The 58,020-nt window shown below is 50.5% G+C and overlaps 3 protein-coding genes across 7 annotated transcripts in view; 1 reads left to right on the forward strand and 2 right to left on the reverse strand.

Moving 5' to 3' along the window:
- Nucleotides 1-6,855: 6,855 nt before the first annotated feature.
- Nucleotides 6,856-14,226, reverse strand: UBXN10 (UBX domain protein 10). Of its 2 annotated transcripts, none has more exons than XM_015128870.3 (2): nucleotides 13,816-14,226; nucleotides 6,856-9,823 (listed from the first exon to the last, which is right to left on the reverse strand). In XM_015128870.3, the coding sequence occupies exon 2, from the start codon at nucleotides 9,806-9,808 to the stop codon at nucleotides 8,966-8,968; it is 843 nt and encodes a 280-aa protein (XP_014984356.1). In that variant the 5' UTR covers nucleotides 9,809-9,823; nucleotides 13,816-14,226; the 3' UTR covers nucleotides 6,856-8,965.
- Nucleotides 13,819-38,063, forward strand: PLA2G2C (phospholipase A2 group IIC). 2 transcript variants are annotated; one of them, XR_001442808.3, is made up of 6 exons: nucleotides 13,820-13,976; nucleotides 23,448-23,562; nucleotides 26,168-26,312; nucleotides 28,400-28,503; nucleotides 36,968-37,406; nucleotides 37,822-38,063. XR_001442808.3 is itself a non-coding variant. In XM_015129836.3 (5 exons), exons 2-5 carry the CDS (start codon nucleotides 23,523-23,525, stop codon nucleotides 37,132-37,134), a joined length of 456 nt encoding a protein of 151 aa, XP_014985322.1. In that variant the 5' UTR covers nucleotides 13,819-13,976; nucleotides 23,448-23,522; the 3' UTR covers nucleotides 37,135-38,063. The 2 variants fall into 2 exon arrangements, 1 of the variants encoding a protein (XP_014985322.1); XM_015129836.3 differs by having other exon boundaries at nucleotides 13,819-13,976; nucleotides 36,968-38,063.
- Nucleotides 38,064-50,901: 12,838 nt separating this feature from the next.
- Nucleotides 50,902-58,020, reverse strand: part of PLA2G2F (phospholipase A2 group IIF) — a 26,509-nt gene continuing 19,390 nt past the window's right edge. For all 3 annotated transcript variants that reach the window (XM_015129834.3, XM_028838580.2, XM_077971812.1), the window contains exons 6-8: nucleotides 57,562-57,706; nucleotides 56,483-56,592; nucleotides 50,902-52,969 (exon numbers count right to left, since the gene is read on the reverse strand). In XM_015129834.3, the coding sequence (XP_014985320.2) occupies nucleotides 52,794-52,969; nucleotides 56,483-56,592; nucleotides 57,562-57,706 (431 nt within the window). In that variant the 3' untranslated portion in view covers nucleotides 50,902-52,793. The remainder of the gene's footprint in view (nucleotides 52,970-56,482; nucleotides 56,593-57,561; nucleotides 57,707-58,020) is intronic.

Raw genomic sequence — 58,020 nt, forward strand, 5'->3', positions numbered from 1 at the left:
CTTCCGATTCTTCACAACCACCCCTCTCAGAACACTTGTTTCCGTTTGTGGGTGGGAAGATGGAGGCTGGGAGAAGCCATGACCCACCCAGACGAAGAGCATGGAACACTTGAATCCGAATCCCCTGTTCTCTCTACGCCACATCGGAGTGTTTTATAAAAAGACTTGAGGGAGATAATGAGCTGGAAAAACTCAAGGGAGGCAGAGGTCTCTTCTGGCCAAGGCTTCAGGGAAATCAGGGCTGAAGCTGACACGGAAAGGTGGCCTCCTGACAAGTGGTGCTGGGGTCAGGGGAGAGGAAGCCTGAGCAAAGATAGGAGAACGAGACAGCCCTGGAGAGTCACAGACCATAGGTGTTGGAAGGGACCTCATCCAGTCCAGAAGTTCTTAGCCCAGCTGAGCCTTAGTATTCCCTGGGGAGTTTCTAAAAGAGTGGTTCCCAGAATCCAGCTCCAGAGACAGTAATTCAGTCGATCTGGGGCAGATCTTTTTGAAAAGTTCCAGAGGCTTTGGGATGTGGAGGCCCCCTTGTAAAAATCTATTATTCTATTTTTGCCTATTGGACAATCTTAGAATTCAAAAGCCATCTGCGAGGCGTTTCTGGCTACACTGAGTGGGGGTTGCCCATCCCAATCTGTAGAAAGAGTGCTGTCTGGGATTTGCTGGTGACTTTCTGCATTTCCCCTAATGCTTGCCTCCTGGCCTTTGTCTGCCAGCCACGCCCCCGTTTACGGTCTTCCATCTCCTTTGCCTGAATGTAAAGGGACAACATTTTCGGTGGACTGTGAATGTACACGTCAATTTCTCTCTTGAGCGGGTGTCTGTGACTCACACCTTGGACCTCCTGGAGGATGGGACTGAGGACTCTAGACAGGTTGATGCCAGATGCCTTGGCTAGCAGGCCTGGTGGGGAATGATCTGAGCAGGGTAGTGTAGCCTGAACAGACAAGACCAAGTGCAAGGGTGTTTTCAGTAAGACCCAGGAATGTCTCCTCAATGGCAATGGGGACAAACACTCTCTGCAGAGTGAACTGATTTCCCATGCTCCCAGACTGGCCTTTGCCTCAACCTGCCTCTCACACCTCCTCCACACTCTTTTTTTTTTTTTTTTTTTAAGTCCAAATTAAAAGGCATTAGAAACCCATGGCTTGGTAGCACTGGTCCTCAGACTGAATGCTAAAGGCTCTGACCAGGCTGCTGTGAAGTTGAGCAATCAGACATCCTTCCAGAGACCGTTTGCTATAGATGAAGAGGACTATTTCCTGCCACTGTTGTGCTAGTCAATATCTCACTTGACTATGGACAAGTGAGATAAAAGGCTAGTATCAGTCTTACCATATATGCCCATTCTAAATTCACATGGCTCTTCCCACTAGATTGGAAGTTCCTTGAGAGCAGAGACCAGTCTGGTTCATGGTCATGGTCATGTCCCACGTCTGTTGCATGTACATGTTCCGTTTGTTGACTCAGTGAAAAGATATGTATTTAAATAAGATTTGATTCATTAAAATCTTGCATGCGTTTTCAAGATCATGTTCAAGACCGTACATATTTTGAGAGGTGTAATGCTTCATGTAAATATGAAGAGTAAGAACAAAGACATTTCTCTTTCAGCCCCCAGCAGTCCTACTTTCCTTGGCATTAATTGGACTAGAGTGTCTGGATTATGACAACAAAGTAACTGTGCCTTTGTGTTTTCATTTTACTATTAAAAGTGTGTTGAGAGGCTTGGGAAATATTAATACTTAATAGTAATCAGCAGCATGGAAAGTTTTCGAAGTTTAGTTTCCATTTTCAATCAACAAACTTAGGGAAAATTTTAAAAAGCAGTAACCACAAAACTGAAGATGCTACAATGAAGTTGTTACGTGATTTGCTATATAATGCGCTGAAAAGCAAAGCAAAATCCATAAAAATTTTTCATATAATTTGACCTGCCAATCCTATTCCTGGACATCTGTCCTAAAGAAATAATTCAAAAGATGCAAAAGCTACCTAAATGAAGATTTCAGCACAGAAAAAATTGGAACTATATAGATGTTCCTTCCATAAAGGGAAAATAGTTTAATAAATTATGGTACATCAACATGTTGAAGTATTGCTCAGTCTTAAAATAATTATGAAGGCTGTAGATATTTGGAGAAAGAATATTTAACTGTGTTTGCTAAGATTACAAATGTTAAAAATATGCATGTGTGCCTACTGGCAAGAAAGTAATGTGCAACATAAATTTAGTCGTTAAGAATGAAAAAATATATGCAAAATATTAACAACAGTTATCTCTGACCAAAAGGATTATGGATGATTTTTATTTTCCTCTTTAATCTTCTCTGTATCTCCCAAGCTTTCCATCCTTCAAAAAAAGCGTGTGTTTTTATTTTTGGGGAAGAATATAATGGCTTCTGTAAGAATGAGCCTTTTGTGTCTGGAAAAATAATGTATAATGATGATGTATATTATGAGTTAGCATTTACTTCAATGTTACTTTTACAATAAAATTATTACTTTTTAAAAAATAAATAGATTCTATACCCAGAAGATGACCACTTCTCATGACACCTGGAGGGACCACTCTGGTCATCATCTGTCACTTAGATTATGCTAATAGCTTCTACTTGGTCTTCTGTCTTCTGCTTTTGCCTAATCTCAACTCGGCAGCCAAGAGCGGATTTGAAGACATCCATTGGGCACCACTCCTCTGCTCAGCTGCCTGCGGTGGCTCTGCATCTGACCCAGAGTGACACTGTGTGTCTCCTGCCCCCACCTCTGACTGCTCTACCCACCTGGCTCCAGCCACACCCACTGCTGGTCCTTCCTCTAACAGGCTAGACATGCTCTCTCCTGAAGACCTTTGTGCCCCCTGTTCCAGGAGCTCTCTTCTCCCACCTATCTACAGGCCAACAACCTTGTTTCCTTCTGATTCTTCACCTGGGTATTCCTTGACCATCTGTGTCAGATTTCATCCTGTGCCAATCCCCTGCCCTGCCCATGCCCTCCAGATCCCCACAGCCTGCTCTACTTTCTTTTTTTTTTCTTTGAGACAGAGTATTGCTTTGTCACCAAGGCTGGAGTGCAGTGGTATGATCTCGGCTCACTGCAACCTCCACCTCCCGGATTCAAGCGATTCTCCTGCCTCAGCCACCTAAGTAGTTGGGATTACAAGTGCCCCCCACCACGCCCGGCTAATTTTTGTATGTTTAGTAGAGACGGGGTTTCACCATGTTGGTCAGGCTGGTCTTGAACTCCTGACCTCGTGATCTGACTGCTTTGGCCTCCCAAAGTGCTGGGATTACAGGCGTGAGCCACCGCGCCTTACTTTCTCTTTTCCGTGGCATGTATCCTCTTCTTCCATTCTATATGAATTATGTATATTCACTTTCTGTCTCCTCCCATTAGTATATGGGAGGAGGGAGTTTTGGCCTGTTCTGTTCACTGATGAGCCTGATATGTGCTATCTAGGTGCTTAATGTATATTTGTTGAATAAATTTGTTACAGATGATTTGAATCAGATGATGGCCTGCTGGGAATGCCATTAAAAAGGAAAAGAGCGCTGGGCACAGTGGCTCAAGCCTGTATTCCTAGCACTTTGGGAGGCTGAGGTGGGCCGACTGCCTGAGCTCAGGAGTTTGAGACCACCCTGAACAATATGGTGAGACCCCATCTGTACTAAAATACAAAAAAATTAGCTGGGCATGGTGGTGCGCAGATGTAGCCCCAGCTACTCAGGAGGCTGAGGTGGGAGAATCGCTTGAACCCAAGAGGCCGAGGTTGCAGTGAGCCGAGATCCCGCCACTGCACTCCAGCCTGGATGACAGAGCGAGACTCAGTCTCAAAAAAAAAAAAAAAAGAAAAGAAAAGAAAAAAGGAAGGAAAACTGCGAACTGAGGTCCAGGCCTGGGCTGGGGAATCCTCTACGGAGTGGCCAAGAGTCCAGATCCAGAGTCTTCAGGACCTGGAATGCTTATGTCTGGTCTAGGCTGGTATCGTCAGGATCCCAGGATTGTATGCAGGTGGTGGGGTGGGGGCAGCAGTTTCCAGACAATACGTCCCAGCTGGCAGGGTGGGAGCCCCCGCCATTCTCCCAGGGTTCATCTGCAGGTGGCTGGCGATTCTTGTTAATAGTGGCTAGAGCTAGAGCAGACCCAGGCTGTCTGCTGGAGGTGCTCACCAGCCAGAGTAGACCCAGGACACTTACATCTCCCATCAAAGAGAACAAATGTCAGAGAGACGCAGCTCTTAGCCAGTCACAAAAGGGACCAAGGACCAAGGCCCCACTGCACAGGTCCTCTCATATAAACACGAGGTGGGCATGAAAACTATGAAACTAGGAGCTTTATTATTTAAGCCCCGGAATTATGGCTTTGTTTGCCCTCCCAGGAAGAAATGCATCGCCAGTCAGCTGCTGGATTGGAATAAACGGAGGGAAGGGTGGCAAGAAAGGGAGGGATGAAGGACGGGAGACAGAGATAAACAATGTATTTAACTAGAACAAGGGATTTCTTATTAAGTAACCTTGGTCAGCAATCATATCCTACCCCAGAGTTAGATGATACTTTTAACTTATATCTAAACATTAAGTGAAACAGTGATCTTAGTTTTATCTCTTAATTAAAACAATGAATAGCTTTGATTTTCTCTGTACACTTTGTCCAAAAACACTCATGCATTTCCTTGATGTGGATGTTCCTGCTGGTCAGTGTCTTTCCCCTGCCTGCCATGTGCTTTGCTGCTGTGGTGTTTCTTTGCTTGTTTGTTTTTGCAGAAACAATCCACGTTGGCGATATTGATCAAGCTAAGTCCACTTGGGTAAATTCCAACTTGTCAAATTATTCTCTTTTTTTTTTTTTCCTTAAGAAAATGGATTACATGTCCAGAATCTGGCCACCTCTCATGACATCTCTGGCTACCACCCTGGCCCGAGCCACCATCACCTCTCGCTGAGTCACCTTCACATCTCCAGCGCTTAGTCTTCCATCTTCCACCCCAGACCCTCAACACGGCAGCCAGAGGGCATCTCTGAGCAGGACAGTCTGAATGAGGCTTGCTCAGTTTTACCCGTGGGCATTTGTCACCACAGTCGTTCAGCCTCTTGGGATAGGATTTAAGTGTGTCCAAAAATACCTCCAGAGATGTGTGCTTCCGCGTCGAGTGTTAGGAGGGCTGCTGCTTCCTAAACTGTTTGAATGTAAAGACACACAGATGAACGTCAGAAAGGGCTGGGAGAAGCTTCCCTAATAGGAAAGGAAAGTGGCACGCCACCCGTGTAGACAAAAAATAAAACACCCAATTTTAGTTTTATGAGTTGCTGTCTTGTGTGTTGGTAACTGAGTCACCAAAAGTCTGTTCTCCTTTGATTGCTAACTCCTCCGAAGTGACCCTGGGTCTTCCCTGTTACATGGTGGGGTTTGGTTGGTTGTGGTTTCTGGATGAGAGTCAATAGGCTCGTGAACTTTCAACTTCATTGTGGGGTGTTGCCTTAATGGACTAAGAAAACAGATATTCCTGCTTAATTCTCAGAATGACTTCTAAACTAATGCTAAAGCAAAATAATATAGCGTTCTTCATTATTCCATTTAAAAGGCAGAAAAGTAGATCCTCTTACCATGTAAAAGGCTCTTTTATCTGAACTTATGAGGACTTTATTTTAAAAACTATGTGAAGATAAACATCTTTGTCCCAAGAGGCAGAGTGGCTTTATTTGACATTAGAAACCCATTTAAAATGGCAGATAAGAGCATGAACAAAAGCATAGTCCCTCGAATGCCTGCTTTTGTGACACGGGTGGATCTGGCTGTAGTCTTTAAGGTTATTAATTGGCATGAATGCCCCAAGGCTGCTCTCAGTTTCTCTGTCTGTGAAGCATTTTATGTGGGAGCTCTGGGGTGACTCTGGGTCCACAGTCATGTTCACAAGCCATCTCTTCCGCAGGACTGCCCTGGCTTGACGGCTGTTGGCTGGGTCCCCAGATACTCTCAGGGCAAGAACTGTTGTGTTATAACCACCTGCCATCTGTTGGTGCAAATTTTTTGGATTCTAGATGATGAATCACTTACTTCTCCTGCTGTTCCTTCTGCTGCCAAAACTAATTTACCTATTGGACTTTATCGGGAATATACTGGAGTAACCTATCGTGAAGGTTTGTCCTATGCAAAGTTCCTACTCCATCACTAGAAAAGGTGGGGAAGGGTTTTCTTAGCATCTCCAGAGGTGGGGAGAAGACCCAGTAGTAACAATGTGGGATCCTCACTCTGGGGTCCTTTGCACATAAAGCTATAGCCACTGACTTCAGTAAGGTTTGAGTTGAGAGTTCAATGGTGGGTTCATATTTTCTTGCCAACACTTTCTTGCCAGGACACCCATGCTTGTCTTGAAGTGTGGCACCGGGTAAGCCCTCAATGACCATTGGTTAAATGAACAACTGAGGTCTGTGACCCCAAATGGGGCAAGGCTGACCCACCCAAAGCCACCAAGGGGAGTGTGCTAGGCCAGTTGAGCCCATTTAGGACAGGGGGCCTCAGCTGCAATGCCACATGAGGAGCTATCAGGAACTCTGAATCCTGATTTAGTTTGTTCTTGCCAACCCTCAAAATCAGAGTACTTGGAATGATGTTTAGGAAAAATTCAGGTGACTCTTATCCAGACAAGCTAAGTGCTGTGACAGAAGCTGAGAACAGGAGCCCCGGAGGTTCTGCAGTGGGCATCGGAAGTGTCCAGGGAGGAGGACATGGTTCTAACAGTGGAACAAGTGCTTTCCCAGTGAGAAAACTGAAGATCAGGCTAACACACCCCTCTGTCCAGTTGTGTGTGGGAGGTGAAGTCTTAGGTTAAAATACGAGATGCACTTCTCCACTGACTCAGTTTCACACAAGTTGGTTTTTATTGTTAGTAACATCATCTTTTGTCCAAAAAAAAAAAGTTTATTATGATGGTTTGAGTCTAGCTTTATTCATATATCCTAAAATATTTCTATGCTTATGCCTTCCACTTTTTCCCAACCCCAAAATTCTAAGCTCACCAGCAGCAGCAAATCCTAAGCGTAGAAGATTCTAACTCCTTCAAGCTTGCTCCATTTCACTCAAGTTTTCTAAAGCTTTCCTGTCTGGAGAAATTACCAAGTCGCAGGTGGGTGGCATTTTATTCTTACCACGGAGTAGGTGTGATTTTATGGGAGGCTCTTCCCCCAGCCTCCTAGATCAGACGTAGAGTTACATGCCCGAGTCCTGGTGGGAAGTGAAATTCCTGTACTTTTAGGTTCTGGGCTCAAGTTCCCTCTGCTGTGGTCATTAACGGGAAGAGGTGGCCAGTTGTGTGGGCCTGCCCGAGGCACCACTGGCCCCAGCTGACCTTTCCAATCAAAGGAATGGCTGACCAAACCAGGATGGTATTAAGAAATTCTGTAAAATGTTCAGAAATAACCTATTCTAGAGTGATCTGGGTGGTGTGGGATACAGTTAGGACAAGGCCAGCCGCTTTCTTCTGAGCAAATGGCAGTGGTGCCCATCTCCACGGCTAAGCCTCAGTATGCAACAAAAACACTCCCAACCATGCACCTTATCTGAGCACAGGATGCGCTTGTTGCTGGGGTAGCCACATTTATATGCTTCTGGAACTCCTGATTCCTGCCTTCTCTCTGTATACCCAGGAGGCGGGGGTACACACCAGAACTCAGGGCTTCGTGATGACCAAGCTCTGGGGGAACAACATGCCCAGAACGTCTGAGTGTTCCCTACTCTGAAGGATGATTTGGCCATAAAAGGGATCAGATGAGTCATGGAGTCTGGCTGAACTTGCAATAGAAGAGAACATTGGCAAATCGTCCATATCATCACTTCAAAGTTGGAAACACAAGACTCCATGGTCTTCAAAGCAGCTCAGGCTAAGACAGGCTGATGTACTTCATGACGGCCAACCAGATGCTTGGGGCACATGGTCTTTCAGTACAGGCACAGCAGAGTAACACCAGACCAAGGCACCTCCCTCCTCCTCCAGAGGTTCTAAGTCAGAACAGGCACCTCTGTCACAGCTCCAAAGGACACTCCATGTTTGAAGTGGGCAACACACAAACTGGGGAATAAAACAACTGCTCCAACCCCAGATAAGCCAAGGAAGTTGTCAGTACAAACCCGTTTAGACTTAGAGGTTTGTACATTTTAAAAACAAAAGATTCCATTACTGACAAAAGCAAAAGAAATCAGATTGCACTGGCTTTTTCTGTTTTGGAAGATTTCAGCCCACAAAGTAGCTACCAGAAGTTGTAAACCTAGTCAGTCTCTATTTAAAAGTAGCTACTGGGTAATCCATGCTCACGGAAGCAACTTACTTTCAAGCTCTAGAACTATTTTAGAAAAGCTGATGTTTTGGGGGAAGAAAACCCATTCTTCCCTTCGATGCCACCTCATACAAATAATAAATCCCTAAGAAACTAACCATGCATGGCCAAGGGCTACTTCCAAAGACGGGGTCAACAAGTATTTCTTTAAAATACTTGCAAGAAACACAAATGCCAGTTAGATAGTTCCTACACCCTGGTTATTTACCAGACTAGAATCCACTCTGGGAAGTGTTTAATCCTGCATCAAATACAGAAAGGAAAGCATTGGCTTCAAGAGAATCAGAGTTCACTGTAAAGGCAAGCTGGTGTTCCAAAAGGACCATTAGTTTAGAAGGACCCCAAACTCTGGAAAGGAGAAGTCGTGATCACCACTGTTTCAGGAACAGCCTTGGTAACTTGCCAGTTATGCTGGTGGCGGAGAGAATGGAACAGCTGGAAGGGAGCCTTCTCAGCGCACTTGGCGCAGGCACAGATTTCACTGCTTCAGAGGACACGCAGTGGAAACGAGAGTCCCACGCTTCCCAGTTGCACCAGGTCCACATGGCACTTGAAACAGGCTGTCTGGGAGGCCACGACGCCCAAGCATGCTCCTTTGCTCAGAGACCCAGGACCTCAGCTGGGTGGCTGTAGACTCAGGGCCACCCTTCCCCATCTTCCAGTGAGATGCCCAGCACAGACTTGTGGGGGATTCGGCACTCTTGTAGAGATTTGGTGAGGTCAGAAAATCGCCTCCTGGGCACCTCCATTGTTTCAATGCTGCAGTGTCGGTAGGAGGTTTTGTTTTTCTGTTCCGCCACAGCAACAATGGTTTGCAAATCATCAGTTGGCCGGAAATGGCGTACAAACCTTTGGCCTGTTGGTGATCTGACAGCAAGCAGCAACCTTGGTTCTTGGTCCGATGGTTCCTCCAGGTTTCCAGCCCTGGAAGAGCCCTGTTTCTTGGTTCGGATGATGAATTTCCTCTCCATGGCAAAAGCTTGAGCTCTGGAATCTTGTTCACTTGTCTTCATGCTGCAGGTCTCCTCTTGGTAAAGAGCCTGGATACTGCTCAGTTGCAGTGAGCTGGCCTTTTTGGCGACGCTTTCCACAGCCTCCTCCTCCGGGTTCTTTCTGTTGATAGAAGGAAGGACTGGATACTTATTGAGAGAAGAGGAAGCTCCAATGGGAACTTGCTGCAGCAGCTCAGGGATCTCATCAGAAGCTCCCTGGTTTGGAGATTTGGGTGCACAGGCTCCTGGTTTTTGGCTGCTTGGCGACTCATAGGGAATGGCTGGAGGCGGAGATGGTATATGATGAGCGCACACCTCTGCGCCCTGGGATTTTTGCAGACTTGGTCTTGTCCGTCCCTTGGCGGACTTGGGCCTTATCATGTGCATATTTAGTGAGTTTGGCTGCCAAATGAGGTTGTCAACTGCTGTGCTGACAACAGTGCTACACTCAGGTGGTGCTATATTCACAGGGGCTTCTGTGGCCATTGCTTCTCAAGACCCCTAAGGAAGCAGGAAAAAAACAGGAGACCGTGGGTTAAACTTCCTGGGACTCCTAGATCCAAGCCATTCCCTCCCTGAGTGCCCAGAATAAGCACAAATTTCTGGCATCTAGAAAGGGGCACCAGCTGCAATTTATTCATTCAGGCATGCATTCATTTATTTTAGGCACTTGGGAGGCATCAGCGAAACGAAGTCCTTGCAATGTAAATCATTATAGTGAGGAAAGACGGGGGTTAAACGCCACAAGTAAATAGACATTTTCAAAGAGTAACAACTGCTATCAAGAAAATAAAAAGTATTGCACCTAAGCGTGATTAAGGTGGGGGACTAATTCTTACTCTTTTAGGAGGGGGGAAGTTTCTGGTAAAAACCAGAAAACCTGCTGTGTTTCAAGAAAACTTCATTTTTGGACTCTGAAATTTGAATTTCAGATAATTTTCATGTGTCACAAAATACGCTCTTTTGATTCTTCTTCAATGATTTTAAAATGTGAAAGCTATTCTAAGTTCATGAGCCACACAAAATAGGTGACAGGCCGGATTTGGGCTGTGGGCCATCATTTGTTGGTCGCTGTCCTATAGCAACTCTGGGCATATGCTAATTCTACAGATGTGTGAGCCAGAAAGGTAGAGTGATTTCCTGATGGTCACACAGCCAGCTGGTGGCAGAGCAAGAGATAGGACCCAGGTCTTGTGACACCCGGTCCTGTGTCCTCTGTACCCATACAAGCTGCTTCCTGAGCCCAGCACATCACATTCTGTATGTCTACTAGCTGCTCACATTTCCTTCTTTCTTTCTTTCTTTTTTTTTTTTTTTTTTTGAGACAGAGTCTCACTCCATCACTCAGGCTGCAATGCAGTGACACGATCTCAGCTCATTGCAATCTCCGCCTCCCAGGTTCAAGCAATTCTTGTGCCTCAGCCTCCCGAGCTGTTCAGACTTCTGTCTTCCCAGCTACCTGATAGGCACCCTGGGGCCTCTGTATCTGATCTCCCACCAAGAGTCTATGTGAGTCCTGGTTAAATCCGCCAGAAGCAATGAACTGAAGCATGGTGGGAGGCGTGAACATTTCTCTGTGCAGACCCGGAATTGCTAAACCATGACACCTCCTCTTTCATTGCCATCTTGGTGGCTACTTCACTAACACTACTACCAGCACCTCCTCCTCCCAATCTCCAGTTGCATCTTTCCCTAAACATTGCAGACATCTTGTTGGGCTCCCTGCCTCCCTCTGAGTCCTGACCACCACTGTGACTCCTGACTTTTCTGCTCACAAGTGAACCTGGCCTCTCCTAGCCTTCTAAAGACCTTCTGGTGACTTTCCAGTGATTCATGATCCCCAAGAAACAGCATATTTGGGAGCAAAGGACAGAGGACTGGGTGTCACAAGGTGTGGGTTCAATTTCAGCTTCTCTGCCACTGGCTAGCTACCTGATCAAGGGGCAATCACTAGACCTTTCTGGCACAAAACTTTCCTCATCTATCAAATTAGCTAAATGATCTTAGAGGTATTACTTAAATACCTCAGAACATCAGTCTTTTTTTCTGTAACATGAGGATAATAACATGAAATAATGTAGGTAAGGCGGGAAGCACCAGGCTTAGTGCATGGTAGAAACTTAATTAAACGTTAAGGGATTTTGTTGTTGTTGTTGTTTGCTTTGGGTTGTCTGTTTAGTGCTTTCTGTCTGCTAAATTCAAAAGCCTTCCTTGTTTTGCTCTAGAACTTTTCCCCTGTGTCCTTGGTGATTCTACTCCTAGTCAACCAGCTGGGTGAGTCCTGAAACTCATGCCTGCCCTGTCCACTGCACAGAAACACAGGGAGGTGGATTGCAATGAGCTACCACCTATTCAGTTGCCTCAAAAACATGTGAAAAAAAAATCCTGAGTTGATCACTTCTCTTCTAATTCTACATTTTACTTACCTCAAATTCACTTCCCGTAGAATGATTACTTCCTGCAAATTCATTCCTTTCATCACAAAATCTTCAATGTAATCTGAGCCTCTCAGGGTATGTATTCTAACCTTACCATTCCGTGCATGTAACCACTGCTGCCTAATTTTAGGGAGTATCTGCTTCCTCTCCACTCAAACCAGGACCAAACAAAACACAGCATCCCTGTATCTTCCTGATGTCCTGCTCAATTCAAAATCTGGGACAAAGCTACCCTCTTTTAAAGGCCTCTATGTCGGCTGCATTCTACTCACAGCCTGAGTCTCTCTCCACTCCCCATTTTCCACTTCTCCCTCGTCTTTCACACCCAGTCTGGCTGCTAGTAGCTCAGGAGCCTTCTCCTTAGCAAAGTTTTGGCATCAAAAAAGACTGCCCATCTCCTTGTTAATTTCATCTATTTTCTGATCAACTGTGAAGAATGTGTTTTTCCCCCTTTAGTCTCATTCTCAAGTCTTTCTCTGGCAATTAGCAGCTCTGCACTTTCACTCAGGATGGCAGGAGAAGGTCATAACTGTCCAACTGTTCTGCCAAAGATAAGCTCCACAGGCAAACCCACGCCCCTCTCGGCCCACCCTCCCCACTTGTGGAATGGCTATTAATTTGCCACAGCTTCTACAGAATTATCACAGGCTTGGCTTCCAACACCCACACATGCCTCAGGAAGGTTTAGCTGTCAGTGAGTTTGGTAACTTAGAAACCTCTTCCTTAACAACTTTGATGAGGAGAGTCATGTGTTCTCACAGGCTCTCTGAGGGATTATTTTTAACAGTAAAACTTGAGTATGTGCATGCACTTTCTATACCTTTTGGTTCTATATAATTATCCATGTTCAGGGGGTGTCATATTCAAGACACCCTGGTCATAAGATAACATGACTGTGAGCTATCTCAGAGAAAAACCTCAATTATGACTAATTCCTAGGAGCCCACTCATGGTTATTTAGAGACTAACACCTCCTTCAGGTAAAACCATTATATCCAACCTGCTTTCATAACCCACTGCCTCCTCCCGAGCACAGGGACCATCTGTTACACGGAGGGAACACCAGCTCTCCCCAGCAGCCATCACATAGGGATGGGGCGGTTGGGGAAACAGGTGTCTGGGGATCTGGGCCAACTGTGCCTTTATATTCACACGTCGGGTCCTGAACTCTGCCCGCCGCCCTCAGTCCAGGAAGGCTCCTAGCAGCAGCCATCATTATCCCTGCTCAGTTCATTTCACCACCTCTAGGCCTGGCAGCCGCTCAACCACAAACTGATTTGACAAGATCTAGGCGTAGGCATCTACCAAGCTGCCAAGCTGAATAGGCGAGTGGCCTGTTTACTTAAACACAATAGCTGCGCCCCAGAGGCCTGCTAGGAGTCAGGAAGCAAACACTGCCAACTGTTTCCAAGAAGTTGCCAGAAGGGCAGGTGCCCATTCCTTAAGATTCATCAGCAAATCAACTGGAAAGAAGGAAATGTGGATGGGGGAAGCTAAAGCAGGGCTCCTGCTTTCTAAGGGTGCCCACCACCCACCACAGGGTCAGACCACCCTATTTCACTCACAACCCAAATCTAAGCCTACAGTATATGCAGTAAAATATAACCACCTACATACCATCTGCTGGTATATACCAAGATACATACATTTGAATTGGTCTTTTAAAACTGTATCAGTTAATCCTATCCGTTGCCACTCCCCACCCCCAACCCACACCCCCACCAGGCTTTCAGGATAAAAATGCTCTGAAGAACCAACAGGAGATGGTGGTTGGCCTGAGAATGAAAAAACTCTGGTACCATTCCCAGTTCTACCCCAAACTAGTGATTAGAATACACTGTCCTATGCAGAGTGCCACACTGAACCACAAGCCACCAAGTGATCAAATGTTTGGAAAGAGAATTAGGGATGATTCCAGAGACAGAAGGGCAAGGAAGTGGTGGGGATAACTCAATTATGTCCAAGTTCCAGCGCCCTAGAAGGCAACAGGCTTAAGGGGTGGAGGAGGGATCTGGGGGAGGGGCGAGAAAGAGCGTTTAGAAAGTGAGAACTGACTTCAGTGAAAGAGCACAGGACTGGGGGAGGGTCCATCTGGTTCCGGTCTCTGCCCTGCCGGAGACTGGGACGTCCTTTTCTCTCCCTGGGTCTGTGTCCCCATCGCTACATCCCAGCCTGGAGGGCATGGCCCAGCGGTTGCATAGGTCCCTTTGGTAAAGGTGAGCTCTGGCCAGGCTTGCTTTGCCTCGGGAGCAGACTTTTCTCCAGGTTCCTCGCCTGTCTCCCGGGGTTCGCGTCCCTGGGGCTGGGGCTGGGGAGGCCCTCAAGGGTGACGTGCTGGGGGCTCGGGGACTGGCTTCTCCCGGCCCCTTCCAGGCCCGGCGGAGGCCAAGGGCAGGCCGCCGGGTCTGGCAGCCGCGCTCACCTAGCCGTTCCGCTCCATCCGCCGCCTGCGCCCAGCTCTGTCCCGCTGGTAAACAGCCCTGGTCTCCCGGGCAACGCCGCGGGGTGGGGGGCCACGTGCTTCCGCCGTGACCGGAACCGGCCTGGGTCGGGTGGGGTCCAGTTGGGTCTGGTCGGGTCGGGTCAGGTGGGGTCGGTGGGGGCCGCTGGGCCAGGAGGGCGGAGGCCATGAGCTCCAGGTCGGTGGATTGCCAGCCGTATTGCCTGGCCTGGAGGCGACAGGGACCTGCGGCCTCCTTCTCTCCTCCTCTTCCTAGCGTCACCTGCCTCTGTTTCTCGCTGGGGAGAGTGTCTGGGAGAAGGAGAGCCCTAGCCGGGGCGTGGAGGCGCGGGGAGCAGCACCACTAGTCTCAAACCCCGTTTCTCACTTTGGGTCAGGTCCTGAGCCTCTCAGTGTCCCTGGTTTTAAAATGAGGCTGTGGGACTGATGGATTCTCGGAACCCTAGACTCTGAGTGGATGCTTCTAGGGTATCTGAGTTGCGGGGAGCAGGGTCCCCATCCTCAGTACAGCCCTTTCAGTGCCAGATCCCTGACCTCCTCATTTTCACATCAGCCTCCCACCCCGGGCCACACTGGGAACCTTATCAACAGCATCTGCACCTCCTTTGATGTCCCCAGCCACAATCTCTTCCACTTCCAGCCGCTTGAGTCACTTCTGCTGTATCTGTTTTTCACCATCTTTGGGCTACCTGTCCATTGCTGTCTCTGCTTTCCCCCTTGCTATCAACCTGCTTCTTCCCTATCCTGGCCCATCCCTCAGCCTTCTCAAAAGGATCCTCCCTCCCCGAGTCCTGCTCTCCTTCCATCTGATGAAACCCCAAGCCAAATCAGTCCGCCTACACATGGGTACTGAAGAAGTCTTGGCCAGCCACACACCTTGGTGTAACAAACACGAGGTCTCTAACCTCAATTAGACCATCAGCCCTGCACTTCCATCCCCGACCAACCATTGGGTTCTCTCTCCCTCCTTTCTTCTTTCTTCCATTTTTTTTTTTTTTTTTGAAGGGGAGACAGGGTCTTGCCCCTTCACCCAGGCTGGAGTGCGGTGGTGCAATCACAGCTCACTGCAGCCTGGACCTCCCCAGCTCAGCCTGCCTTGTAGCTGGGACTACAGGCGTGCATCACCATGCCTGGCTAATTTTTATTATATTTTGTAGAATAGGGTTCTGCCATGCTGCTGAGGTTGGTCTCGAAGTCTTGGGCTCAAGTGATCCTCCCGCCTCAGCCTCTCAAAGTGCTGGGATTACAGACATGAGCCACCTCACCCAGCCTCTGCTTTCTTCTCAATAGCTATTTCAAAACGTCGTTTTGCTCCCGAAACCTCCCACCTTTCCCTCTCCCACCTCCCTCCCTCCCTCCTCCCTCTTAAAAGACACCTTTACTGCCCTCTTCAGAGAAAAAATAGAAGCCATCAGATGGAAACTTCCTCAGCCTTCTGCCATCAGGCCTGCAAACTTGCCTGCCTACGCTTCCTTGTTTTTCTCCCTCCCTCCAGTTCTAATGTCTTCTGATTCTCTCCAAGGTGAATTGCTCCTCCGTGGGTGCTTGGAAGCCCATTTCTGACCACACATATACACACCCTCACACTCCCTCTGACCCTAGAAGATTCCTCCCGACCCTCCCTCATCTGCCTAATTCCCGTCGTTCACCCTTCAGGTCCCAACCTCATGGATGAAGTCTTTCTTCCAAGGTGGAATTAAGATTTCTTCGAAAGAAGCCTTAACTGGACTATTGTCTGCCAAGCTCTGTTCTAGACTCATGGGATACGCAGATGAATAATTTACTGACAGTATCATTAGAAGATAATGTTAGTAGACGTGCACGAACCATAAATTCAGGCCAAGCATGGTGGCTCATGGCTGTAATCCCAGCACTTTGACAGACCGAGGTGGGAGGATCACTTGAAGCCAGGAGTTTGAGACCAGCCATGGGCAACATGGTGAGGCCCTATCTCTCCAAAAACAAAGAAAAAAAGAACGATAGATTCATTATCTAGCATGTGGCAAAATACTTGCTATCTGGTCTGTCCTGGACATGTGGACACAGGATTGCGACAGGAGCGCAATTCTAACCGTCTTTCAAGACGTTCACAATCTGGTTGAGAGAATGCTTTTCACGCTGATAAACAGTTACAAATCAGATTATTTTCAATACAATTTGAGCCCAGGGTAGAATAGCAGGCACAGGCTGGACACGATTAGGTGCCGAGTGATTAGCACAGACAAGGCAGTTCTTTGGGGGCCGTGAAAGAAGATCATTTCAGTGGTGGTGTTTCTGCTCATCTCAGAAGGGAAGGCCGTGACCCGTGGGAGTTGCTGGGGAGGGCCTGGGCTGGGCCCAGCCTCTCGTTTGAGTTGCCCCCTCACACACTCTGGTCATCCAGGAAGCTTCTGTGGCCCTCAGAATGTGTAAAAGATGGTGGTTTTAGGAGCTGCTGGTTTTGCACCTGAGTGCTGGCGGCTTATTTCTTGTTAATGATTCTGTCAAAAGTGTCTTAGCGTTGCTCTTCAGCCCTTCAGCGCCCACCCAAAAAAGATTAAAGTGGATTCTTCATCAGCTATTTTAAAATCACCTAAGAATTATGCAATCCTTTGGAGAATCAAATTGGCTTCTCACCTCGTGTGTGTGTGCGTGTGTGCGCACGCGTGCCTTTGCCAGTGCACAGTGAAATGGCGGTCTGTTTAATGTCAGCAGTACGTGCAGTTAATGTCAGCAGTACGTGCAGTTAATGTCAGCAGTACATGCCTTTCGCTCTGCAGTGTTGTGTAATGCACAGCCCCAGGGGGGGCAGGAGAGGAGGAAAGGAAGGCGCCAGTCCATTGCTGTGCCTCTGCTGCCTTTGTCCCCGACCTTCTATAAAGAGGATATCTTCAAAGGATGGACCCCATAATGCCTGGTGTCTGGCACATACCCAGAGTGGATCTCAGTAAACATGGGCAGAGGTCATTGCCCTGCCAGCTGAAATGTAGACTCACCTTCCTTTCCAACCATGTCCCGATCTACTCTCTAGCTCTCTCCCTGGGCTGCAGCCAGCTTGCTCCCCAGATGGGCCCCAGCTTTTTCATCTCCAGTGTCTTTGCTCATGTCTACCCCACCCTGCTCCCTTCCTTGAAGTTAAGCCAAACTGACTGATCCTCCAAGGCCCATCTTAAAAGCCATCTTTTCTGTGAAGCCCTTTCCTGACCACAGCCTCCCCACAAAAGCTCATGTGCTCTCTCTGGTCCCCTTCGGTCCAGTGGAACATGCCCAAGATGGCGCTGTGCACCCTCTCTGAGTCAGCTCCTTTCATCTTCACAGTGCTCCTTCATGGAGGCATCATAGCCCTTTAGAAAACAATGGAGCCTCAGGGTTCCCCCTGGTGAATGAGCAGCAGAGCAATTTTATAACCACATCCAGCTGTTTCCAAAGCCTACCCTGGACCCCAGAGTCCCACCCTCAAGCTCCTCACCTGCATGTTCCCCCATGGCCCTTATCTGTACTGTCCATTGCACTGGTCGTAGGGACCACAGGCATGGCCTCTGATGCCAAAGCTTGAGTCTGAATCCTGGCTCCACCACTTGCCAGCTGAAGACGTTAGGTAAATGATTTACCTTCGCTGGAATCCAGTTTCCACATCTCCAGAATGGAGATGATAAGCACAGTTGTGCAGCTAAAATGAGAAAACACATGTTCCAAGGGCTTAGTGAGGGCTAACTCTCATCACATCATCTTCACTTACAGTGTATATCTCCTTCAATAGGTTCTGAGTTCCTTGAAGGCAGGAACTTGCCTGTCTCAGAATCCCGTGCTTTGCCCACACAGTGCTTACTTTGTGATAGGTACTCAGCCATGATGATGGTGGTGCTGATTCCAAGGCTAGCGTTTCCACTGAGTGATCCAGCAAGCTGCTTATTGGTATCCTCCCCAGCCATATTTGGCTTGGAGTTCAAATGACCTCCCCAGGGGCTGGCTGAAGGTGGGAGCCCCAGTTTCTTAGCAGCTTGTCCTCACAGAGTGGTTGGCCCCATTTAGAATTAGTGACTTCTAGATTTCAGAGTCGATAGCCAGTGTCCTGCTCTGCCTGTCCTTGGTCTCATTAGACATGTGGATTGAGATCATGGGTAACCTTTAAGCAGAAGGTGAACCAGGTGGATATTCTAGTAGCAAGGCCAAGAGGCTGGCAGTTAGTCATGGCTCCTGTGATCAGCTTCCCGAGGGGATCTGCAAGAAGGAAGTTTCTGGATGATGAAACTTAACCCTTGAAGTACAGTCATGGGTCACTTAACAATGGGGATACATGCTGAGAACTTCATTGCTAGGCAATTTTGTCATTGTGCAAACATCTTGGAATGTGCTTACCCAAACCTAGATGGTCTAGCCACTACACAGCTAGGTTATATGGTATAGCCTGTTGCTTCTAGGCCACAAACCTGTACAGCATGTTACTGTTCTAAATACTGTAACACAATGGCAGTTATAACACAATAGTACGTATTTGTGTATCCAAACAGATCTAAACATAGAAAAGGTACAATTTAAAATATGGCATAAAATATAAAAAAGTGTATGCCCATATAGGGCAGCTACCTTATAATCTTACGGGACCACCGTCGTATGTGTGGCCTGTCATTGGACCAAAACGTCATTATATGGTGCATGACTGTACCGCAGTTTTTTATTATTTTCCCCGTTTTGTTGGAAAATATCCAAAAATGTATAGCCTACTTTCCAGTCTTGTTAAGCAGAACGCATCAAACACTGTAACTCACCTTGGCTACTGTTGGCCAAGTGTTTTCACCTTCAAGAGCCTGTGGAATCTTGCCGGCATTCTGTGGGGGGCCAGAATCATTGTCTGCACCTCTCCGGTGGCGGAAGCTGAGGCTCAGGTAGTTTAAATCTGTCAGGAAGTGGCGGAACCCCTCCAACCCCTTTCTTTGACATAGGCTCCTGAGTTCGTTGCTCTCCGCCCTTGCAGTCTCTTGCACAATGCTACCTTTCCTTGGCAACTTGCAGTCAATAATTGTGCTCCAGGTGCACTAGTTTGATGTGGATGGAGTCAGCTGCCCCAACACACAGTGGCCCAGGCTCTTAGGCTTCATTGATTATCGCTTTAATCACCCCTCTCTTACCTTCCTATTAAGAGAAGCTGCTCTAACTCCATTCCTGTCCGGCTGCTGGGCCTGATAAATGAAGCTGAGCAGCCTGTTGGAATTGCATCTAAAATGAGAGTCTAAGAGTGTTGTGATACTTGCTTCACTGCTTGGGTTGTTTTGGGTTTTGTCTTCTCGGTGGTGTTTTGGATAGACATGGAAGCAGGAGAGCTTTCAAGGATTAGGAGTGCCAGCTTTGGAGTCAGACACACCTGGGGTTAAGTCCGCGACCCGTCAGTTTGCAGGGCAAATGACCTGACCTGTGCCAGCTTCAGTTACCCTTATTGGTAAACTGGAATTAATTGTATATGTCTCATCGGGAGGATTCAAAAGGATTCAAGGAGAATCCTGATTCACATCCTGTGCTTAGCCTCCTGTTGGTACTCGAGGGCTTGCAGTTATTGTTTTTATTTCTGTAACTTGAAGTATGATAAGACTCCTATCACTCATTCTCTCATTCATTCATGCCTCAAATATTTATTTACTGCCCGTCTCTCCATGCCTAGTTTCCTTATCTGCAAAACGAGGGTAATAATGGCACTTATCTAGCCGGGAGATGTGAAGATTTGGTGAGTAAATATATGCAAAGTGCTCAGAACCCCTGCAAGGCATAACATAAGTGTGATATATACGTTAGCCATCATCGTCAGTAGTATTAGTTCGTGCCAGGCACTGTGCTAAGAAGGCACTAGGGATAAAGAGGTGAACAAAACAGACATGACCTCTGTCCTTAATGAGCTTGCAGGCTCCATCCACCTTGTTTTCTCTATGGGGAGGAAAGCCAACCAGTGTTTTATCACTGTTGATAAAAGCTGAATTGATGGGTCCAGCAAATGACCCAGATGGTGGCTCCTAAGGACCCTGCAACTTACTGGCTGCTGCCCTAGGGGCTGGCGTGGGAGGCAATGCCATGCTTTCTACATTCTTGCCTCTCATCAAACCTCTGGCCCTCTGGTCCTGTGCTCTTACTTTAGCTTCAGCACAGTTCTAGGCAGCCCCAAATGACTCATCAAATGGAGAGAACCATGCCTGAGTCATAGCTGTGAAGGTCAGTGCATGAAAATGCCCTCAAACCTTCAAAATGCCACACGAACGAGAGGTCTAGGCAGAGAGACTGGCAAGGAGGAAGAGCACTGGATTTGGAGAAAGGGACCAGAGTTTAAGTCCTAGCCCACCTCATAGCTGTGTAGATTTGTTCAGGTTACTTCGCTCTCTGAGAATTGGTCTCCTCCTCTGTCAAATGTGAATGTGATAGAACCCGCCTGGTAGGGTTGTAGTGAGGAGTAAACAGGAGCAGAGCATAAACTTAAGGAGAATTTAGGCCTTCTCAAATACCACGTCTCCTGGGAAGATTTCTGTGACCTTCTCAAGAGAGTTCACTGCTCCTTCCTCTGAGCTCAGAGGCATTTATTTATACAACCACTGGAGCAGTGCTCCTCACTCCACATGGATGCAGACTGAGGTCCCTAGAAACAGACTGACACAAAAAAGTATGTTGCTGGGAGGTTGCAGGAGATACAGCTGTCGGGAAGTGAGCAAGGGAAGAATGGGGGGAGGGAGAAGCTGACATGCAAGGGATAAGCTGACACAGAGGGAGAAGCTAACACAAAAGGGAGAAGCTGGAACAGAGGGAGAAGCTGACACACAATAGAGAAGCTGGCACAGAGGGAGAAGCCTACGCACAAGGGAGAAGCTGACAAGAGGGAGAAGCTGAACACACAGAGAGAAGCTGACACACAAGGGAGAAGCTGACACAGAGGGAGAAGGTGACATACAAGGAAGGGAGAAGCTGACACACAGAGAGAAGCTGACATAGAGGGAGAAGCTGACACACAAGGGAAAAGTTGACACAGAGGGATAAGCTAACACACACACACAGAAAACCAACATAGAGCGACAAGCTGACACAGAGGGAGAAGCTAACACACACACACACACAAACTGACATAGAGGGAGAAGCTGACACAGAGAAGCCAACACAGAGGAGAAGCTGACACAGAGGGACAAACTAACACACACACATATAGAGAAACTGACATAGAGGGAGAAGCTAACACACACAGAGAAGCCAACATAGAGGGAGAAGCTGACACAGAGGGACAAGCTAACACACACACAGAGAAACTGACATAGAGGGAGAAGCTGACACACAAAAGGGAGAAGCTGACACAGAGGGAGAAGCTGACATAGAGGGAGAAGCTGACATACAAAAGGGAGAAGTTGACACAGAGGGAGAAGCTGACACACGCCCACAGAGGCCAACATAAAGGGAGAAGCTGACTCAGAGGGACAAGCTAGCACACACACACACAGAAACTGACATAAAGGGAGAAGCTGACACAGAGGGACAAGCTAACACACACACACAGAAACTGACATAGAGGGAGAAGTTGATACACACAGGCAGTTGCTGAGGCCACAGGGAGCTCTGGGGCTGGGACTGCCTTTCAGAGCTATCCTGAAAAAGGCAAGGGATGGCCCTTTAAACTATCACCCCAACCAGGGATTGGCTAGAGACTCCTACTTCTGTCTTCCCTGGGAGGGGCCGTAACCGTGGGCCACGCGGTACCTGCAGCAAAGGGTGGTTCCCAGTGAGGGAGAGCGTCAGCAGCTGCTGGTACCCTAGCCCTGAAGAGGGGGCCTGCCAGGACTGTGTGAAGATTCGGGAACTAATGGAGAACCAAGCAGAATTGCTGCCCACATGGGGCTTTGGGGCTATATTTGGTCTCTGTTTACCTATTTGGTCTCTCCAGCCAGCTTGGCAGCCTTCCTTGGGTCAGAATGTTCTCATTAGAAGAGCTCATAGTTGGTGCTTAATAAGAGTCTATTGGATTTCATGACCAGTAATGCACCCAGGTCCCTTTCTGTGTCTCTCTAAAGTGTCATCACCTGCTCATTCAAAAGAACGAGCCCGTTTTTCGTGGGCTAAACCTGCACATGATTATTTTTTTAGACTCAAAAGAGAAAAAGGAAGCAAGCCTGTAGAGACAGAACCTAATTAAAAAACATCCCGCACAGCAGTTGAAGTGAAGGTTGGCTGGGACTAGGCCTGGTCAGGGCCGGGCCTCGCAGCATCCACCAGAACGTTGCCAAAGGGGGAAGATAGCAAAGACACCCTGGTTAACTCTCCCAGGGATCTGCAGCAGGATGGTCATTTTGAAGTTTTCCTGGGAAGCTTTGCCACCAGGTGTAAATCTAGCCCAAGCTCTGCACCTGCCAAATTCTCTATTGTTTCACACTCCAAGTCCTGACATTACCAGATGTAGCCTGATTTATGATGGGGCTATAAAGACTGATCCCTGGCAGTTCCATGGCAGGGCTGCAACCCACATTCTCCTCCACTGTCCTCATATGGGTATCATTACCCATACTAATCGGAATATGAATTCTGTGTCTACCTGTGACTGCATTTTATAGTACAAAACGGTTTTACTTTCATTATTCCAGCAGGTCCCACAACGGGTCTGTGAAGGAGACGGCTATGTGATCGTGAGGAATTTGTTCAACCTCTCTGGGTCTCAGTTTACCCATCTTCAAAACGATAATAGAACCTCAGAAGGAGTTGTAAGGGTTAAACCGTATAATACCTGTGAAGCCCTTAAAATAAAGGCTTGAAATTATTGACAGGAATTTCTAGTCTCACTCTACAGGAGAAGAAACCAAGATGCAGAGAGGTAAAGTTGATGAATAAGATGCCCGGGTATCAAGGAAGGAAGGCACTGTGGGACTAGATGCAAACCGAGCTAGGCATTCCTGTGTGGGATTTCTATTACGAACAACATAGATGCCTTTCCAGCTTGGGGAGCAGAGGAAATACGGACTCCTCAAAAGAAAAAAAGAAGAGATGAAGGGATGATGTTGCCAAAGAAAGAAATTTGGAAAAAAAAAAAACAACAACATTTGCACTTTTAAAACCATGGAACCCTTCTTATTTTTATATGTTCAGGTCTAAATGCCAGAAAGGATACCATATTCAAAGGGAATGAGATTTGAAAACGATTTCTTTGAGTCCTCTGCTGAGGTCGTTCCAAGGCACTGCAATTAGGGTTTTGCACCCAAATACCCTTGCCTCATTTTGGTCGTTTTGTCCCGAACAGAGGTTCAACTGGGAGACCCCTCACACACAGGTGAAGGCGTGGCCGTGGAACCTCAGACTCCCGGTCTCCTCAGAAATGAAGGTCATTGCCGTCCTCCTCCTCCTCCTCTCCTGCTGTAAGTAGAGGGCTTGCTGGGACAGCACCAGGCTTCTGTCTTCCTGTTCATGTCAGTGGGAGGGGGGACTGTCCAGGTGGTACCAGGTGAAGGAAGTCACAAGTCACTCAGAAAAGAATCAGGAATGGGCCGGGCACGGGGCTCACGCCTGTAATCCCAGCACTTTGGGAGGCCAAGGTGGGCGGATCACAAGGTCAGGAGATCAAGACCATCCTGGCTAACATGGTGAAACCCGGTCTCTACTAAAAATACAACAAGTTAGCCGGGTGTGCTGGCGGGCACTTGTGGTCCCAGCTACTCAGGAGGCTGAGGCATGAGAATGGCGTGAACCCAGGAGGCGGAGCTTGCAGTGAGCTGAGATCACGCCACTGCACTCCAGCCTGGGCGACAGAGCGAGACTCCGTCTCAAAAAAAAAAAAAAAAAGAACCAGGAATGGAACGGGCTCCCCCCAACGTCCTCTTGCTTCTGTTTCTGCTATGAAATGGGCTGATCCCAGTGTTGGGATTTTATAAAGTGTCTAGGAAATCAGAGGTTGCCAACCATTTGCTAGAAAGGGAGTTTGACTACTATTTTATGCCCCTCTCCCCCAAGAGTCTCTTTTCCTTTGGATAATAGTAGCCTTTATTTAAGGCCATTTGGATTCAGAACAAAAATGCAGACATACATCCAGCTAATTTAAGAATGATTAATGCTTATCAGAAAGACATTTTTATGCTGACTTACGGGATAATTGGTAGCTATAAGTCATTGCTTATTGCTTACCTCTGCAAAGTGAAAAAAGACCTACTGGGAAACAGTTTGGGGTCTATTGGAGACTCACAGACTCCTTTGCTGGATTGGTAGAGTGGAGGTTTGTCCAGATCCATTTTCCTGTCTCTTTCAATTGCGTCACAATAACTTTTGAGTCCCTAAGTCAAAGATGTCAAAAACAGACTTCCTTTCCCCACAGTGAGTAGTGGAACTTACACTTTTCAAGGTGATAGCGCAGGAGGATACCCGTATGCAGGGATGACCGCCTCTGCAGCCCCTCAGTCTGAAGATCAACCCCTGAGTGCGGCTCCAGGGACTGCTTGGGCAGCAGTGACCACTCCTGGGCTTCTTCCCCTCACACCCCTGTTTAGACTAAACACAATAGTGAGATCGAAGGCTCCTGAGCAAACTCTCCCAGACTCTATTTCTGTTTCTCTTCTTCAAGTTCATGTCTTTATTGTATTTTTATTGCAAATTTACAACATGCTTATAATTAAAAAGTAAAATAAATGAGTATATAGCAACAAGGTAAAGCTCCTCCTCATCCTCCCCAGACCCTAGTGTTTTCCCTACCTTCAGAGGTGGCCACTCTTAAGAGTTTGATATACATCCTCTATACAACCTTTACACACACACATGTAAAACACCATAATAGAAATGGAACACAGGCTGGGTCAGGTGCGGTGGCTCATGCCTGTAATCCCAGCACTTCGGGAGGCCGAGACGGGCAGATCACCTGAGGTCAGGAGTTCGAGACCAGCCTGGCCAGCTGGCCAAGATGGTGAAACCCCGTCTCTACTAAAAATACAAAAAATTAGCCAGGCGTGGCAGCGGGCACCTGTAATCCCAGCTAATTAGGAGGCTGAGGCAGGAGAATTGCTTGAACCCGGGAGGCAGAGGTTGCAGCGAGCTGAGATCGCACCATTATACTCCAGCCTGGGCAACTACAGTGAAACTCCATCTCAAAAGAAAGAAAGAAAGAGAGAGAGAGAGAGAGAGAGAGAGAAAGAAAAAGAAAAGAAAGAAGGAAAGAAAGAAAGAAAGAAAGAAAGAAAGAAAGAAAGAAAGAAAGAAAGAAAGAAAGAAAGAGAAAGAGAAAGAAAGAAAACACATGCTTATTGTGCAAAGACATGAGACAGCAGAGATGTATATAAAATGAATGTTGACTGTTTCTTTCTCTCTCTTCAATCCCAATTGCCTAGAGATAGTGCTATCAAGTGTAGTTTATTTTTGAGACACATAATTTTGTTATTATCCCCCTGTCAGCGGACATGTGGGTGGTTTCCAATTTTTTTATATCACAGATAATGCTTCAGCAAACCACTTTGTGTATGCATCTGTGCCCACTCTCATAAGCATCTTGTAGAAGCAAAAACAGCTGAGTTCATGTGTACTTGCCATTTAAAAAAATAATAATTGAGGATACCTTTCCTGCCTCTTAAGTATTTTGTTTCTCCTGCAAGATAGTAAAGGCCTGATGACATCTGGAGGGACTGGCATTTCTGGCTTGGAACTTTTCCCATTCATGTTGCATCAGACCCGAGGGTGTTCTGCCTAGGACGGTGGTTTCCTGCCTTGAGGGGGAAGACTATGGTTGATGGGAGAGCCTTGTTCCAAACCTCATGGGAACTGGGTATTCATCCGGGTTAGCAAAAAACTAGCTGTGTTACAGGAGCAAATCTGAACTTATTTTCTTCCCCAGGAAAAGGGCTAATGATTCCAGCTATGCCCTTTGCACTTCGCTTTGGGGATCTGGTGATATTTCGAATTCTCAGCATTCTAGTAAGGGGAGGGGACATCAAGGCAGCATCGTGCTCATTGCAACTTCCTTCTTCCTTGTTTCCTCATCGGCAGTGGCAGCCCCCACCCACAGCAGCTTCTGGCAGTTTCAGAGGATGGTCAAACACATCACGGGGCGGAGTGCCTTCTTCTCGTATTACGGATATGGCTGCTACTGTGGGCTTGGGGGCAAAGGGGTCCCCGTGGATGACACTGACAGGTGGGTGCAGAGGCTCTGAGGCCACCTATCATTTGTTTTGCATTAAAGTTCAAGCTTGAAGCCAGAGAGAGGGTGTTAGAATTCTTGCATGGCAAGTAACAGAAAACAATTCAGGCTAATGGAAGGAAGAACTGAACAGGATTCGGAGGATGGGTCTTGAGAAACCCAGTGTCGGGGCCAGCTTCCTGAGTGTGTGATCTGTGAAGTTTCACAGGGCCCAACACTCATAAGGGCCTAAATGTGGTTTGCTGCTCTGCTGCCGCCATCTTGAAATTCTTAATAAAGGGCCCCACATTTTCATATTGCTTTGGCCTCTGCATTTATGCATCGGTCCTGCCCAGAGCTCTAGAAGCTGTTTCATCCTCATAGTAAAAGTGCTCTGCTTCCAGCTCTCCAGCTTTTAGGACTATAGGCACAGCACAACTGACTCACTAGTCCTAATTCCATATTCTAGGAGAGGGAATCCAAGTGGCCCAGTTTGGAGAAGTTGTCCATCTGGGTGAGGTTGCATGGCACAAACCTGCTTCCCAGGCCTACTCCAAAGGATGGGGGTAGGGGAGTGTGAGTTCCTAGAAAAAGTAGAAGTGGGTGTCATGTGGTGAGTGTGTGTGTGGGGAGGTAAGAAACGGGACAGTTTGCGTGTCATTTCATTTGAAGAAATAAGAAAGCAAAATGTTCCTTGCCACATTTAACCTAGTGTGGAGAAACATGTCCCCACAGTGGGGCCTTAAATATCACTCCTGGAGCTCAAGCCTTGTGAGTTGGGCTCTTGGAACCATGGGAGGACCTCAGAGCCCTGGAAGGTCAACTGATACTTACAAAATGCCCATTATATGCCAGGCACTGGGACTGGCGATTGGCACACGAACTTAATTTAATTCTTTCAGGGAATGCATAAGACAGTGATACCAGCCCATTTGACAGGTGAGGACAGTGAGTTGCTAAACCACTTCCCGAAGGCAATGCAGCTTCTAAGTGGCAGGGTTAGAATTGAACAAGAATTTGCCTGTTTCAAAGTTTGTCCCCTCTCCTTGATGGTCTGTAGCTCCACTGTCAAAGTCCAAAGGCTGATTAGAAATTGAACATCATTAGTCAAAGCTGATCAACAGCAGAGCCCTCACTTGCAGATGGGAATGGCAAGAGACGGAGACTGAAACATTTTTCTTGGCCTTTCAGGCCTTAGAATCCAAGCTTAAGTTTCTGCCTTCCTGTGCCTTGAGCAGTGGCTGAGGACTTGGACTGAGCCCATTCTCCAGATGTTATTTCTCCTGCAGTGCTCTCCCATCCAGCCCCCAGCCAACTCTGGGTGCCAAGAGTAGGACTATCTCTGCTTTTGCAGACAGTTGTCTCCTCAGAGACCATCACAGTGCCTGGCGCGCAGTAGGTGCTCAGTAAAAAGTGTTAAATGCGTGAATGGACCCAGATTTGTGTCCTGGGTCTGTCATTTTCCAGCTGCCTACGTTTGGGAAATGGGCCTCTCTGAATCTCAGTCCCTCCCCTACAAAAGGGAGACAATGATTGTACTTCATAGGTTTCTGTGAGTAGCTAATGAGATAGCAACAGATACTAGAGAGGGCTCAGGAAATGCTACTGGTTATTATTATTATTTTTTATTTTATTTATTTTTTGGAAGACAGGGTCTTGCTCTGTTGTCCAGGCTGGGGTGGAGAGGCTCAATCATAGCTCACTGCAGCCTCTGTCACTCGAGCTCAAGCAATCCACCCACCTCAGCCTCCTGAGTAGCTGGGACCACAGGCTGGTGCCACTATGCCTGGCTTTAAAAAAAAAAAAAAAAAAACTTAAAAAACATAGGAGGTCTCCCTGTGCTGCCCAGGCTGGTCTCAAACTCCTGGACTGAAGCGATCCTCCTGCCTCATCCTCACAAAGTGCTGGGATTACAGGCATGAGCCACCACACCTGGCCTGTTTTTATTATTATTGATAATTCACCTCCCCACCTTCAATGCCTTCTTGCCTAGAGGAGGAGGCAGGTGAGCCCTTTCTAGTCCCCAGATAAGGTCCTCCAGCAGATTCCCAAGGGACCCACTTCCAGGCACAGCCCCTCATTTCCCTCTTGTCTCGCCCCAGATGCTGCCAGGCACATGACTGTTGCTACGAGAAGCTGAAGGAGTCCAGCTGCCAGCCTGTGTTGAACGGCTACCAGTTCCACATCGTCAATGGCACAGTGGTGTGTGAGTAGCCTTTTCTGTATGGAAATGTCTTTTAACCTGGGCCTTTCCTTAACATTCACCTCCTCTTTGACCCAGAGATGTTTTAGAAAATGAAATGCTTCCAAGTTCTTGGAAGGAGGCAATCCTGAGCTTTTCCCTGATGCTCCAGAGCTTCTCGGAGTGTCTGTGCTCATCCTGCCCTGGTCTCTCCCGCCCATGGGTGTACTTCCCGAACTCTCTGGGAGGCCAGAGCCCTGCAGATAGTACATGCTCAATACATACTTGTTCACTTGAGCTTACACTGAATTTTGAAGCTTCCCTTGACAACTGTTACTGTTGATAACGTGTTTCCTTGTTTCTGTCATGTGTTAACAAAACAGCTCAGCTGTCTTCCAGTTGGACAAATATTTATTAAGGGTGACTGTATGCCAACCACTAGGAGAGGTGCCACGAGGGCCACAAAAGCAAATAGGTGGAAAGGGAAGGGGGACTCACGTGTTATTGAGACCGTTCAAGGAGCCATGTGGACAAGTGGATCAAGTGCCCTGCATATGGGCCGTGGCCCTGGCATCCGGGGCGTGTTCTACTGCTGGTAGAGTACGGGTATGAGCATGGTAATCCCGGTCTAAACAGCAGGCACATTCGGAGGCACTGGGCAGTGGCCTTTGGTGAGTACCATCCTTTCCAGCATAGCCAGGGTGGGTCCTGGGGTCCCGGGCTGGGAGGGTGAAGAGCACCGAATAAAGAAGTGGCCCTTTACAGCGAGTGGCTCACTTCCTGCCTGGCCTCGTGGGGTTGCATGAATCGCTTTCCTTCCCAGGTCTATTTGTTCACAGCTGTGAGTGCGCCTTGGAGTTCCTCTGTTTCCTCCTGAGGTCAAGGAACCACCACCTCTCGGCCACTCATCCCCTAGGGCGGGAGATACATCCTCCGTCCCGTGGTGGGTTCTAGGGCTCAGACTTCCGGTCTCCTGAGCTCCCCGCACCCACCACTCCAGCTCGGCACACACCAAGACCCAGAGTTAGGACTGTGAAGTCTCCCTGGAACCAGCTGTGTGGGTTGGGGGCTCGGACCCCTACACCGGGAGGACCTGCCTCAGTTTTCAGCCTGCTTCTTGGCCTGCACTACCCACTGCCACCAGGACGTGGTTGACAGGGAAAGAACCTTCTTTTGTTCCCCATGTGAGCTCAAGGAGACTGAGTTGGAGCTCTCTGGTGTGGTCCTTCTCAGGCCTAAAGCAAAGTGTCTTTTCTGTGACTCCTCCAAGGCCATGTTCAGGAGAGGGGAAGGGATCAGGGTCTGGTGGGAGGGATGGGGAGAGGGCACTGGAGAAGTTGGCTGCCAGGAACCGAGTTTCCCATAGCCTCTTCCCACCCGTCTTTGCCACAGGGGTGGGGATGCCCGGCTGGCCCAGCCCAAGCCTCCACCCTGGGCTCCTGTGGACTGACTGCACTTGCCAGGGCTGGCCTGGGCTCTCTGTACCCAGGGAAACTTCTCTATTCAACGCTCTTCACCCTCCCAGCCCAGGACCCCAGGAGATGAGGGAGAGTGGAGCAAAGGTTGAGGAGCAGAGGCTGGAACCCCAGGCAGTGGCACTGCTGGGTGGTGGTGGGAGGTGCCGGCAGAGGCTGGGAGTTGGACCAGAAAGTACCTGGCCTGGGCTGTACTTTCTTCCCACGTTGCCCCTGCAGAGCAGAAGCAGCCAGTTGCTCCTGAAGCCTTGATCAGGGCTCCTGAGTCCAGAGCCCTGCTCAGGGCACTAGCGTGGGAGGAGGCTTCCGCATCAGTACCAGGGCATCAGCACCCGCCTCCCCAGCTGACCCAGCCAGTGAGGACCAGGCCAGCCTCTGTCATCCCCATCCCCACCTCGCCAAGCCCCTGCCTCCAGGAGCAGGGCTGAGAGCCAGGTGATCTGGGTTCTAATCCAGAGTCTGCTGCTGACACGTGCTGAGCCCCAGGCCATTGATTTACTTGCCCCAGTATTGAGTGAGCATCCACTGGGTACCCGCCCAGTGCTGGTGCTGTGCCAGGGGCCAGGGGCACAGAATAAAGCAGACCCAGTCCCTGCTCTTCTGGCGTTCACAGTCTTGTGGAAACTCCAGAGCTAAAGTGCCCTTAGAGATCGTCCAGATCAGTCCCTCATTGTTGCAATGAAGAGACTGAGACCCACAGAGGGGACGAGTTTGATCCAAGAAACGGACAAGATTAAGATGCATGTGTCTTGAAACTTTTCAGTGCTCTGGAACATACCGTCTGGCCTGAGTTGTGTGGGCTTTGGTTTTCTCATCCATGAAATGGGTACAATAACAGCAGCTACAGTGTATGAACCTCTGTGGTAGATGCTGTACACACAGCACCTGAACTCACATGATAAACCTCTGAGGTGAGCATTATCTCCCGTTATCAAGGAGGACTCTGAGGCTCAGAGAGGTTAAGCACGATGGCCAAGGTCACACAGCCAGGGAAAGAAGAGCTGGGATTCAAACCCCAGGCGCCCTGTCTCACACCAGCTTCCCCTGTGGAGGGTGCTGTGTGTGTGCATGATTGGAGGCCCTCACACAGTGTAAGTCTCAGGATCTGCAGCAAACTGGTCAGAATGCTCTGCCCTGGCCCAGGGAAGGAAAGAGGGGAGATGGAGTTTGCTTCTCTGTAAGGCCCCGGAGCTTTGTGTTCCTGCTGAGAGGCCTCGGAGTCAGGCAGCACTGGGTCTGATTCCAGCTCCACCCTTTGTATTAAGAGTTGTATTAATAGATTAATGTATGCATCTCCTCACCTGTGAAATGGAGATAATGCCTGTACTTCATAAGGCTGCTGGAAGGATTAGCTAAAGCAGCCCAGTTACAGGGGCTGGCCTACAGTAGGTGCTTCATTAATGCCCTTCCTTTTAGATGTGGAAATTCCTCTTTTTGTCCAAGTTTTCTTTTCTTCTTTGCTTACAGCACTGGGATTTTCTTAAATACTGTTTCTTTGAAGAGTCTGCTCTGTACTTGTGTCCATCGGGCTAAGGTCAGTGACCCCTTATGGAATAAAACCCCTTTCCTGGCCAGGCACGGTGGCTCATACCTATAATCCCAGCACTTTGGGAGGCTGAGGTGGGGAGATCACTTGAGCCCAGGAGTTCAAGAACAGCCTGGGCAACACAGTGAGACCCCTCTCTCTACTAAACATACAAACAATTAGCCAGGTGTGGTGATGCATACCTGTAGTCCCAGCTACTTGAAAGGCTGAGATAGGAGGATCACCTGAGCCCAGGAGATGAGGCCACGGTGAGCTGTGGTTGTGCCACTGCCCTCCAGCCTGGACAACAGAGTGAGACCCTACCTCAAAAAAGAAAAACAAACAACAAAAAAAAACTATGTCCCTATCCTAATTGCACCTCCGTTCAAAGAGCTGCCCCTGCAAGAGTTAACCAACTCCCTAGCCTCCCCTGAATTCTGAAATCCTGCACCCAGGCCTGGTCCAGGTTGCCTAGCAACCAGGGGCTGCTCTGGGATGCAGTAGGTAAGCAGGGGAGGGAAAGGAAGAAAACAACTTGGTCTGTCCACGACTCTAAATGTCACTGAGGGATCAGTGCAGAGAAAGGCCTGTCACCAGAGCCCAGGGCCTAATTTCCCTGGTGGCGGGGACAGCTGCCCTCAGGCCACCTGGGAGGTGGTTATCCCTCCTTTTAGTGGGCTTACATAAGTACTTGGCATTTTTCCAAGGGACTTTAAGCTCACTCAGCAGTGACACCCCCTCCGCCCACATGCACATACATGTGTGGTACAGGGAGGAGAGATGGGGTTTCAGCCAACTGAACCTCCATTATCTACATCTCCCAGCCTCGGACTGCCTCCCTCTGCCAAAGCGGGAAGATGAAAATGGCAACTGCCGGAATTTGTATTTTGCAAAGACTTTTCTCATTTACTGCTGAATATATTCCCCATCTCAGCCTCCACTCACTGACACGCTACCCACCGTCTCTCCCAGCATTCATCTCTGCCTGAAATGATCTTGTTTACTTCTCTGTGTCTGTGTGCATCGACTCTCCCCCCAGCTAGAAAGTTCCGTGAGAGCAGGGAGCAAGCCTGTCTTGTTTGAGGGCACTGGTTCTCACAGAGCCCACAGAGAACCATGCCTCTGGACTAAGCAGTGTGGGGGCTGCTGGCTTGCACCTGTACCCCCAGCTCCTAGCCACAGACCGGACACATGTTGGGAGCTCAATACTTGTTTGTTGAATGAGTAGATGAACAAAAGCACTCATGAAATAGGCAGTGCACGTATCTTTACCACCATTTGAAAGCTGAGGAAACAGGCTTGGAGAGGGAAGCAACTTGCCTGAGACCCCAAAGCACAGAAGCAGCCTATCTTGCCCAAGAACCTGGCTTCCTGTCTCCTAGGGCTCAGCTGCTGGCACTGGCCTGTAGGCCATGTGAGTGTAGCCAGTAAGGTGGTCAGGAAGGAGCCCTTACTGCGTGTTAGGGCCAGGAGATCAGCAATGAGGAGGACAAAATCCTTGCCCGGAAGGAGCTTGCATTCCAAAAAAAACAAGAGACCGTAGCGTATTTATTAATAAAGACACATTCAGACAGGGCCAGGTGCTCTGAGGCACCTCGGACAAAGCGACAGCCTGCAGAATGACAGAGGTCGGGGGTCAAGGAGACAGAAGGGTGCCTGCTTTAGGTGGTCGAAGAAGGCCTCTCTGGGGAGGTGGCATTTGGTCTGAGACCTCAGGGCCAATGTGCTAGGAGCAGAGGAGCCTTGGGAAGAAGGGAGATGAGGTTGGACGGGGGAGACACGCACCTTCTATGTCAATGCAAGGGAGTCATTGGAGCGTGTGAAGCAGAGGACCCTCTACTTTTGCCCCAGAAAGATCACTCTGGCTACGGTGCAGAGAAAGAAGAGTCAGGGAGGAAAGAAGGGCCCCATTAGGGGACTGTTGCAGAGCATTGGGAGGCACAACCACAGCCAGGATCAGCACGGTGACAGTGGGGATGGGAAGTGTCAGATGCCAGGAATGCTGTGCAGGTAGGGTCGGGGCCGGCGGGACCTGCTGATGGGTTCGGTGTGGGGTGTGAAGGGAACAGAGGCTGCATCCCAGGCTCCTGGCCTGAGTGGGGATTCTGTGTGGGGTGTGAAGGGAACAGAGGCTGCATCCCAGGCTCCTGGCCTGAGTGGGGGTTCGGTGTGGGGTGTGAAGGGAGCAGAGGCTGCATCCCAGGCTCCTGGCCTGAGTGGGGGTTCCATGTGGGGTGTGAAGGGAACAGAGGCTGCATCCCAGGTTCCTGGCCTGAGTGGGGGTTCGGTGTGGGGTGTGAAGGGAACAGAGGCTGCATCCCAGGCTCCTGGCCTGAGTGGCTGTAGATAGTGGCACCAAATACTGAGTTCGTGAAGATGGGGGAAGAGCTGATGATGAAGGCAGCAAGAGTTTGGTGTCAGTCACCCTGAGTTTGAGACACGTGTCAGACATGTAAGGGGAAGGCAGGTGGACACGTGCTTATTGAAGTCCGGACCCCAAGGGAGAGGTGTGGGCTGCAGCGGAGAAATTGGGAGTATTCAGAGTTCTGACACTGAACAAGAACACCCCTGAGAGAATTCAGAGATAACCAGGGCTGAGGCGAGGGGCTCAGACCGGGACCTGGGCCAGCCACAGGCAGGAATGCAGACTTGTTGCCTCTTCTTATTTGTGGAGATGTAGTTCATGCAGCAAGAAAGGTGTTCCGAAGCCCTCCTTTCCTTTCTTCATACCTCAGTTTCTCCATTAGCATATTAAAAGATGCAAGGTCTGGAGTTAAGCTTGTTTTTAAAAGGTGACTTCCAAAGATGGTTTTTCTTAGCCTGGGACTGTCTCATCATCCAGGTCATGAAAGGCTTGGTCCATGGTTGAGAAATGCCACAGATGTGACAGTCCACTGCAAAAGACTACTGCTCCAGATCAATTCTGGAAGGCCTGGGGATAGGGCAGGTCACTGAAGTAGAACTGGATGTCAGATGCATGCATTAGAAAGGACAGGAAGACCAAACGAGACAGGGAGAGGGGGCAGGGAGAAAGGAAGGAGAGTTAGAGACTCGAGACGAAGGAAACAAGAGACGGAGAAGAAGGGAGGACCAGAAGACAGTGAGATCAACAGAAAGAGAGAGGGATGAGAAAGAAGGTGGCTGAGGAAGATGAGAAAAGTTTCCAGGGTGACAGCAACTGGACCAGGCCCTCTGGTTGGACAGTGAGGCTGGCTGGGGGGCCTGAGCTCAAGTAGCCCTCACCCCCTGAGAGAGTGGGGGGCTACCTGGGGAGCTGGGCTTGATGCATCTGGAAGGATTTTCACAGAGGCCGGAGGGGGAGTGGGAGGGCAGAGGGCACCCAGGCGCTACAACAGTGGGAGCAGCGAGAGCCGCAAAACCAGAGAGCCAGAGGAGTGAACATCCCTGGCAGATTTCCTGCGGGCGAGCAGAGGGGACAGGAAGCTCGGCGGTGTTGGCACAATGTGAGAAGTTCCAGGGAGGCGTGGGAGGACGGCTTCTGCAGGACGCAGACTTTGCAGAGGAAGAGTGGCAAACAGACTGACTGCAGCCAGCTCGGCCGGCTCCACAGGGCGCTGCTTCTTCTCCATGTGGAGCTGGAGTGCATCACCCTGAGAATAGCAGCAAGCACCCAGAGGGCACCTTCTTTGTGCCAGGCACATCCAGACCACTCGTCGGTAGACACCAGCGATCCTCACCACCATCCCAGGAATGGGACACTGTCATGTGTTTCTGAAATGATTAGGTTTTAGCATCATTTCATAGACGAGGAACCTGAAGCTAACTTGCCCAAGGTCACAAACCAGGGCGTCTGGTGGCCTCCCCTCCTCACTGCCAATCCTGAGAGCGGACTAGGGTGGAGTTTTCTGGAAAGAGAAAGCTGCACCTGAGAGCCCTAAACACACACGCACACACATACACCCACACATGCACACAACACATGCACACGCACGCACATGCACAGATGGACACATACCTGCACACACATGCATACACACGCACACAGTGCTACAGCTCTGATTAGTAGGTAAATAAAATGTCCCCATCTAGTGGTGACTCGGCCAAAGTGCAGACACTCAACCCCAAAGGTCCATAGAGGCTTCATTCATTTCTTCTCTTATTCTTCATTCATGGTTTCTATTGAGCATCTGCTTTGTGCAGCATCTGTTCTGGATGCTGGGGACACTGTGATGAGCCAGATGAGGTCCCAGCCGCACGCAGCTTATGCTTCTTTGAGGGGAGGCAGTCACAAGCCAGGAAACCAATAAGAGAAGTTCAGTAAAAAGCACAGTGAGTGAGACAAACCGGTATGGAGGGCGTGGCCAGAGAGAGCTTTAGTTCAGGCAGTCAGGAAGTGCCTCTCTGAGGAGGTGAAATGTGACCAAGCCTCCAACAGTAGCAGGGATCCCACCGCTTGCAGATCCTTGGGAGAAGCATTTTAGACAAAAAGAACAGCAAGTCCAAAGGCCCAGGGACAAGGCAGAGCAAGACCTGTGACATGAAACAGCCTGGTGTGCCCAGAGCAGGGAGGCTGGGAGAGTGGAGGGGGAGGGTGATGAGGGTGGAGAGGCTGGTGAGGGTGGCATCCCGGCAAGTGTGCCTGGCCATGGAGGCCACGGGAGGATTCAGCCTGTCTTTCCCGAATAGGAAACCACACTGGGGCTGTAAGCCAGAGAGTGAACGTAACTCAGGTTACAGTTTGAGATGCTCCCTGCTTATTTCCTTCCGTGAAGGAGAAAGAGCTGTTGATGACAGGGATTTGGACAGTGGCCAAAGAGATGGAGAGAACAGGGCAGAGCATGGGCTATTTTAAACATAGAGAAGATTAGCAGGACCTGCTGGCAGACCGGATGTGAAATGTGGAAAGAGCAGGAGCAGCGAGGTCGACTCCTGGTTTCCTGAGAATGTGGGTGAATCAGGGGCCCACAGGCAGAGGGAGCACTGGGATGTCAAGGGTTCCCTTGTGAATGCCTCAAGTTGGAGATGCCTGAGACATCCAAGTGAGATGTCAAGCAGGCAGCTGGAAATAGGAGATGAGCTCTGGGAAAATGCTCTATCACCCTGGCCTGTGCACTGCCCGGGTGAACTCACTCAGGGCGCCTCCATGCAGCCCACACCCCCCTCCTCCTGCTTCCTTCTAGGCTTCTCCTCATTCCAGCACTCATGGGATGTTCAGATGTGATCAGGGAAAGGCTTGGGGATGCAGGGAAGCTGTGGCTGAGAGCCCTAAACACGCACACACACGCACTTACACATACACAGACACATGCACACACGAGCATACACACGCACACATGCACACACATGCACACAAATGCATATGCACACACACGCATGCACACACATGCATACATGTATCCCTTTCAGTGGCTTTCCTTTCTGTCCTCAACCCTTGGCCCTTTGCAGTGAGCTCCCTGCTCCCCCCAGCCTTGGAACCAAACCCTGGGGCTGGGCTGGGAGCCCCCAGTGACCCTCTGTGTCTCTGCAGGTGGATGCACCCTTGGTCCTGGTGCCAGCTGCCACTGCGGGCTGAAGGCCTGTGAATGTGACAAGCAATCCGTGCACTGCTTCAAAGAGAGCCTGCCTACCTATGAGAAAAACTTCAAGCAGTTCTCCAGCCGGCCCAGGTGTGGCAGACGTAAGCCCCGGTGCTAGGGACACCACAGGGTCCTCCTCGTCATCCAGTGTCTGCTCTAGTGTTGCTCTTCCGGGAAGCCTTCTCAGATCATCCCCGACAGGCCCCTGTTCTTCCCCTGGGAGGGAGGACAAAATGTCTCCTGCAGGGCAGCTCACCATTCAGCATTCTGACCAAGGGGACTCCTCAGCATCGGAGGACTGGAGAGCAGAAATGGGAAAGACGAGATCCCTGCCCTGCATTAGCTGGCGTTCTGTGGAGCGGGGAGGACTACAGATGCATGAATATAGAAGTAAGAGACACATTAGACCATAGTAAGTGCTATGATGTAGTAAAACAAAGGGACTGGATAGAGATGCACCCGACCCCACACCCCAGGGTTTCCCGGAGGGGAGAGGCCCCAGGATCTACCCCAAACTCTCTCTTCACCCCGACTGCAAACCAGGACGCCGAGCAGACTTGAGCGCCAGGCCCACACCCAGCTCTAGCTGGGAACAAGGCCACCACTTTCCTTGCCTCCCTGTGTCCTTACTTTTTATGATGTCATTCTTAGCTTTTCTTATCAAGAGGCAGAATCTGTTTTCCCCACCTTGTGAATCTGAACTGGTCTTGTGGCTTAGTTCGGTCAACAGAATGTTGTGGGAGGGATGGTTTACCAGTTTTGAGCTAGGCCTCAGGAGGTCTAGGGCACGTCTACTCTGTCTTAGGATAGCTGCCCCCACCCTGCGAAAAAGCCTGGGCTAGCCTGCTGGAGGATGACAGCCCACCTGGATCAGTCGTCTCAGCTGATTTCAGACACATGAGAGAGAGCTCAGTGAGACTCAGCTTGTAGCTGACTACAAATGCATGAGGGAACCTGGCTGAGACCAAAACAACTGTCCAGCTGAGCCCAGGCTAAACTGCCAGCGTGCAGAATTGTGAGCTAAATAAAGGCTGCTGTTCTAAGTCACTGGGTTTTGGTATGGTTTGTTAGGCAGCCATAACTAACTGGTGTAATTGGTCCTTATTCCCTTATTCACTGAGAGTGATGGGTTCTCAGCCCTGAGCTGGACTTGGAGGCCATGGAAATGTCGTGGACATGGCTTTTGTTCCTTACCTTGAAGGTGCGGAAGGAGGTGAAGCTCATGGAATAATGGAGAACACACAGCTGTAAGCGTTTGCTTGTTCAGGCAACACACATTTATGGAGCACTTACTATGTGCCAGGCACAGTGCCAGGCAGTCGGCATTCAGAGATTTAAAGAAAACAAACACAAATCAGGTCTAAAACTCCTGGGGAGAATTCTGAGAGTGGTACCAGCTTTTAGGAATTCAGACACAAGATCTGGATTGAAAAACGGACAGATGTGACGACAGAAAAGGACACCAGATGGGGAGGATCAGTGGAGGGTCTGGGGGCCCCGGCTCCTGCGCTCTGGCTGGCTCAGCTTGTACTGTCATGTGGGTGACTGGCCTGCTCTTCTCCTGCACACACACATGGGTGGAAATTGCAACTGCAGATGGGCAGCTTGAGGTTTATGAACATCAGGGAGATTGTTAAGCCGACCATGAGGGAAGCAGCTGTAGAAAGGTGGGCATGGAAACAAGGTGGCCAGGCCCAAGCCAGCAGGCACCCCCCAACCTTGGGAATCCTGACCACCACAGAGACCAGCTCCAGACTGTGAAGGTGCCTGGCTGACCGACACAGTGGAGGAAGAGGGGCGAGGGCCAGGCTTAGCGTGGGGGACAGGGTTCCCATGTGAGATACAGGCCATCTTTTTCAAAAAATGTTTTGAGACAGAGTCTCACTCTGCCTTCCAGGATGGAGGGCAGTGGCACGATCCCAGCTCACTGCAACCTCTGCCTCCCAGGTTCAAGCGATTCTCCTGCCTCAGGTTCCCGAGTAGCTGGGATTACAGGCGCCCACCACCACGCCTGGCTAATTTTTGTATTTTTAGTAGAGACAGGGTTTCATCATGTTGGCCAGGCTTGTCTGGAACTCCTAACCTCAATTGATCCACCCACCTCAGCCCCCCAAAGTGCTAGGATTACAGGCAGGAGCCACCGCGCCCAGCCCCAGGCCATCTTTTTCACTCCCTCCTCTCTTCCATCCACTCAACCTATAAGATAGAAATGATGGGCCCTTGATGGTATGCAAGCCCCATTTGTTTGGCACTGATGCCCTGACTCTCGGAGAACTGAGGTGGGAGTGTCGAGGGATGTGCAGGATTTCCTTCCTCAAAAGGAAATCATCCATTCCATGAGCACATGTTACTGAAGACCTACTCCAAGCCAGGCCCTCTGCGCCAGACTCCACGGAGCTCTCAGACCAAAGGGAAAACACGTAAGCAGGGGATTGCCGAACAAGCTGGGGGTGCTGGGATTGGGGTGGGCTTGGGGAGCAATGCCCACTTCCTGGAGGGTGAGGGAAGGTTTCCTGAGGACTGCTGGGGGTCTGACATCCAATCTGAGACTTGATGAGGACTTAGGAGGGCTGGTGGGGCCTTGCAGAGCCTCCCAGGTTGAGGGTTGGGGAAAAGCAGCATATGTCTATGCAAGCTCCTTGTCCACCTGCCTCGCCCATCTCTGCCAAAGGCTCTTCATCATTGGTCCCTGCAGCCCAATAACCTGGGTGATGAATTCTCATATTCTGCATCCCACACCCAATCTGTTGGCACTACCTACAAAATGCATCTAGACTCTGTATTTATAAAATGCTTCCATCAAATGTTTACATGGGAAAAAGAGAGGGGAAAAACCTAGAAGCTGGCCACTTCTTAGGACTCTCACTGCCATCTTCTTGGGTGGGAGCCACCATCACTGGTGCCTGGGTCACTGCAGCTGCTCTATGCCATTCTCTCTGCACCCACACTCGGTCCCTCCGTCTCTTCCTCACACAGCAGTCAGCCAGCAGTGACCGAGCCTGGCACTCTCTGCTCAGACCCTCGGTGGCTCCCACTGGGCTGTCTTTACAGTGCCATCCCTTCAAGTCTGGACTGGAATCGCACCTTCTTGATGAGGCTTATGCTGACCACCCTATTCAATCCTGCCCTCTCCCACCAGGGTTGCCCATCCTCTCTGCCCTCCTCCTTATTCATCTGATGAAAACTGGGGACCAGGAGAGGGGACTGGTGACTTGTTACGGGTCACCAGCTAGTGCCCAGCAGGGCTGGAATGTGAACCCCTGTCTTCTGATTCCTGATGTCTTACTTCCCACCCACTTTCTCAAAATGAGGAAGTTGGATCTGATGCCCTCTGAGTCTCAAGCTCTGGAGTTGGAGTTCAAACCCTGTGTTTGTTGCATGACCTTGAGTCATTTACTTGGCTCATCTGGGCCTCAGTTTCCTCCCTGCAGAAGCAAAGCTATGAATAGTCCCCACCGCAGCAGGATGAGCCGCAGACAAAACCCCTCAGACACTGGGTTAAGGAAGGATTTGGCTTTATTCGGCCAGGAGCTTTGGCAGACTCTCATCTCAATGGCTGGGAGCTTCAGCAGACTCACGTCTCAAGAACCAAGCTCCCGGAAGACAGAGTTCCTGGGCCTTTTAAGGGCTTACAACTCTAAGGGGTTCCATGTGAAAGAGTCGTGATAGATTGAGAGCACATGTGGTTAGAGTCGGGGGTTAATCTTCTAACCTCAGGCCTGGTCATCAGTGACACCGGCTGGTCTTGCCACTGACTTCACTTCTGTTGTTTTTCAACTTTTACTTCCTCCTCCTCTTCAGAGACAGGAGACAGTAAAAGAAATGGCTTCTCTCCTCATTCCCCCCTTTGAGAACCTCACTCACTAGTGGGAGTTCTCACTCTCATCTTCACTACCCAGGTCTTCCTGCCAGTCCAGTTCCATTGATTCCTAGAGTTACATACTGTCCTGTTTTCCAACGAGGATCAAGTAGTTCTAATGGGTTATAGCACACATCAGGCTGGTCACTTCCTGGGCCACATACCTTGTACTGGGTGGCATTATACACACAAGTCCCTTTTAAACAAAAGGACTATTTTAACTTTTTGCCCTGTCTCAGTCTGAGGAAGGTCAGTTGAAGTCCTTACTGTATCAGTCCAAAATTTAAGGAAAATGAGTCCAACAATGAGTTTCCTCATGCTTCACCAATGTGCTGACTACTCAGTTTCTGGGTGTGACTGGAGCAGGGCTTGTCATCTTCTTCAAAGTCACCTTGCATGGGTTGTCTGGGCTTGGTCTCACCTCCCAGGTCTCAGATGCTACAGGTTTTAAATGGCTGTGGTGGATCCAGGTTGGGATTCCTTCTACCTTTACGGCTGTGGGAGTGGTCAAAATGATGGTCTGGGGTCCTTTCCACTATGGCTGCAAGGAGGCTACGTTCTAATCCTTGATCCATACCAGATCACCTGGGGAGAAAGGGTGAGCTGGGGAGAATAAGCTAAAAGGGCACCTCTCATTTACCCAAGCTGAAATTGTTTGTGTAATTTTCCCTCAAGCCTGTAGCTGTCGCTGTAACTCAATTTCACCTAGCTCTTGAGGAGTGCCTGGGAGTCCGCATAGTATGGCGGTGGGGGGGGGGCCTATGACATAATATTTCATAAGGGGAATATCCTGTTCTTTTAGAAAGGATACATCTAATCTTAAACAATATCATAGGGAGAGCTAATACCAACTTTAATCCTGTTTCTTGACACACTTTCCCTAAACTATTTTTGATAGTCTGATTCATCTGTTCCACCTTTCCGGAACTCTGTCGTCGGTAAGTGGTATGTAGTCTCCATGTGATGCCCAATACCTTTGCTGTCTTCTGTACCAAGTCAACTACAAACGCCGGCCCATTGTCCAAGCTGATTCGTAAGGGCAGTCCAAACCTACGGATGAGATCTCAGAGAAGCACACGGGTTCCTTCACGAGCTTTCCCAGTTTGTGTTGGATAGGCCTCCACCCACCCAGAGTATTAACACACTAGAACAAGCAAATACTTGTTACCTCCACATTTGGGCATCTTGGTGAAGTCTACTTGGAGATCTTCAAAGGGGGCTGCTCCATAAGCTTGTATGCCGGGCGGAACGGTTGGACCTTGCCTAGTATTGTGCTGCCGGCAGGTGACACACTGCTGCACCACTGTTTTGGCAAGGGCTGACAGATGTGAGATGTAGAAGTACCGGCCCAACAACTTTTCAAGTGACTCTTGGCCTAGGTGGGTGGTCTCATGCACAGCCAACACAACTGTGGCTCCTATCAGTTGTGGCACGGCTATTCTTCCATCCAATAACTGGATCCGTCCCTCTTCTACCACCTGCCCTCCCTCTGGCTGGAGAAAGTCCTTTTCCTCTTTAGAATAAGTAGGTACAAGGTCAGGTGCCTGAGGGAGCAGGGGGGCTGTGACTGATGCCCAGTAGGGGGTGGATGCTGCTTTTCGAGCCTCTGAGTCAGCTCGGGAGTTCCCCAAGGCAATCAAGGTGGAAGCTCACTGGTGTCCTCTGCAGTGCAGAGAGCACGGGCTTCCGTACTGCTCTGCCTCTAATAATTGCAGGATCTCTTGCTGATACTTTATGTCTTTTCCCCCAGAGTTCAACAGGCCTTTTTCTTTATATAACACCCCACGCACTTGGAGGGTTAAGAAGGCATACTGAGAGACAGTATATATATTTACAGTCTTACCTTCACTTAGCTATAAGGCCCAAATTAAAGCAATGAGTTTGGCCTTCTGGGCTGAAGTATCCCGGGGAAACCATTTGGCTTCAATGACAGTGGCGTCCGGGGTTACCACTGCATATCCCGCACACCTCTCTCCTTGTGGGTTGACAAAGCTGCTCCCGTCTACATACAGCTCCCAGTCTACTGATGTCCAAGGATAGTCTCAGAGGTCAGGCCTGCTAGAATAAACTGTGTCCAACACCTCTACACAGTTATGTTCAACTGGGCTCTCTGATACCAGGAGTAAGGTGGCAGAGTTCAAGGTGTTGCAAACTTCAACGGTTATGTGGGGATTTTCACAGAGCAAGCTTTGGTACCTAGTTAGTCTAGCATTCCTTAGCCAATGATGTCCTTTGGTATTCATTAAAGTCACCACAGCATGGGGGGCCTTTATGTTCAGGTTTTGCCCAAGAGTTAGTTTATCCGCTTGTGCTAGCAGGGCAGTTGCTGCCAAGGCCCTCAAACATGGGGGCTAACCTTTAGAAACTCCATCTAGCTGTGTGGAGAGGTGGACTACCAGTCTTGGCCAGGGCCCCACCATCTGGGTTAAAACTCCAACTGCCATCTTTTCTCTCTCTGACACATACAGTGTAAATGGCTTCGTAAGGTCAGGTAGCCCCAGGGCTGGGACTGACATGAGTCTCTCTTTAAACTCATGACAAGCTTGTTGCTGTTGGGACTCCCATTCGAAAGGCTCTTTGTTACCTCCCTTTGTGACTTCGCACAGAGGTTTGGCCAGTACTGCAAAGTTTGGGATCCATAACCTGCAGAACCCCACAGCTCCTAAGAATTCTCTCACCTGCCTTCTGGTCTTAGGCTCCAGCAGGTTGCAAATGACCTGCTTTCTCTCTGATCCCAGGCTGCACTCCCTCTGTCGGAGAGTAAATCCCAAGTAACATACCTGCTGTCAACAGATCTAAGCTTTCTTTTTGGACACCTTATACCCATAGTACTCCAGGTGCCAGAGCAGGGTATCCATTCTCTTGGCGCACCCAACTGCTGTGGGGTGTCCCAGAAGGAGGTCATCGACATACTGGAGCAACACACAGCCTAGGTCCCTGGTGGGAAACTTTCACAGCTCTCGAGCCAGGGCCTCCCTGAAGATGTTGGGGGGGGTGGTTCTTGAACCCTTGGGGAAGCCAGATCCAAGGGTACTGAGTGGTGACACCTGACCCCAGATCTTCCCACTAAAAGGCAAACAGTTTCTGGCTCTCAGGGGCTGGTCTGATGCTAAAGAAAGTGTCCTTCAGGTCCAGGCAGGTGAACCAGCTGTCCTCAGCTGGCAGCAATCCCAGCAATGTGTACAGGGTAAGTACTGTTGGATGTAAAGTCACTGTAGCTTGAGTGACCAAGTGCAAATCCTGTACTGGCCTGTAGGCCTTGGTCCCTGGCTTGGGAACAGGCAGGAGGGGAGTGTTCCATGGAGACCGACATGGGACTATAATTCCAAAGGCCCTCAGGCACTTGAGGATGGACCTGGATACAGAGCTTCTCTGGGGACCGGGTACTATTTTTGCCTGACTGGCTGGGCCTCAGGCTTAACTTCTATAAGTACGGGGGCCTGGTTGATTGCCAACACTGGAGTGTTGTCTTCTGCCCACACGCTTGGCCACCACTTAGCCAGAGCTGGTCCTGTCCCTTGACCTGGCTCAGTTAAGAAGAGTCTCCATTCCTCCTACTGAGAAACCGTAAGGGCGATGATGATTCCCGTTCCACATAACTTTAGCTGTAAAGAGCCGTGCTTTGTGAAATAGATGGTGGCTCTCAGTTTGCTAAGTAGGTCCCTTCCTAGCAAAGGCAAGGGGCAGTCAGGCATGTACAGGAACTGGTGAGTCACTTCATGCCCCCCTATGGTACAGGTCTGGGGCAAAGAGAGAGCTTGCTTTGCCGAAACTCCTGTGGCTCCAATTATATCAATAGTCTTTTTGGATAAGAGGGCAACCAGGGTGATCACTACGGAATGTTCGGCACCAGTATCAACTAGAAACTCAATGTTCTTGCCCCCGACTGTCATCCTGACCATGGGCTCTTTAGGGACACATGAGCCTGGTCCCCCTCTGTCCAGTAACCCTTCTGCCAGATTGAACAAGGCTCTTTCATCCTTGTCTGAGATCCTCTGCTCAGAGTCACCTTGTTTCCTTTTCAACTGGGGGCCCTTGTCCTTCCAATGTCCTATTTCATTATAGTAAAGCATACTAGTTATGCTGCAAGTGTGGACGGCCAGACTGGGTATTTTTCCTGGGGCCCCCCATCTCTTGCCTCTTTGTGGGGGACCCCTCTAATAGCTGCCACTAGCAGGTCTGTGTTTTGCCGGGCTTGGTGTTTGTTGCCTGTGGTTCTCTCTGTGGCTTACTGCATCTCTATTTAGAAACATCTGGTTGGCTATCTCCGATAACTGTGACGTATTCATGCCTGCAAACCCAGCCTGTTTCTGCAATTTTCTTCTCATGTCTTCTGTAGTCTGACTAAAGCCGTGTTAATCATGCGCTGATTTTCAGGGCTATCAGGATCAAAGGGAGTATACATACGACAGGCCTCACATAGTCTCTCGTAGAATTGTGTCTGGCTCTCATCTTTCTCTTGAATGATCTCAGAGACTTTGTTAACATTTGTGGCCTTCTGAGCTTCCTTCTTTAACCCTTCCAGAAGGGCTTCCCTGTACCGGTTCAGGCTTTGCATACCCTGTCTTTCATCTGGGTCCCACTGGGGGTCTGTACCTGGTAGTTGGATCCTCACATACTCTTGGGGGTTTTGGTAATCAGCAGGAACATGTTCTTCCAGCCACTTAGTTGCTGCTTGGAGCACTCTCCTCCTTTCATCTGTGTTAAAGAGGTACATGAGCGGCCGGGCGCGGTGGCTCAAGCCTGTAATCCCAGCACTTTGGGAGGCCGAGACGGGTGGATCACGAGGTCAGGAGATTGAGACCATCCTGGCTAACACGGTGAAACCCCGTCTCTACTAAAAAATACAAAAAACTAGCTGGGCGAGGTGGCGGGCGTCTGTAGTCCCAGCTACTTGGGAGGCTGAGGCAGGAGAATGGCATAAACCCGGGAGGCGGAGCTTGCAGTGAGCTGAGATCCGGCCACTGCACTCCAGCCTGGGCGACAGAGCGAGACTCCGTCTCAAAAAAAAAAAAAAAAAAAAAAAAAAGGAGGTACATGAGCAACTGGTGGCAATCAGCCCAGGTCGGGTTGTGGGTCTGGATAATAGTTTGGAGCAAATTAAGTATAGCTTGAGGCTTTTCGGTGTAGGATGGGGCATTGTTTTTCCTATTGAGGAGATCGGTAGAGGTGAAGAGCCGGTACACAAAGGCACGCCTTTCCACTGTATGCCCGTCCTTGTCTACCCCAGTATACTGTTGCTCTCTCAGGGGCATCTGTATCCAGTTCTAGGCCTCAAACAGGCTGCCAAGGGAGGCATTTCTCCCAAGACCTCGCATCCTTTCTTTTCCACTCTGGATGGCCTACAGGTATATAGGCCTTGTGGAAGTTCGGGCACAGTGGGCTCAGGAGTGGAAGGCCTTCCTTCCTGGTAAAAGGGGGAGGCCACTGGCGCCGTTTCTTGCCGTGAATCCTCTGATGTTGGGTTGGACAGGACTTTAGGAGTCGATTCCCCTCGGCGCGTGGAGCGGGCTTCTTCCTTGGCTGTCTGTCCCTTTGCCACTAGTACTACTACTGCCTGTCCTCTTCACCACTGTAGGGGGTCTAAAATCAGCCATAACCAAATGTCTATGTACGGAAACTGGTCTAGTTACCTTTTTACCAGTTACCTTGTGCCACACCACTGAAACAAGAGACCTGTCTAGGCTTCCTTCTGTTGGCCAACCCACTTCTAATGCCTGCCAGTCTATCTCACACAAAGTTCTAAGTTTTCCCGGTGTCATAGTTAACTCCCTAGTCTCCACTAAATCCTTCCTTGAAATTTTTCAACATAGTTCCTAGTGGAGTGGGCTTACTTTGCATTCCACCCATCTTCCTCCCGAGACAAGACAACACTCACACCACAAGAAGGAAAGGGTAAAGGGGTCACTCCAGTCTCGCCCGTCTCAAACTCAAGCACTCACTTTCACTTTCCCTTTTGCAAACAAGTCAAGCCAAATCAAAATCAGTACTGAGACCAAAGTGCCAGTTGCAAACAAATCAAGCCAAATCAAAATCAATGCTGAGACCAAAGTGCCGATAAGGGCACACCGTGGGTGATCAGGCCACGCTTCCACTCAAATGGAGTGGGGAAATTCCCAGGACCGGTCCTACTACTGTATTCCAGTTGTCCAGATTCCAAGTGCCAGCTCCTTCCCGGTGTTCAGCCACTGCATTGATCCTCTGCGGGGGCCTGCCATGCACCACTCTGACAAGGCGTTCCACTGGGGCAAATGCTTACCGGGGAGCGCTCTCAGGACCCATGTAGCCCAAGCTGGCCAGAGCCCCCCACATGGATACTTTGCAGGGCAGGCCTAAGCTGCCTAAGGGACTGCCTCAACCATCTGTTAATTACCTCATTTCCTGGTCAGGGAACCAAGAAATGTAGCAAGACGAGCCACGGACAAAACCCCTCAGACACCGGTTAAGGAAGGATTTGGCTTTATTTGGACAGGAGCTTTGGCAGACTCATGTCTCAAGAACCGAGCTCCCCTAAGACAGAGTTTCTGGCCCTTTTAAGGGTTTACAACTCTAAGAGGTTCCACGTGAAAGGGTCGTGACAGATTGAGAGCACGTGTGGTGAGAGTAGGGGGTTAATCTTTTAACCTCAGGCCTGGTCATCAGTGACACCGGCTGGTCTTGCCACTGACTTCATTCTTGTTGTTTTTCAACTTTTACTTCCTCCTTCTCTTCAGAGACAGGAGACAATAAGAGATATGGCCTCTCTCCTCACCCCGCTCCTAGGGCTGCTGAGAGGGTTAAATGAGAGGACACATGCAAAACTCTTGGCACAGTGATTGATGTGCTCTGCTTTTCTTACTTGGGCCCTGACATCTTGAGATCCCAGACCCCTGTCCTGGCCAGAGCATGCGTGTTTTAGAGGGGTTGATGTTGGCGGGGCAATACATCTTTTTTTTTTTTTTTTTTTTTTTGAGATGGAGTCTCACTCTGTCACCCAGGCTGGAGTGCAGTGGCGCAATCTCAGCTCACTGCAAGCTCTGCCTCCTGGGTTCACGCCATTCTCTTACCTCAGCTTCCCAAGTAGCTGGGACTACAGGCACCCACCACTACGACCAGCTAATTTTTTTTTTTTTTTTTTTTGGTATTTTGTTTAGTAGAGACGGGGTTTCACTGTATTAGCCAGGATGGTCTTGATCTCCTGACCTGGTGATCCGCCTGCCTCGGCCTCCCAAAGTGCTGGGATTACAGGCGTGAGCCACTGCGCCTGGCCCAATATGTCTTTAAAAAAAAAAAAACTGCACCCCTGTCTCCTGTTGCTAGGAGCCTTGGTGTTTTTCTCCAGAACTTTCCTTGTTGTCACAGTTGGTAGCATCAGCTGCTTGTTAGAAAGTCACAACTGGGGAAGCCAACAGCTAGTGTTACCATGCCAACCTCTGGAGGAACGGCTGCCTCTCTGCATTCATAGTTAGGGCCAGACTGAGGAAGTGTCGGCTCCTAGGCCCAGCTGGGGGCAGGGTCAGTCAAGGCCCCGGGTGCCTGGCTGTGGCTTAGGGACAGCAAGGGTCCACAGACCCTTCCCTTCTGCATCCTCTCCCTCCTCCTCCTCCCACCCGCTCCCTTTCCCCCTCACACTCACAGGCAGGGAGCCAGATTTTCTTGCTAAATAGCAGCTTTGCTTCTGCCAGTTTTCTGTTTGGGGAAGAATGTCACAGGCAGTCCACTTCCATCAGCAACAACTTCTTCTACCTGCCGCTGTCTGCCACCCCTACCTGAGGGTCTTTTGCCCAGGGCATCAGTCACCTCCTCTAGACAATTTCCCTTCTTCATGCCAGGCCTTGTGCTAGGGGCATCCTCATCCCTGACCTCATGTCATACTCAAACCCTATGGGGTGTGCTTCATTATCAACCACATTTTACAGAAGGGGAAACTGAGGCTGGGAGGGGTGAAGCGACTTGCCACATCTACCCTCCCCCCGCGAGGGACAGGGCCAGGGTGCCACCCAGCCTGTGCTGTTTGCTTTAAGGGCAGCACTTCTTGAGAGGCAGTGATGACAACAATGAGAGGATGGTGGAGGCCACACTGATGGCTTCCTGTGCTCTCCTGGGCACTGTGGGCCTGGGGCAGGCCCTCAACAGAATTCCACTCTGGGTCCAGGGCAGAGGGGCGGCAGGGGTGGGAGGGGTGGAGCGGAGCGCCGGTTGTGACCCGTGATGTCCACTAGGTGTCGCCCACGTTCTGAAAAACCTGTCAGCGACGCCCCACAGGTCCGAGGAAAGGGGAAAGGGGCCTGGAGGGGCATGGCTCTCCGGAGGGGGTAGGCGGACCTAGGTCTGGGCAGAGATGGCAGCACCAGGACAGAGAGGAGCACGGACAGCCCCCTCCTTACGCTTTAGCGTGGAAGACTTCAGTCCCCGGATGGAGTCTTCATTGGTCCCCAGGGGAAGAGATCCCCAGGCGGTAGAAGAAGGGGCCCCTCCTCACAAAATGTGACCCCCTGCTACTCCTCTCCACGCCAGGGAGACCCCAGCTGCACCATCCCAGCTGCACCCATCCCCTGTTGGCACCTTTGGGACTGCCACACAGACCTGGGTTCTCTCACCCCTGTGCTCCCGGTCACACCACTTAGCACCACGTGTCAAGATTCGGAGCTCAGCGTCTGCCTCCCACTTGGGCTGCAGACTCCCCGAGGGGGCAGAGGCTGGAAGCCCAGCACCACAGCTGGCACCCAGGGCACTCTCATGCAGGGCCGCTGAGTGAACGAATCCGCGAGTGAGCTTGTCCAGGGATTTTCAAACTTAAAATATTGAGCTGAGGAATCCCTCTTCTTGCAGGGTCGTGTGTGAAAGCTTCTCCATATAACACAGGGGTACCCACTGATGTCCCCAGCTGATGTCCCCAGGGAAGCCCACGGCTTTAGAGAGCATGAGAAACAGCCGCTGTGGTCGCTGCGGCGGGAGGCAACCGATACCCATACAGGAAGGAGCCTGAGTCGGGAAGGGGCCAGGACCCAGCTGCCCTGCGGGACCCTCATGGTCCCACTGTCACTCCCTTTCACTCTGAAGAAATATCCAGCCTCCATACTAATGATCTTGACGATAATAATCTCCTGCCCGCTTTCCCCTCCCCACCCCACTCAGCTTACAAGCCCTTTCCTCCCCGCTGTCTCAGTGGCTGTCACAACAAGCCTGGGACTCTTCACTGCAGAAATGTAGTCCCATTTCACAGATGGGCCCACCAAGGCTGGACAGATGTCAGGGGCAGAGCTGGAAGGAGAACCGGATGGGCCGGCATCAGGACCTTGGTCTCTCCTACCACTGCCCCAGGTGCCCAAATCATCATTCAGGAGCTGCAAGGAGCAGGGGTTAAAAGTCAGAGGCAGCCAGGAGTGGTGGCTCACACCTGTAATTCCAGCACTTTGGGAGGCTGAGGCGGTCGGATCACTTGAGGTCAGGAGTTCGACACCAGCCTGGCCAACATGGTGGAACACTGTCTCTAATAAAAATACAAAAATTAGCTGGGCCTGGTGGCGCGCGCCTGTAATCCCAGCTACTTGGGAGACTGAGGCAGGAGAATCGCTTGAATCCAGGAGGTGGAGGTTGCAGTGAGCCGAGATCGCGCCACTGCACTCCAGCCTGGACAATATGGTGAGACTCTGTCTCAAAAAAAAAAAAAAAAAAAAAAAAAGTCCAACACAGAGGACTCAGAGCCAGAGCCCAGCCCCATCACTTGTGACCTATGTGACTTGAACTCTCTGGGCCTCAGTTATTCAACAGAAATGGGTGGAGAGAGTATTGCAGAGATCTGTGCCTGAAAAGTTCTTAGCCCTGTCATTATCATCATACCACGGTCATCGTCCCACTGCTAGACCATGGGGCCTAGGGTCCATGGCCTGGGCACCACTTCTCACCCCCAGGCTGGGGGCAAGAGGGAGATGGGCCATGCCAGCTACGGGGCATGGGAACCCACCTTTCCCAGAGCTGGAGAAGCAGGGGGAGTCACCATGCCCTCCCTCGACGCCTGGCCAAGGAGGGCCCAGCCATAGGGAGTTGAGGTAGGAGGCCTTTATTCATTTGAGCAGGGGAAGCCAAGTCCTGTGGAGATTCTCTGGGACCTGCAGCATCCGAAGCATCTGGGGTGAGTGAGGGCGGGCAGGACCCCTGGGCAGCAGAATCCCATTGCCAGATCCTGGCCTAGACTTTCCGTGGGGCAGGGGAGGGTGTGTGTGCAGGGGGGAGGGGTACAGCTGGGAACCCACATTCCTCCCAGCCAGAGGACCATGGCCAGCAGGAGGCAGCGGTGTGGCGTGGGGGGTGGGGGACGTGGGCCCCTCCCACACTGACTGTGGCGTTGGGTGGCAGTGTCCTTGTCTCCAAGACTGGGGCTCTGGAAACTGCCTCTGGTGAGGCTTCCTGTCCTCTTTTTCATACGTGCCCCTTCTGCCTCCTTCTCCACCCTTCCTGGGTCTCCCTCCCCAGTGACAATGGTACCCCAGGGACACTGCCAGGCAAACTTGCTGGCGGCTGTTGAGTCCAGGCGGAGGATGGCCTCAGTGGTCCTTAGGCAGGTGGGGCTGGCTCCATGGAGGCCGCTGACCCTGAGTTGAGGTTTGGGCAGGTAAGGAGGAGGTTATGGTGCACCTGGAGAAACAACAGTGCTGGGGGCCGCAAGGCCGTCCCCTCTACTTCAGCCCCAGCTGCACGCCCCACACAGGAACCCAGCGCCATAAGGCCCTGCCCCCCAACTCCTCTGTGCTGCCTGGAGGCCCCTCCCTGCTGGCGGCTGTCACTCACCTCGTCTCTCCATGCTCCCATCTTCTCCCCTCTCCTTCACCATCCTGTTCCTTAACTGCCTTCTAGAAGCTTCCACGTAGCCTCCTACCTTGACCCTCTTCTAGAAATTTCCAGGCAGCCTCCCGCCTTGATGCTCTCCCTGCTTACGTTTCCCTCTTCACTGAGGTGGGTCTCAGCCCTCAGCCTCTTCCCCACCAATGGGACTTGTGACGCCTGCCCACAGCCCAGGAAGAGAGGGTGTGGGTCCCCCTCCATTGTTTTGGCTGCTGTTCCAGGTGCAGGCCAGGAGGGCAGTGTCTGTCAGGGACCCGGAGGGCGGGGGTAGAGGCGCTCCTCAGACCCACGTGGTGTGGCAGGGCAGGGTTGGGTGACATGCATGGGTCGATGTGGGGCACAGAGAAGACTTGCAGGTTTTGGAGGCCACATTTTCGTGTGTCCCCATATTAGCCTGTGAGGTGTACCTGGGTGTGTGGCTCTGTCAGTGCCCAGGAGCCTGCTCAGAGGCTGGACTTCGGGGCTGGGACGCTCAGCACTACACATCCCCTAGGGTCTGAACTGGACTCATGGCCACCTCAGTGAGGGCTGGGGTGGGGCACCTGCTCTGTGAGTGGGGCTCGAGAGAGCCTCAAGCCCAAAGTAGCCACCACCCCAGGCCATCCTGTGGGATCAGCTGAGGGGCTCCCGGAACCCAGGTTTCGTGACCAGCAATCTGCCTTCCTGTGATCTTGGGCCGAGGATGCACCCAGCTCTGGACCTGGGCTGGCAGCTCAGATTCTCGAAGGCTCCGGGGAGTCAAGCTGGCGCCAGCAACAGAGGCCCCACTCAGAGGCCCCTCCTCCTCTCTCTCGGGTCTTCCCAGCCACCCTCAGGAGAGACTCCTACAAGCTCCATGCCTCCCACCCAGTCCAGAACCAGCGGCAGGATGCACCCATGCCTGGGGCTCGGCTGGGCTGGGCTGGGGGAGTCAGGACCCAGGCCTTCCTGAGTCCTCTGGGGGATGAGCCCTCGCTGGGAGGCAGCCAGCAACACTTGGGCTCCCAGCCTGGCTCCTGCCCTCCCTGCTCCTCATCTGGTCCCCTCCGCCTGCTCTTCTCTCTCAGACCTCAGAGGCTCTAGGGAGGGGTGGGGGGCTCCGGGGATTGGTGACTCTAGGTGACCTCCTCAGGGGGTGGTTCATAGATGCTGCAGTTGGGCGTGGGGCCCTGGCAGTAGACATTGAGGAAGCTGCGGTACTCCTCTCGGTACGTCTGGTTCATGAGGCACAGAACCACGTTCTTGTCACACACGCATGTCTGCTTGTCACACTCTGTCTTGTTGAGGTCACCTATAGGGGGATGGGGGCGGCAAAGGCTGTGGATGAAAGGGGCAGTGGCTCCCCCAGGACCACTGCTGGGGAGGGGGAGCACACAGACTTGGAGAACCCAGTGGTCCTTGGAATGTGTTCCCCAGGTGGCAGGACCAGCACCACTCACGGGCCCCACCCTCCACCTGCAAGGTCAGCAGCTCTGGGCTGGGGCCCAGCAGTCTGTGTTGTAACAAGCTCTCTAGGTGACTAGAGAAAAATTAGGGAACCACTGAAGCCCAACACAGTTATTGCATAACTGGAGAAACTGAGCCCCAGAAAGGGGGATGGGTTTACCTAAGTCACCCACAGAACTAAAGCACCTCCCACACCCCCAGGCCCGTTACTTTCTGCCATCCCAGACCTCTTCCCTTCAATCACAGATTCAAAGAAAGCCCACTGAAGAGGGAGTTATTGCCGGGCATACTGGCTCACGCCTATAATCCCAGTACTTTGGTAGGCCGAGGCAGGCGGATCGCCTGAGGTCAGGAGTTCGAGACCAGCCTGGCCAACATGGTGAAACCCCATCTCTACTAAAAATAGAAAAATTAGCCAGGCATGGTGGTGGACGCCTGTAATCCCAGCTGAGGGAGACTGAGGCAGGAGAATCTCTTGAACCCTGGAGGCCGAGGTTGCAGTAAGCCGAGATTATGCCACTGCACTCCAGCCTGGGCAACAAGAGCCAAACTTTGTCTGAAAAAAAAAAAAAAAAGATGGAGTTATTGGTAAGAAATGAGTGGGAAAAACACTTGTCAAAAGCTTAGTCAATGCCTAAGAGCCTAGCACATGCCTAATCCAGGGCAAATGCTACTGTTGTTTGTCCCTGTGCTGTTGTTATAATTAGTAGATTTCAGGAAACATCCTCAGGTGCACAATAGAATCAGCTGGAGGGTTTGCTCTAACTAAGACTGCTGGACCTCACCCCTAAATGTCAGATTCAGTAGGTCTGGGGGGGCCTGATAATTGGCATTTCTAACAATTTCCTGGGTGCTGCAGCTGCTGCTGTTGCTGGTTCAGGGACGACCCTTTGAGAACCTCCAATTAGCTTGATCAGTCTGCAAACTTTTCATACTTTCTACCAACAAAATCCTGTCTCTTAAATGAAACTGTGTAAAGAAGGCTGGTGCATCAGACAGCCCCAGAAGAAGTTGCTTAATGATAAAATACACTGAAGTACCAGCTGAACCTCTCAGGAACTGTGTGGCTATCACCTCTCAAGGCCTCTGGCTCCAATGGTCCCAGGGATCCCCCAAACCCAGCATGAAAGTCACTGCTTTAAGTTAGTCCATTACCCCTGGTGGGTGGTGGTTGGGGGAGAATCTCTCTCCTCCAGCTGCTTTAATAGGGGGGCATCTGCTGTCTCAGGCCAGCCCCTCCACCTCATGTTTGAACAGCAGAACATGAGGACCACAGAGATCTGGGCTCCCAAGGGGTCCCAAATTGCACCCCAGTCTCCACTAGACTCCTTCCCAGGTGACAGGAGACGTGAGTGTCTTTGCAAAGCCAGCATTGCTTGTGAGCTATTAATAAGCAACAACTGGTAGTACCAGGTGAAGACATGGGGGCAAAGAAGGCCCAGTGGCTGCTCACAGGCTGGGCCAGGGGGGAATCCTGCCTCAGAGAGGGGCACAGAGTGGAGCAGGGCAGGGAAAACTGGGCACTGCTACCTGGATGCCACTTGCGCTTACCTACATTTCTCAGTTGGGAAATAGCCACAGCAAGTTCATGGTAAATGAGGGAACACACCAGGCCAGGTGCTAATACCTTGGATCCCTAGAAACACTGGGCGTCCTGGGATGGAGCCACCTCTGCTGGTGGGGTCCGAGTGACAGAACCAGAAGAGAAAGAGTCCGCTCTGATCCAAACCCCTCAATGGACCCATGAGTGAGGAAACTGAGGCCAGGCGGGGAAGGACCTGCCCAGGGCTACACGGAGCGAGGAGATGGCGACAGAACCAGAGTTCAAACCCAGGTCCCCCGACTCCCAGGCCAGCATGCCTCAGAGCCTCCCTGCAGAGCTGCAGCCTCAGAACCATCTGGGGAGCCGGCTGAAAGCCAAATTCCGGGGCCCCACCCACACCCACTGAATCAGAATCACTCAGAATTTGGGAGACAGGAGAACTGGGATGCCAATTCCAGGACTGGAGCTTCAGAGCACCTCAGGGAGATGTTCTCCAGCCACAGCTAGGCTGGTCAGATTTAGATTTAGCAAAAAAAGCAAAACCAAAATCAAAACACAGGATGCCTGGTTAAATTTCAATTTCAGGCTGGGCTGGCTGGTGGCTCATACCCACAATCCCAGCGGACTCTTTGGGAGGCAGAGGTGGGAGGATTGCTGGAGGCCAGGAGTTCAAGACCAGCCTGGGCAACATAGTGAGACCGCATCTCTGCAAAAAATACAAAAATCAACTGTGCGTGGTGGCACTTGCCTGTAATCCCAGCTACTCGGGAGACTGAGACAGGAGGATCACTTTAGCCCTGGAGGTCAAGGCTGCAGTGAGCTACAATGGCACCGCTGTACTCCAGCCTGGGCAACAGAGCAAGACCCTGTTTTAATTAATTAATTAATTAAAATTTCAGGTAAATAGTACATGTTTGGCTGGACGCGGTGGCTCACACCTGTAATCCCAGTACTTTGGGAAGCCGAGGCGGGTGGATCACGATGTCAAGAAATCAAGACCATCCTAGCCAACATGGTGAAACCCTGTCTCTCCTAAAAGTACAAAAATTAGCTGGGCGTGGTGGCGTGCACCTGTAGTCCCAGCTACTTGGGAGGCTGAGGCAGGAGAATCACTTGAACCTGAGAGGCAGAGGTTGCAGTGAGCTGAGATTGCGCCACTGCACTCCAGCCTGGTGACATAGCAAGACTCCTTCTCAAAAAATAAAAAAATAAAAAAATAAAAAAAAGTACATGTGTTAGTAGAAGTATGTCCTAAACATTTCATTTTCTATAAATATTAATTAATTTTATACTAGCATTTAGTTTTGAGTATCAATATGTCCCATGCAATATTTAGGATGTATTTAATATTAAAACATTTTTATTGTATATCTAAGAAATGAGTTTCACTAGGCAGCCTGTATTTCTTTCTTTTTTCTTTTTTTTGAGGCAGAGTCTCACTCTGTTGCCCAGGCGGGAGTGCAGTGGTGTGCGATCTTGGCTCACCGCAACCTCTGCCTCCCAGGTTCGAAGTGATTCTCATGTCTCAGCCTCTCCAGCAGCTGTGATTACAGGTGTGCACCACCACACCCGGCTAATTTTTGTGTTTTCAGTAGAGACGGGTTTTCATCATGTTAGCCAGGCTGGTCTCGAACTCCTGACCTCAAGTGATCCACTCGCCTCGGCCTCCCAAAGTGCTGGGATTACAGGCGTGAGCCTCCGCACCCAGCCGGCAGCCTTTATTTAATCTGGCAAGCCTGTCCACCATCCCAGCACAGCCTGGTGGAACCAGCCACTCCCTTCTCCAGGGGCCCAGGTGACAGGGGAGGAACTCACTGCAGACTATGTCAGTGTTGTTCTCGATGGTGTGATCATAGTGGTCCACATAGGGGTGACAGCCCTGGTCAAAGAGTTCCTGGTAGCAACAGTCGTGGGCGTGGCAGCACCTAGGGAGCGGCAGAGGTGAGTGGACAGTCATGGCCGGGCTGGCCCATCTCCCGCCAGCAGAAACCTCTGATCATCTCTTCCAGTCTCTCACAGGTCAAACGTTCTAACTGAAGCCCAGAGAGGGACAGTTACTTGTCTGAGGTCACACAGCCAAGCAGAGCTGGGGCCGGTACCCCAGGTTCCGATCCTCACAGCTTCAGCTTTGTGGCACCTGCCAGGCCTGCCCACCCCAGGACACATTCTCCCCTGTGTCTTTGTTCTATCCACAGGACTCCCAGCTTTCCCCCAGAGCCCTGGCTGCAGCTGTGGGAGGGGTCAGGGGCTGCCTGGGTTTACGTCAAGGTTGGAGGAGCGTCGACTGTAGGCAGAGGCTACCCCTGGCAGTGCCTCATGGCCAGGGAGGGACAAAGGTCTGGAGTTGTCAACAGGGACTAGTAGGATGGGGGACAAGAAGCACAGGCAGTGTGGCTGTCCCTCACCTCTGGGGGAGTGAAGTCAGCTAGTCAACATGCATTTATTAAGCTTTCTGTGATACAAACTTGGTGCTGGCTGCCGTTGGGGAAATAGGAGGAGAAGACAAGCCATGGTTGCTGGGAGCTCCCAGACTGATGGAGGAGGCACGGTCCTGTCTTCCAGAGCCTCCAGCCTGAGGTGGGCAGGGGTCACAGCCCTTGCCTTTGTGGGGTGTAAGCTGTATGACTGCTCTACCACAGTCAAAGGTCCCTTCCTAGAGAGAGGAGGGGCTGAAACACTTCCAAGTCCATGACCTTGGAGATGGACAACAGAAAGCGCCCAAGACAGTTTGGAAAGAACATAGTCAAAGACCAGGCTCTGGTCACCAACTCATCAAAGAAGCCGGATCCCTTGGGGAAAGAAGGTCTCCCCCTCTCAGGGATGGAGGGTAAGTTCAGTCTGACCTTCAACTGTCCTCATTTGGCCCCTGACAGGAGCCCAGGTCTGGTACCTACCAGTCCACCTCATCCTTAGGCTGGCCACGGCCCCCCAGCCCACAGTAGCAACCGTAACCCACGAAGGACAGGATGGCGTTCCTCCCCGTGACGGCCTCCACCATGGCCCTCAGGTTGAGCAGGCTGCTGTGGGCTGTGGACAGAACTGCAAGAGAACCAGGGGGGTGATCTGAGCCTCTGCCCCATGGCTGGCTGCTCCCATCCTCTCTCATCCTGAGAGTCTGGTCTGACCATCCTCTCAATACCTAGGGTAGGTGGGAGAAGGAAGGAGAAAGCAGGAGAGGAAGCTGGGGCAAGAAGGGTGGGCAGCTAAGCAGGAGGAAAGAAATCTACAAGATACCATGCATGGTGTGCACCCACATCCCAGCAGTAAGCCCTGCAGCCCCAAGAAAACAATGCAGGTCATCCTTGCTGGGGGCTTGCTCCATGCCAGGTACTGTCCCAAGCTCCTTCCGTGCA

Source organism: Macaca mulatta, chromosome 1 (assembly GCF_049350105.2).
Source record: "Macaca mulatta isolate MMU2019108-1 chromosome 1, T2T-MMU8v2.0, whole genome shotgun sequence".
NCBI classification, from domain to species: domain Eukaryota; kingdom Metazoa; phylum Chordata; class Mammalia; order Primates; family Cercopithecidae; genus Macaca; species Macaca mulatta.

Bases quoted from the DNA above. Each gene is read 5' to 3' on its own strand.
- UBXN10 (XM_015128870.3), bottom strand. From the start codon at position 9,808: ATGGCCACAGAAGCCCCTGTGAATATAGCACCACCTGAGTGTAGCACT.
- PLA2G2C (XM_015129836.3), top strand. From the start codon at position 23,523: ATGAAGGTCATTGCCGTCCTCCTCCTCCTCCTCTCCTGCT. The intron at 23,563-26,167 runs GTAAGTAGAGGG...CCTCATCGGCAG, and splicing joins CCTCCTCCTCCTCTCCTGCT to TGGCAGCCCCCACCCACAGC. The intron at 28,504-36,967 runs GTGAGTAGCCTT...GTGTCTCTGCAG, and splicing joins CGTCAATGGCACAGTGGTGT to GTGGATGCACCCTTGGTCCT.